This window comes from Mya arenaria, chromosome 8, assembly GCF_026914265.1.
Source record: "Mya arenaria isolate MELC-2E11 chromosome 8, ASM2691426v1".
In the NCBI taxonomy this organism is placed as follows: Eukaryota; Metazoa; Mollusca; class Bivalvia; order Myida; family Myidae; genus Mya; species Mya arenaria.
The window spans coordinates 13,949,707-14,004,898 of NC_069129.1; the positions used below are offsets into that span (position 1 = coordinate 13,949,707).

Below are 55,192 nucleotides of genomic sequence, written 5' to 3' on the forward strand. Positions count from 1 at the left end.
GTCTACCTGTGTAGACCTGATGTCACACCACTGTATGAAGTCTACCTGTGTAGCCCTGATGTCACACCACTGTAAAGTGTCTACCTGATGTCACACCACTGTTTGATGTCTACCTGTGTAGACCTGATGTCACTCCACTGTATGAAGTCTCAATGTGTAGCCCTGATGTTACACCACTGTTTGATGTCTACCTATGTAGACCTGATGTCACACCACTGTATGAAGTCTACCTGTGTAGCCATGATGTCACACCACTGTATGATGTCTACCTGTGTAGCCATGATGTCACACCACTGTATGAAGTCTACCTGTGTAGCCATGATGTCACACCACTGTATGATGTCTACCTGTGTAGCCATGATGTCACACCACTGTAAAGTGTCTACCTGTGTAGACCTGATGTCACACCACTGTAAAGTGTCTACCTGTGTAGACCTGATGTCTACCTATGTAGAACTGATGTCATACCTATATATCAAGGGGTGAAAGCGAAAAGGTTCTATCTGCTTCTTTATTTTATATCACTTAGAACCTTTTCGCATTCACCCCTCGATATGATGTCTGCCTATGAAGCTCCATTGCAACACCTGCTGCCATTTGCTGTTAAATCCTGTTCAAACCTTCATATTGTTAATGAGTGCTCATTTCACAAGTGCTTTTTATTTGCCTTTTTTAAAGTTTTTTTCTGTTTAAAAAAACTTTTTCTTACCTATCCTACTTTTATGGCTTAGCATCATATTCAATCTTTGTTCTCTATGGCATAAGCTGTAGGTTGATATTACTGTGTTAATCAACATACTGTTTCTATATATAAACCTGTAATCCATTTGAATTATATTAAATTTTGTGGACCTTGCGATGCCAGTACATCTAATGTGTTGCCATTGTTTCATGTTTATTATAACCTTCAGCCAATGGCATAAAACTTTGTTTGTTTTTAACCCAAGTTGGCTAAAGTGTATTGATTGGTCAATATTTATCCAATAATTTCTATTAACCAGTCAAGTGATTAAAATTGCAGATTAATCAAAATATAACTTTAGACAAATACAAGTTTAATACATCTGGCAACAGTTGACTAAACCGCCCATTTAGCGCAGTGGAAGAGTGTGCGCTTAGGATGTAGAAGGTAACGGGTTCAAATATGGGCTGTGTCTAACCTAGTCATCAAAATATGGTACCAGCAGCTCACTTCCCACGTGCTCAAAGGGTAGTACTGGGAAAACGGTGCACTCCGTACTGGTGTAACCCAGGAAAGTCGTATCCTGTGTATTCAAGCTTTACACCTAGCACGTTGAAGAACCAAGAGAGCTAGTTTTCTAATATCTTGAAATGCAGTCACTTATTTCTCATGTCACTTATGGTATTTAAATACCATTTTAAGTCATGATCGCGTCATTGTGCCGTCAAGCTTAAATGCAGACAATAGGCACAGTCAGTCCTCCATAAACAAATATAAGCCACATCTGCTACAGTTGTTTTAGGCTGGCAGCCAAGAAATACACTATTGAAAATATTCAAAAAATTGCTTCCATGACCTGAAAAGTTCAATGTTTTACGGTCTTTTATATAAGAAAGGACTTGGTTTTCTTGTAAGTTAATGCATAAAAATCGATAAGATTTTTACAATTTTAATAACTATCTGTCCAATTTCTGCTGAACACAGAACTTCAGGTTTGTTTCTCATTTTAGAAATACATAAAAAATTGATAAATACAATTATTGGAGAATGTACATGTATAATAGTGGTCAATTTTACATGTATAATGTTGGTGACAATATAAACATATGTATAGATAAATGCCATATTAAACTTGTATAACATGGAATATTTTATTACAATTATTGCACTTGTGTACAATATAGGTGTTGCTGTAATTGCAGGAACAGTGAACACAACCTTAGTTACATATCAGGGTCATATTCATAAAGTTTCTTAGTGAAACTTCAACTTAGTTTTTATTTTAAGTTGAATTTAATGAAAACTAACAATATTTTACATCATAAAATTTACAACAATGTCGTTTATCATAAAAATCTTAACACTCCATCTATTGTGTGCGCATATAATTCAGATAAAACTAGATTGGTATTGTTCAAAATTGATCATTTACAATTGCGGTTTGTGATTATCAAGTGCATGAATTTCCTACTGATTATTGCAATGTAATAGTTTTCTCCAAAAATAAAAATGATATAACAAAATAATCAATTATTTTGTGTTCAGCTAAAATCGTTAAGCTTATCTTTGAATACTTCAAATAAATAACAAAAATACAGCATGATAAGTTGCTTTCATCTTCATTCATTGTTAAATACTCTTAACACTTTATGCATCTTGTTAATCCATTATACCTCTTCTATGAACTGTTAATTTTGATATCAAAGTCAAAAATCGAACAAAATGGCTTATCCGGTTATTTCCGATTATTGATTATGCTTTTGGGCAGATTCTGAAACCCTAGTGAAAACGTAAGTATGATAACAGAAGCATTGTTCTCTAAAATCAAAACTAAGGAAAAGCAAGATTTCATACATTTAAAATTGACTAAGACTTTATTTCGCAAGGTTAAACATGTGTTTGTTGAACTTGCATGTTCACATTTAAAAAGAAATGGAATTCAGAGAGGCATTCATTTTTTAATTTTATATAATTATGACAGAGCTTATATTTAACCAACATCGAGTTGGTTATATAAAACATTTTTTATTAAAATATTCCTGTCACTGGTCTACAAATTAAATTCTCTATAAATTATACTATTTATACAAACCTATGCAACCGTTTTCCCTCTTAAAACACACAAAACATTACATGTTTATCAATTATAAGATATTGCACAATACACTTTTAATTAATTAGAATACAACTTTCACTGATCTCAACATATCACATATACAACATACAAATTTAACTTTAATAGGGTTCTTGAAGATAAAGTTCTTAGGACTCAAAAAACCTGATTCTGGTTTCTGGAATATTGAAACATGAACCAGAAAATTAACCTGTTTTGTCCTTGAAAGTAACAGCCTTTCAGATTTCAACAAGATCTAAATTTGTCAAGTTCAGCTCAAATATACATCCTTCTTTTGGCAATGAGCAGTCTTCACTACCTTTTTTCAATTAACATGGCCAGCATGTGTCTATGAAAATATGCACACAAGATTCCATGGAATCTCCTTCATACAATAACCAGCCATACATGTATTCTTAATAGTATGCAAATTGCAGGAATGAAAGGCAAAAATTCTCAGTGACATGGAATTAAGGAGCAGATAGAACCTTTCCGCTTCTACCCAAATTGTCTCTTGCCTTTATGCACAACACTGCATGTATATCAAAAAATAAACTTTTGACAAGTGGATAAATAATAACAATAATAAAAAACCCTACAAAATTTACTGCTAACTTTTCACCCCTATTAATATAATAATTAACACAATAATTATAACAGCTAATACAAGGATTGCATGCATTTTTCTGTTCTTTTTCTGGTACTTTTCAGCCTTTTGCAACTGTTGGAGTCCTTTTTCCACCTGCACTGATGTATTTTCAATGTTGTAGTCTATTCTGTCTAATATTGTGCCCTGAAAGAGAAAGTTTGCAATATAATTTTACGTGATGGTTGATACTACATTAAACAACACATCTGACTACAAAATATTAATAAAAAATTAAATCTCATTGGCCAACATCAATGAATGAAAATTGATTTCCAATAAAATATTTCATATATTTTAATTTGCATGACTTACAGTACTATTTCTAAATTTGTCTTAAGCAGAAAACTACAATGTACATATGATGCATGGTAACTTCTAGGCGGGCCTTGCTATTTTGGCTCACTATCGACCATTATACAAGAAAGTCACATTATTATTTTTATTGTCCCTTTAAAAGTTCACTTACTTTAAAGTGTTTAAGATGTAATTGTTCCTTATTTATGTCATTAAGATCTGGTATAAAGCCAATTGTATGGACGTATGGATCAAGTGTTATTCCTCTCCTATATCCAATGTGTAACAATAAGCATATACCTGATCTACAACCATCTGTGAAAGGTCCTTGAATATATCGTTAAGGTCCTGTATAGAGCGCACTATGTGGGCTATTTCCTTGTCCCTTTGCTGTATGGATGCTGTGTTGTCTTCTACCAGTTGGGCCTGTTCCTCACTGAAACCCTGAAAAACATGAGTCCATCTTGTAAAAAATAAGTTTGGAGATGATGGATGTACATTTGACCAATTCCAGGGTCCTCTAGACTGACTAGTACTTCCTCTCTAGATACTGTAATTGTCTTAGATATTATGCCCATTCACATTAAGCTCTTTGAAGGTTGCTATACATGTGCATTAGCCAAAGTTAGAAAGCAGACAAAGTTGTATCAATTCAAGAGCCATTCCGCTTGAGTAGCAGAGATATTTTGACTTAAAACATTGTGACCAATATTGTTGATAATTGATGTACAATTTAGTAAGGGAGAAGACACTGTCAAGTCTGTATGTTGAGTCAATAACTCTTGGCTGACAGGGGCTTTCTGGCTAACTTCCAAACTTGATTAGGCGATTTTGCCTATAAATATTGAGACCAAGTTTGGTGATGAATGGCATGTTTTTGTCACACAATGCACACTCAATTCTGTATTATGAGTCAATTCAAGGACCATAACTCTTCTTAGCCTGAGACTTTCCGGCTAGTTATCAAGTTTGTCTGAGATATTTTGCCAATAAACATGTGACCATGTTTTGTGATAATTGTTGTACATTTGTTAAAGTTAGAATATGTACACTGTAAAAATTTAATCAATTCAAGGGCCATAACCCTAAGGAAACCAGGACTTTCTGGCTATTTTTTTAATTTGTCCAAGATAGTTTACCTATAATCATGGTGATCAAGTTTGGTCAGTTTCAGTAATGATCTTAGTAAAGTGAAGTACCTTAGAGTCATATTCTGCATTTTTTTGCTACATTGTTGCCTAATTTAAATTTTTGACAGGATTGAGGAAATGACAGAAATCAACTTGTTGCCATCCATGATATCCCTATAGATTAAGGAAATTGTTAGTAACAACTAAAATCCTTTGGTAAAGGCTTCTACTGTGTATGTACACCCCAAATTTCTCGGCCATTAACAATTCTAACAAACATTTTATATTGCTAGAATCTTCCTGCCTGTAACTTTATTACATTGTTTCTCCCACTTAATGACAAGAGCGATGCTGAGCAAATGCTACAGCTTGTATGATGATGAAAAAAGGAGTTTAACCGGACAATTATTAAATCAAGAGTTGTGGGCCTTGCTGTTAATGTGTGTATCATCTCCTGCAAAATGTGTACCAAGTTTCAGGTGAATGTATGAAATGGAACTGTTAAATGATCAATGAATCCCATTCATTAATTTTGTGTAACAACATTTTAACAAAAATATCTAATTCATTCAAAGGCATGCATTTAAGTCACTAAGTAACCATAAAACAGTGCAAGGCCTATACCATGTCATATGATGCATACATATCATCTTCAGGTAAAAGTCCGGAGTCAGGCCCAATGTTTGTGTCAAAAAACTGGGATCTCTCCTCTCTGCTTCTCATCTCTAAAATGAAAAAAATATAAATGAAATACAAACCATATGAAATCAAACTGTACAACATGTAAATGTAAAGCATAAAATGATAATGTAGAAAATCAAATGGCGGTTTGTACCATTTCTAAAAAAAATTGGTCAACTTAGTCAAAGACACTGTTTATTAAACAAATTTTTAAGTTCAAAAGGGGGCATTACTCCCCAAAACTCCAGACATTACTTCATGGTTTGTAGACAAAGTTAACCAGTATTTTATGGTGGTAAACAGGTGTACAAAAACTTTTTTAAATGTGTCAACAATTTCATGAGTTATCTCATTGACAAGACGGACAGAAAGACAAAATCAAGCAAAACTTTTGGTTTGTGGAGGTATAAAAGGCCATGGAAACATCAAAATATAAAACCCTGCTTACTTTTTAAGTAGGATGATTGACTAGTTCTAAAGTTGTTGGACATTTCTTGGACAGATCGAACAAGGGACATAACAAGATTTTGTGAGAGTTTCAGTTCCTCTTGGGTCCCCCTCCGACTCCTGGCAGTGATCTGCTGTATCAACCTTTGGCAATGGGCAAACATCTGAAACAACAGGAATATACTAAATAATTACAGATTTATTTAATGCTGTTTCGCAATAAATCATGATATTTTCACTGCCATTAATTCCATTGCAGTGAATATATCAATTTTGATATTTTCAATGCTCTTACAGATTTTGGTTCTGGTGTGGCATCAAAGTAACAGTGTTTACTATGCCAGATTAAAACTGTTTCAATTTATGTCACCAAAATGACCCGATGAAAATGTGTCTCTCTCATGATTTTCCAATTCACTCAAGTTAAATAACAATTGTCATAATTATAGCATAAAAGAAAAAAAAAGTTTATCACTGTAACCAATCAGAAACTATTTCCACCAAATAGAGATGAAAAAATCACAAGGAATTTAGTCAATACTTACACAAATGTATATAATATCTATCATGTGTTTGGATAGAAAATTACCCAGGGCCCCTTAGGGTCAGAATTTTCTACTGGGACCAGACACACATGATTGATATTTAATCTTGCATACATCAAATTACTTTTTTGGTAAAAAATGACAAAAAACACACTTTTGTACATTTTACCAAAAAGCTTACTGACGTCATGACGCTCAGGATTTTTTTTATTCATTGCATACATCAAGAAGTTCCTTATAAGGTTGTTGTTTTTTGGTTTTACAGATATATTTTGAAAAGTAAATGTTCATGGAAATCATCTTTTAGATATCATAATTATGCTTACTTAAAATGAATAATAAAATACCAAAAACGTATTGCGTCACAGCGCGTGACTCATCTAGCATGGAGTGCCAGATAGAGTATTCTCCCACCACAGATAAGTAGATCCCAAAACATTTCACCATGCTAGATATTTTTATCTTGCCCACGGTCAAAGATGAAATGCCCGTATGGAACTCATTTTTTAATGGTCATCACATTGGAATTACCTCCCTTGTTGAAGACTGTCGTCTGTAGCATCATAGTAACCTTGCCTTGTTGCAATGTTTAGAACGCTTATTAATTATTTCTTGCTTCAAATGTCACCATAAAAAAGTTTTCATGCACCTTTCAAGAAATAATGCTTCACTCTCCTCAGAACTATTTAAAGACCAATTTGACTATTAACATAATCTGAATCACTGCGCACATATCCATTTCAACCACGAATTATCGCATATCCACTACACGCGAAAGTTCAAGCTAAATAAATATTTTTACTTAATTTTGTTTAACCGAGTAGGGAGAAAAAGCATCTACCATAGCCACTCGGTAAACCTCGTTTCCGCAAAACACCCTACGCTCAGGTCAGGACGAACCTATCTTACACTCTCGACCATGGAAGATACTTGTATTCCAGTATGGCTAAATTCACTGGAAATGCCTTTCCAGTGTGCTAGAAAAAAGTAATCCAATAGGCACATGGTATGCATTCAGTGAGTACTGACCCGTGGTCTGAACTTGATTCAAACAATTCATCTTTCCATTGAATCATGTTAATGTTGACGTTCTATAAAGTGTTTACATAGATTTGATGTTATACAATAATATTTGAGAAATCATATTTTGTCTGTTTTAATCCTTTTATTTTTATTTTTATTACTTCTAACTGAAAAAAATCCCATATATATTTTAATTTTACAACACTACCACTTGCTATTTTGTTATTTCATTTGAAAGTTTTGTAGAGGGTTTAAAACATGTGTTTGTAAAGTCAAACAGAATAATAAACTTTAAGATTTTTTTCCAACAGACACGAATGTGTGGAAATAAGGAAAATCCCCTCCAGTGAAGATTACCATTTTATCCAATGAAAGTAACCTCAGCCATTTTTCCTACATGTACCTGTGTGATTTCTTGTGTGAGGATTTCAATGGAATGTTCTTCATCAATACTTTCATCGAATGCTGGCCTGGTCAGATGCTTGTCATGTATAACATTGAGCTCCTTCACTGAAAAATAAAATCAGTTGAGTTAGGAATGTAGGATGCACATGTCAATGAAGAAACTGAACAGTTGGTTAGGTACTTCAAGTACTTCTAGTTTTGTCCTTAATAACATGCAATCACAAAGCATGCCCTAATCATTGCGCAACGGATATTGATTAACCTGACTGAAACTTTAACCGATTCCTTTGCACACATGTATTGGTCACCAGTCCATTTAGTTTACAGCACGGCTGTCATGCATTCTGTACCAATATGACTACAGTATTTTGTAAAGTCATGGTTGCTGGACATCTCTGATCATCTGATCTGAGTAGCAGGTGTACTAACATGTATGACAAATAATTACACTTACTTTTCATTTTGATTCGTGTCATTTCATATTGTATTTCTTCTACACCATCCACCCTGAAATATATTGGTTTGAAATTAATTTTTACACCTGTTACATGATTAAAGTTGCTTAATTGTATCCAAAGTCTTATAACTCGGGTACATGTAACTGCTTTAAAATAACATACACCAATAGAAGGTTCATGGCATGGTTACAGGTCATTATATCATTATTTTACACACAAAAGAGCTTTAAGTGTGAGGACTTGGCATTCTTATAAACACATCAACAAATCCTTATCACAATCAACAGAAAACATGAATTTATCTAATGCATGTAAGACAGTCGGAATATACTTTTCTGAAAAGTTACATTAAACAGTAAGCAGTTTGCACAAAATTATATTTGGTCTTTCCGGCACATTGAGTCATTCAATTTCAAGGCCTGAATAAAAATCCAGGTTTGTTTTTTTAAAAGCTGACAATTGTCAATCCTGAATTTTGATATCGTCTAGGCTGGTTCAAACATACCATACCATCGGAAAATAAAAATCAATAATCCCAATCAAATGAACAAATTTAGTTGATATTTGACTGTTAAGCTTGAACATTATCACAGACTTGGAGAATTTCAAGTGCTGGATTTGCTTTAAAAATTGACCCCGTCTTATAAACGAGTCAAGACAAAAACACCAGATTTCACGGGCAAAGTAGGGGGGTCATCTTATAAGCGGATCACCTTATAGTCGGGAAAATACTGATTTCAGGATTATCCCTGACCAGTTAACCAGCCTTAGACCTAAGGGCTTGTGCATTTTGTTCAGACTGAATGAGTATGTGATGTTACCATTCTGGAGGTAGTCTGTTGGAGCGTGTGTTGACTGTGCCGGCCTCTATATCCAAGTTGACATTGGACATCAGACCGATGCGGTCATCTGACACCTGGAAATAGTCAATAGTGGACAGTTAGTAACTTTAGACTGCAGACTATTCCCCTTTAGTTGTTGAAGGGTATTTTACTGACTCAGTCGACTTACCGACCTATCATTTCTTATCAACATGTGTTTCCGGATTTAATTTTTTGGAATTTGTTTTTTTGTGTGCTTTAAGAGTTTCTATATCATACGTTGTTTTGTTGTAAGATGTTGCAGTCACTAAATGATAACTTAAGCCAAGACAGTCTCAAAATCAGTTTATTTGGTTTTGTTTGTCTATGAGGTGATTCTTGCAATAACAATAATGTAAATGTAACACTTTTTTTGAAATACAAAATATTGTATTAATTTTTTTTCATATGCTTCAGTTCATTCTTCTTGTGTCTTTCTTTTTTATTAATGTGAACAAAATACATGTATATACATTTTTTTATCTTTTAACATTTCTAAACAATTGTATAAGACAAAAATATATATATCTCCACATGTTGCCAAAACCATAAAAATAGGGAATGAATGGAAACAAAGCATTGTAGATTTGTTAATAGCTAACAGAAACTAGGACCTAAGCAGATGTTCATAATATTAATGAATAGAAAACATTGATTTCTGTTCTAGTTAATAGTCGAAAAGAATATCTATTAATACACATGCAAATAAATCTCATTGCAATGAGCAGATGAACAACACAACAAGCTTCAATTCATTAATTTTTATATAGCAGGCTGGAAGATTGTAAACAGTGCCCTAATGTTCTGCTGCCATACATTGTACCCTTTAAAAAAATCAATTGCATTGATTAAATGTCCTCAGTTACAAATGTACACCTAGGCCCATACACTGCAATATTGAAGTAGCCAAATAAAAAACAATTTTGGAAAATTGGAAATTCTTTTACACACACATGACATGACAGTTGAAAATAAAATTGAACAACAACAGACAACAACAATAGAATTCAATCCCGGGATCTCTGGATAAGCTAGGTTATCTATCAGTGCTGGACAACTGAAGCATTCATTATATTAATGTTACAGGTGTTATGTTATACTTAAAACACAATTCATTTTTATATCAGCTAGACAAGGTCTTTACCACCTAACCTCTGAGGCGTGGATATGTTACAGGTGTTATGTAACACTATAAATACAAATCATTATCACATCATAATTTGATAACATCGAGGCAAAAGTTGTCAACATCTGTTTATGTATTGCAGACTAAATGAGCGTTATGCTATCAAGAATGTATACAAATATACTGTAACTAAACAGCAAATGGTGTGGCCTAACTATTTCTTTTAATTAGTCAGCTTAAAAGTGACTGACACTTCAAGCCTTGTTGAAAATAAATCCTAAACATGTCTTGATCAAGACTCTTCCAGGCCAGTATTTACTAGCTGATTAAAAATAAGTGTTAAATTACCAGTAGAACAGTTAAACCATATAGTTGGAACAAGGGCGAGGGGTGGGCGGGGCAGTGGTTACAATTGACAAGTGCATTACAATCCCAGATTATGCTGCAAATAAAAACAAAATCTAAGGTGATAAACTTACGCTTACTTATGTTGAGTTATATCCAGACCAGTGTTAATATTGCTATTTGTGAAAAGATACTTGTTCAAAACTGTTGTTTTGTCAGAATTTGATCAAAAATGAGCTTGATACATCAATTTGGACCAAACAATGACTCATGTTCCATACTGGATCATCTTCAGCATCGTCGTAACGAGGTAAAATTTTGGTCCCTTGTATTTTGACTTGAATAAAACAGTACAGAACTAAGTTGATCATTCCAATTTCCATTCAAACGAGTCACTGATTACGCAATATAATCGCTACCAGTCTCAGATACACATGCTTTATTGCATAATGATTTCTTTAAATAATGATCCTTTAGTGCATGAGACGATCAACAATGACTTCAAGCATGCTCAAAACATATTTATTGTCAAAAATAAGATTTAATTTCCAAACTTCGACCCACATTGTTTATACACCGGAAGCCGCCATTTTGATTGAATTCATTGAAACCCATGCTAAACCGATCGAGATACAGTATAAAAACACTACGCATCGGTAACTTCCCTTTACAAAAACACGAAAACTATCGTAGAAAAATTATACTTGATTATTTTTAGCCTTTTAATAAATTATTACCTGAAAAAAATCTGCTTGGCGATCAAAATGGAGGTGCGGGCGCACAAAAAAATAAAAATATTTTTTTTTACATTTTCAAAAAAATAGGAGCGGTAAATCCGAGGAACGAAATATCAATTTGGTGTGGCCTAAAAGGATAAAAAATGTGATCAAGTTTGTTTCTCTCGGAAAACAGCAACTCTTCCTCACAAAATCAGTTTGGTTTAAAAACCACAAACAATTGGGGATACTATTTCAATTATAATTACCAGCATATAAAATCAAATATCTATAAATATTCCTATAAATTTGATGTTTATATGACTATTTTTAAGAAAATAGCAAGGTCTAACCCTTTAGTTGGAACTCGGGTATCGGCTTCGGCAAAGAAGGGTTAAAAGGACCAGTTACTACAAGACTTTCTAAACTGACACTCATTTTTGTTATTAAATTGAATATGATCATCGGAAAATAATCATGCCAATATTCAGCAAACAAAGACCTTTCCTAGACCTGTCAAACTTTATTTTGTAGCTTTACACTGTATCAATATGTATTTTGATTGATTAAATACTACGTGACATCAAAAAAAAACAAGCACTGGTTTATTTCTGATACTTGGCTCATTTAAACTTTATACATAAATAATTAATAAAACTACAACAACTAAAAAAGTGCCAATACGGTCGGTGGAATTACCGAAAACCCGAAATTCCCCGTAAATACCGAAAATCCCTTCCATTCTCTGAGGTATATAGCGTTTTCTTTAATACGCCCGGTTTTACTACTTTATTGTGTTCGAATGTTGTATGCCGTAATTGTTGGAGGTTGGAGAGGGGTGGGGAAGCCTAGGGAGGGTGGGGATGGGGGTCGTGGTGACTAAAACCCGGGACCCCCTTTCATTTTCAAAAGTTCGTACAAAAGAAGAGTATGCGAGGAGGTTCTTACGCCGTTCCTTCAAAATTGCATTGTGTTTTAGTGGGTTGTATGCTGTATATCTTGGTGGTTGGAGAGGGGTGGGGGAGTCGGAGTAGTTGGGGTGGGGCAGGGAGTGATTAAACCCCGGGAACCCCATTCATATTTCTAAGTACATACACAAGAGTATGCAGTATGGTTTAAAACTGTATTGTGTTTAAGTGGGTTGTATGTCGTGGTTGAGGTTGGTTGGAGAGTGATGGGGGAGTCGGAGGAGGGGGTGGTGGCTACGAAGAAGTCTCAAATACTACTTTCACATATCTCATTTCAAATTGTAGAGGTAAGGGAGGGTAGGGTCGTACCTTACCGTATACAAAAAAGTATGCGAGGGTGTGTACGCCGATATTTAATACTTCATTTTGGTCGTCCTGTATGCCAAAGTTGTTGGTGGGTGGAGGGGGGTGTGGAAGTCGGACGAGGGGGATGGCTAAATCCCGGGAAGTCCTTTTAATTTCATATATGTTAATGTTTTAACGACTAGTTCAATATCACATTTCATTGTGTTTGGTTGCTATTCGTATTTTAAGTATATCGTATATAGAATGTTTTAAAGGTGTATTATTTGTTATTGATATTTCCTGTAATAAGTTATCCGTTTATTTCGTTGTAAAGCGCCTTTGAACGTGTGGTTAAAAATGGTGCTGTATAAGTTAATCGATAAATAATAATTGTGTATTGTGAACAAGTTGTGTGTTGAGAAAGGTGAATAACTGGTATCAAGCGGGAGTTGATTATACAATTGTCCTTATGTGTATCATAACGAATTGTATGTGTCTCAACTGTTATGTGGAATCGCTTGGTATGTTTCATTGCACAATCTCGTGAAGAAAGAAATGCAAATTGTACAATTTCACTTAAATACCATCACTGCACCTAAATACGAATCATCAACATCATATTAACATTGGTCATGATAGGAAAGTGTTATTAATGAATAAAAGCATAATCTAATATTTTATATCGTAAAGCATACCGTTTAAATACTTACATGCAATACTCGTCTCAATATCGATATGGACATGCCATTGTGAGATATTGGTCCATGTCTGTTATCTATCAGTAATGACACCCCGCTGTGACAGATTCTTATCGTGCGGTCAGTACCTGGAACCATGCTGTCACTGATGACTATAATACGATGTGTATTGAACCCCAATCAATGGCGTTCTGGTTCAAAACGGAATGCTCCTGTGAACCAGAAATTAAATCTTGTATTTACACGGAGGTAACAAGTAAGAGTACGCGGTGTATGAAATAAACATCGGAAGTCTGAATATTTATTTCTTAGTGTAATGCAGTTCAAGAGTACGTTGCACGTCAGTGTTTACGATATTAAAGAAATTTAATATAATACACCACTGAGGGCCATATGACATAATAAGGACAGGCCATTTACCCATCGAAGGTGTATATGGACCGAGGCGTAAGCCGAGGTCTGTTCACCTTCGGGGGCTGAGTAGGCGGTTATTATAATGCCATATGTCCCGAAGTGGTATATTATATGAAAGAGGATGATCTTAAGCGAAGTGATATTGCTAATTTTCGACCATATGAGAGCGTTATGGCAGGATAAATGTGGACTTGAATTGAACCAAAGATTTGTATTATATATATATTTTTTTCTAATTTAGATGAAAAACAGATTGTTCATTCACCGTGCCATATTCAGGCCACACCACGAGGAGGCGCTCTCGTCATGGCCCATCCCCCACCCCCACCCAAAACCTACCCTCATTTAGTTGAAGAAGTTTCAACACATTCCTAATTTGTTACGTACTACAGCTTCAGAGAACATTGAAATGCAACAGCATCTTCAAAAAATCATAAAAAATTGGTCTAATTGAAAATAACCTCCCTCCCTTATGGACTTTCATTTCGTATTATTTTAAGACGGACTGCTTATGCAATGTTAAAAATATTCATCAATTAATCCCGAAAGAAATCGATACTTATTTTGAAATAATCATCCTATTCTGCGAAAACAGTTAGGTTGCCGAAACATTCACGGGAATGACCGTAAAGTGATATGTTCGAATTAAAGGTAATTAACAACCGTCTTGCCACTATGACAGCACTCGTGAACTGTACCTTGTTTGTTATATAGACCTATCTAGCTCACAAACATTTTTCTATAAACCTTAATATCCCGTTTTAGAACTATTCACATAAAGGCATACCAGCATTTAAATGGGTTAGTAATCATACGTTTTAAGTCCACGTAAGAGAGCTATGTAATGGCTCTCTTCAGCAGCAATGTAGCACTAGTTAACGCGCAAGGGTTGTGGCAAATGTAAAGCATGTATAATAATAGAAGTTAAATACACATATGATAGCCTGAACAGTCAGTGTATAAAACAAAATAAATAAAACATATGTACAAGATGTAAAACTGAGTTGACAAAACAGTTGTATAATGACTGTCAATTATCAAGCAAAGCATACAAAGAACCCATGGCTAGAAAGATAGGTATAATGGTGTGACATTGTTGGCAGTACTGTTGAATGTCACGTCAATGCATATGTCTCAGCTTTCCCTAAAGGGGGACATAAACTGAAAACATAAGCACCCTTTTTTCATTTTTTAAGTACAGTTGTTACTTCATGCGTACCTCAAAGACTCGAAAGCGAAACGCGAGGAAAATATGCCTGTAACATGTCATGTTGTCGAGCAAGTTCGAACTCTTCATGAACTTTTCCTGAACTATTTTTATTTATTTGTTGTTGATGCGATATAGAGAAATATTTCATCATAAAGCGATGATTAAGGAATAATCCATCCCAGTAAATGTAGTCGACATCAGCTAACCGTATTTATTGCTGGCCGTTTACAAAAGGAGTAATTGCATTTGCGACGTGAGTTGCGCTGAGAGATATGCCACCTCAGTGAGACTGAAGTTTCCCTACAATGGGATTCACGGCGGGTCTCTGCAGCAACAAACTCACGCGCTTAAATGGGTTTCACCGATTGTCTAGCTCTGACATAAATGGTACACCCCAAAATTGAATTTACCATGTATATCGTTTGACATAAAAGTGCATGTTGACATCAGCTAGCCGCTATTATTGCTTATTATTGGCGCATGGTTTTCGACGACGACAAAAGGTTAACGCAATTTGGAAAAAGGAGTAGTTGCACTTGCGACGCGAGTTGCGCTGAGAGATATGCCACCTCAGTGAGACTGAAGTTTCCCTACAATGGGATTCACGGCGGGTCTCTGCAGCAACAAACTCACGCGCTTAAATGGGTTTCACTGATTGTCTAGCTCTGACATAAATGGTACACCCCAAAATTGAATGTACCATGTATATCGTTTGACCTAAAAGTGCATGTTGACATCAGCTAGCCGCTATTATTGCTTATTATTGGCGCATGGTTTTCGACGACGACAAAAGGTTAACGCAATTTGGAAAAAGGAGTAGTTGCACTTGCGACGCGAGTTGCGCTGAGAGATATGCCACCTCAGTGCGACTGAAGTTTCCCTACAATGGGATTCACGGCGGGTCTCTGTAGCAACAAACTCACGCGCAAGCACTTCAAAAGGTATGACATGTTTTCCAGAGTAGACACAGCATGGCACGAGCAAAAATGATACAAAATGTTACACAATTCAAAAACACATTATATGAACAAAAAGACATACAATAAAACACATAACATCTAAAATGACAATTTTTTTTTGTACCGGACAATGGCGCACAGTAAATCCACAACAAACAATTGAATGCGCTTATGCATGAATTTGATGTTACTCCATATAATGGGAAATTTTCGTTTGGTAATTTTCAACACGCTTTTTTCGGGTACGTCGGCGTCACATGATCTCCCATATGAGGCGCCCTATCAGATATGGTAAAAAACAGTAAAATTTGGGGTTAGTCCGTAAGTAGCTGGACATGATGAAGGCAACGACATCAGCATTTACGTAGTTTCAATTAATCTAGATGTTCCTGTACATAACGAATGTTCTGGTCTTACCGAGCGCCATATCCGGTGATCTTATATATATATCGAAACAATTAACACACATAATTACAACACAACTGAGAAGCACAATTAAGGCGTTTTCGAAGCACAGCTAGACAAACTGATACATGACATAGGTCTTTAATATATTTAAATGTCCGCTGACTGGATTTAAATGTATGTTTTTTTAATTTCTTTGCCATTTTGCTTTCATCTATATTTGTTTTAATCGGTGGTAGCTGTGTGAATTATTTTGTTGTATTATTTTCATTTTAAAGAAGGATTTTGAAAAGTTATCTGCATTTCATACAGCGCCCTTAACTGACTGTGAACACAAGTGGAGGTTACACAATTTCTACAAACAGTAAAAAACGGGGACCAAGAGACAGTTGAAAAGATGGAAATAAACTGGGCAAAAGAAACGCGAAATTATACACCAATAGATTAAGTTTGGTAAAATGTGGCAAATATCACAACAACACAAGCATGACATGGACATAAATAATGGTTGCATAGAAGTATTCATGTTGAGCTTCATTTTTTCGAGAACAACCTCAGTTAAGAAGGTCCGTAAATTCTACATTATATAATGAAAAAATGTGTAGATTTAAGTTGAAAATAGTTGCCCGTTAATTTTATAAAATTGCAAACATAAGTACAGCTGCTTAATTCAATGTACAACGCGATCTACTTGCGTGCGGCGTAGTTAAAGTGTACCGATTTCTTACTTTGTAAACCGTTCATAGACATTTGAGGTTGTTTTCGTAGGAAATGGCCAAGGTGCTCCGAATGAAAACATCGGCGTACATGCATAAATAGATTGCATAGATTATAGATATAACAAAGTGACCACGAAAAAAATATTGCATAGAATAATCAACATCAACTCATTGCACACAATATCTGATACAATACAAATAAAACATTACAAAATCATGTGCTACTGTCACCGACTTTAATGTGAACTGATTGGTAACTGAATGTGAATTTGCAGTGAGCATTAAAAGTCCTAAATGAGCTAATTCTTGAAAAATAATTTAAATTAAATTATAATACCATATACATCTTTTCGTAAATTTTTACAGTTGTTACAATCTGTGAAATCTTGTCTTACTTAGCAAGTAGCGATGCTTTACTTTATCAAACAGTCGGCTAACCACAATAGAAAATCTGCACAAGTTAGAGAACAAAAGGTGACACACATTACATATAATATTAACATATATACAAAAACAACACTATCTTGAAATACTCCTGTAGTTTAGTATTAAGAATTGTCTTCTGAGAACATTATGCCAAAATATCGAAATGTTAAACCGTCTCATTCTTAACAAATTAAGTTGGTGAATCCCAAACATCTATTTCAGCCGTAATTGCGAGTTAAAAAACGTCACAGATGCTAATATATTAATATGTGTAAACATCTATCTCATTACTTTTAATTAAAATACAATTTGAACTTTTGTATAGAAATGTTAGGTAATGAAACCAAAAAATAAATAAAAAATATTGCAATGTGCTTCTGTCTGGATTCGAACCATTATCATGAAACCCTCAAAATATTCTTAGTCCCTGTGCTTAACACTACAGGCTAAAGCATTGAGTATCGAGTGGAGGTTTTATTAGGGGTGTGCTACCTTAATGGTCGCATACTTCAGGAACTGTACAAATACATTTCTATATTCCCCAATGTTCTTTCATATTATTTGTACACTGGTGACACGTCATCTTGTTTTGAGTAATAGCTGGATTATACACTCAATTCGCCCATTCTTAATCATCATGATTTAATTTCAGCTCATATAACTGTCTTAGAAAACAACACATTGCAGGGAATGTGTATCGGTTTAGTGGCAGTGAACTGCTACTACCATTCTTCTTTGTGATTACGCTTGGCTAGAATAAATCGCGTTATTAATCACAAGCTGAGGGATTTCGCTTTCTGTACGGCAAATTGGATTCGCACGCACGCAAGCACGCATGCACGCACGCACAACTGCTTTGACTGTTGTCAGTGGCAAAAGTACAATAAATGAAGACAAACTTCATCCTGCAATGTTTATTATGCTGAACACATGAACAGATACAAATTAACATTATTGACGAATGAAACGAGCACAATTACATGTACCGGCACACTGCCGACCTAATTCTATAAAACAACTTTTTCAGTCCCTTCTCATTTAAATGTACTTTGTCTCGCATGAACTCGGCTGGAAAACGTATGTGGGGAAGCCGCAAAACTTCAACGAGCTCTCTCTCTTCCCCAGCAACTGGTTAATTCGTGCGCGCTGGCTTGCAAAAGACCTGTACCCCAACCCGTCCCGGAATGCTCCACGCTCCCCAATCTCCAACACCAGGATGGTAGATACACCACTGTCAAGGAAGTCCTGGGCAATGTCAAGTACGGCCGCCACTATGTCCTTCGGTACGGATGTAGTTGTGATATCATTGCCGCCCAAACTCACTACCACCAAGTCCGCCCCGTACATGTTCACCTGTTTCAAAAGTCCTGGTTTGGGTTTGGAAGCTTTCATCCCGCCCGCACCAAAGAAACGCACCTCCATAGGCACCTAAAAGAATACATTTAATATTGTAAATGGCTTCACAGTCGTTGCCTTTGTAATATTCTTTTCAATTATCACCTCATTGCAACATTGTTTTAATAATTGTCATCCGTATATATTCAATTGAAGTAAAACATAATATATACAAAACAGAATATATATGCGGCCTTTCAATTAAAGAATTACTACACAACTTATGACTGTAACATTTCCCAGTGTGCAAAGTGCTTAAACATCACATATGAATACATAATATATCATTGTACATTCAGACCTAATATTTAGTACGCTTAATTAGGTTGAGTCATTAAATCGTGACAGTAGGTGTTTACAAAAAGTCTACAAGCTGCACTCTCACAGATTGACCATCCTAAAACTTTTTAGTACGAGTATATTGGCATGTCGTTATATGACAACTAGAAACAAACACGTATAAATCGCCGATGTAAGCTAACTAAATAGGAAGTTAGGTTTTACTGTACATAGTGAGTGAACATGAAAAAACAACGCACCTTGAGGTCCTCATTGCAGAATGCGTCTAGTCGCCAGACGTGACTGTCCCCGAAAATTGCAACTTTCTTCATTTTTAATAACAAGAGTGAACATAACATACATGCAATATATTTGAACACACCTTTATATATACTGACAATCTGACGATTGTGCTCAAGCCATGCCAAGGTGTTAATTCTGCTACAAACACTCATTACACGGTTCTAACTTTTATATATCAACAAGCGCTTTCATTAGGTACTGCGAATTCACACCCTTTTACCAAACACGTGAAATTTAACATATCACGTTCTCAAGGTGTTCCGACTTTAATTAGCCAATTTTAAAATCCATATTCGCTTTCAACTATTCCCCAAATATTCCTCGCCTTTCTTTTTAAAAGCAAATGCTTACAACGCTTTTCCTAAAATGTATTCACTAAATCTATATTGTACTATTATTATACCAAGAACAATACGAATATAATTGATAAAACATACATATACTAGTATATAGAAACACTGACGTGCAATGTACTCTTGAACTGCACTGCATTAAGAAATAAATATTCCGACTTCAGATGTTTCTCTCATACACCGCGTACTCTTACTTGTTACCTTCGTGTAAATAAAACAGAACAGATATTTTATTAAGACTTGTACAACGTACATCATCTTCTTAACCACAAATGAATAATAAATAAACAAACACATGGTATGACATAGGTTATACATAATATGAAATAGAATCATAAATATATTCAAAAAATTATTCACATCAGGTGAGGATGAACAAAACTATTATAATTATAAGTGAATATTTAAAGTTTATCTTCAAATACTCCTTTGTGTAAATACAAGATTTAATTTCTGGTTCACAGGAGCATCCCGTTTTGAACCTGACCGCCATTGGGGTTCAATACACATCGTATCATAGTCATCAGTGACAGCATGGTTCCAAGTACTGACCGCACGATAAGAATCTGTCACAGCGGGGTGTCATTACTGATAGGTATCAGACATGGACCAATATCTCACAATGACATGTCCATATCGATATTGAGACGAATATTTCATGTATGAATTTAAATAGTATGCTTTATGATATTAAATCTAATATTAAGCCTTTATTCATTAAATACACTTTCCTATCATTGTCATGACAAATGTTAATATATGTTGATGATTCTTATTTAGGTACAGTGATGGTATTTATGTGAAATTGTGCAATTTGCATTTCTTTCTTCGCGAGATTGTGCAATGAAACATACCAAGCGATTCCACATAACAGTTGAGACACATACAAATCGTTATGATACACATAAGAACAATTGTATAAACTAGGCACACAATTGTTAGATATTCTTTTTCTTATGTACAAGTGATTCAAAGGTAATATTTCTACTATTGATACAACCTTATTCATTGTGATTTGACTATAATGTTTTCTGGCTTCATGTAAATGACCGTCCGATACTCGTATTGGGTATCATATGAATTGTAGTTAGAAATTTACATTATATCTGCCGCCATGTATATATGTTTTGTATAGGACCTCATTTGCCATGTTTATGGTATGAGAGAATAAACCGTGTTTGACTTTGACTTTGAATATAATCAACTCCCGCTTGATACCAATTAATCACCTTTCTCGACACACAACTTGTTCACAATACACAATTATTATTTATCGATTAACTTATACAGCACCATTTTTAACCACACGTTCAAAGGCGCTTTACAACGAAATAAACGGATAACTTATTACAGGAAATATCAATAACAAATAATACACCTTTAAAACATTCAATATACGATATACTTAAAATACGAATAGCAACCAAACACAATGAAATGTGATATTGAACTAGTCGTTAAAACATTAACATATATGAAATTAAAAGGACTTCCCGGGATTTAGCCATCCCCCTCGTCCGACTTCCACACCCCCCTCCACCCACCAACAACTTTGGCATACAGGACGACCAAAATGAAGTATTAAATATCGGCGTACACACCCTCGCATACTTTTTTGTATACGGTAAGGTAAGACCCTACCCTCCCTTACCTCTACAATTTGAAATGAGATATGTGAAAGTAGTATTTGAGACTTCTTCGTAGCCACCACCCCCTCCTCCGACTCCCCCACCACTCTCCAACCAACCTCAACCACGACATACAACCCACTTAAACACAATACAGTTTTAAACCATACTGCATACTCTTGTGTATGTACTTAGAAATATGAATGGGGTTCCCGGGGTTTAATCACTCCCTGCCCCACCCCAACTACTCCGACCCCCCCCCACCCCTCTCCAACCACCAAGATATACAGCATACAACCCACTAAAACACAATGCAATTTTGAAGGAACGGCGTAAGAACCTCCTCGCATACTCTTCTTTTGTACGAACTTTTGAAAATGAAAGGGGGTCCCGGGTTTTAGTCACCACGACCCCCATCCCCACCCTCCCTAGGCTTCCCCAACCCTCTCCAACCTCCAACAATTACGGCATACAACATTCGAACACAATAAAGTAGTAAATCCGGGCGTATTAAAGAAAACGCTATATACCTCTGAAAATGGAAGGGATTTTCGGTATTTACGGGGATTTTCGGGTTTTCGGTAATTCCACCGACCCGTGCCAATATCATCTGATTATGATAAACTTGGCTTTAGAAATATGAAGACCAATCACAAAACTGAACTCATTTTCAGTGTCAAACCTGATCAGAGAAAATGTTCCTGCTCTGCAAGGCATTATTTCGCATCAGAATAAATACTTCTGTCAAACTTCTTGTCGCCATATCTTATTAATTTATGAGTTGTCGGAAAATAACCAAAATAAAACCGGTCTCCGGTTATTTTGTGTTGTCGGCGACCATGTTATGACGTCATCAACGTTGATATAATATTGCTCATGAAAAAAGCACGAGGTTAAAATACCCGTACAGTTTCGTACATTCATAGTTGCAGCCATCATGCACAAGTCCTGGAGGTATTTTATTTTACGTCAAAATGATGAACAAATACTTAAAATAAGCTCTAAGTAACTTTTATAGAACATTTATACAGTTTAATATCTGCAATATACATGTAATTACTTTGGAATAGTCTTAACTAGCACAATTTAAGTTAGCCCTATTTTCATGAAAGATGGCCCGTTAATAGAAAAAAAACTGTAGACCACTCAGTATTTTACCTTTTATCAAGATAATATGAGCGTATGAACACATATATATTATGAATATAAATGAGCAACTGATAAGTCCATTTGTTAAAAAAGCATCCTTTCCTGGCAGCTTTCAGAACTGGCAACATGTGAATGTCAAACTACCCTGTTAAGGCTGGTGGAAGACTAGAAAAATAAACCGAGATGTGAACAAATATATAGGTGCAGTTTAAATAAATATCTCAAGAGCATTCGACTGCCTGCCACGTGATCTCATCTTAGACATGCTTAATGCATATGGTCTCTTAGCACCAGCATGTAAACTAATGCACTTAGAACTATCTTACACTTGAAAAGAAAACAACGGGTCAAACTTGGTTAAATTATCAGTCGGAGTGGACTGAATATATAGTTTATTCAGTTTTGATGCCCAGATTTATAAAATGTGCAAGAAAAAGCAGCTAAGCAGCTGAATATTATTCAAAGAGTAAGTATGTTTTGACAAACACTACTAAGCTTATTATCTTACAGCTGCACTCTCACAGATTTACCGTTTTGACAACTTCTTTTTATTTGTGTCATGGAAGTGATTTAAAGCTGCACTCTCACAGATATGCCGTTTTAACAACTTTTTTATTTTTTGTCTTGGAAAGAGCAAATTTTTGCGTAAATATCTGCAAACCAATGATAAAAGATTGCTGACAAAAGATCAGTTCGCAGATTTTCATTCGAAAATTTATGTTTTATGGATTAAAGCGTTACTAACGGTTTAAGAAAAAAAAATCATAAAACATCAATTGTTGAACTTAAATATTAAAATCTGCGATCTAATAGTTTTGTCAGCAGTCTAATTTATCTGGTTTCAAAACATTTTCGCAAAAATTGGCTCGTTCCAAAACAAAAAAAAATGTCAAAACGTCCGATCTATGAGAATGCAGCTTTAAGACTGCTGACAAAAGATCAGATCGCTGTTTTTCATATTTATGATACAAAAATGGTGTTATATGTTGTTGTTGTTGTTTTTTTGAAAGCGTTAGTAACGGTCTTAGACTTAAATAAATTTTTTAATGAAAATATGAAAAACTGCGATCTGATCTTTTGTCAGCAGTCTTATGTTACTGATTTTCTGATATTTAAACAAAAAATGACTCATTCCAAGACAAAAAAAGTTGTCAAAACGGTGAATTTATGGGAGTGCAGATTTAAATCAGATCGAAATATGTGCATCCTGTATACTTTCTTATTTAACTGTGCACGTAACAAACACGGCAGTTTCTTTAGCGTAGAGTTTAATACTTCTACTGTATATTTTCGATATAAATGTGCTTGTATCGAATCTATAAACAAACAGAACAACAATAACATTTGCAGATTTTTCTTTTATTTTTATGTAAAAGTATCCACCCTTCTCCCATTTATTTGTGCATTTATAAGTATGCAATGAAGTCAACAAACAGTAAATCAATGTTTTAATAATCACAGTTTGATTGATCGGTTTGCCTGAAACTTTTTGTGTTGATATTGAAGGTAGCGAGCTTATTCTGAAGTTTTTCTATAATGGCATTGTCGAGAGTGTTGTTTCTGCTGAGGATCCAGGCGAAGTCAGCCTGTAACAAGCCTCCTATGTCCGTGCAGGACCAAACTAGGGAGTAGGTATCGTAGTCCGTGTCTACAATCCAGTATGGCACCCGAGGGGAACCTGAAAAAATATTTTGCATATATGTACTATGTATACATGTACCACTATTTAGACTTAAACGCACCGATGTGCAAATAAATATGATCATATTAGGCCTAAAAAAGCAATATGTTTCCAGTTTCATGCTCCAAAAAATGGGGTATTTAGGTCTGAAAAAAATGGAATATTTTTTATTAGCCATTTTTTTCTTGATATCTTTCTGTTACCAACAACTATAAGTTTAATCTTAAGAACATCCATACACTCAGTATTAGCACCACTGGCATTGTAAAAGGTCGAAAACTTCATTTTAAACTTTTAATAGATTTTAATCAAATGAATACCAAAAGAAATTAAAGGCAATAAAGATGTCTAGGGTCGGTGCAAACAATAGGGTAGGTCGGAACCCGGAAACAAACATTTTGCCTCTACGCCTAACACACCGGTATTCGTGTTTGTCTTCTTTAAAACAGCTACAGTCGCTGACTGCTTTTTATGTTTTGAGAATTATGTCTAAAGTTTACACTATTGAAATACATTCGGCGAAAATATGTTGAAAACTTAAAATGTATGTTCTTTACCGTTGAATGTGACGGAGAGTTTAGCGGGAACATTCGGGTCCATGGCTTCGGCGTCTCCTGTGGCAACGTCTTTACTTCCGTCTTTCCTGTCAAGGGAAATGATAAAATCATGGCGTGGCACTAGTCAGACATAATTCGAGACTTTAAACATGTTCACAATTATCTGACATAATTCGAGACTTTAAACATGTTCACAATTATCTGACATAATTCGGGACTTTGAACATGTTCACAATTATCTGACATAATTCGGGGCTTTAAACATGTTCACAATTATCTGACATAATTCGGGGCTTTGAACATGTTCACAATTATCTGACATAATTCGAGACTTTGAACATTTCCACAATTATCTGACATAATTCGAGACTTTGAACATTTCCACAATTATCTGACATAATTCGAGACTTTGAACATTTCCACAATTATCTGACATAATTCGAGACTTTGAACATTTCTACAATTATCTGACATAATTCGAGACTTTGAACATTTCCACAATTATCTGACATAATTCGAGACTATAAACATATTCACAATTATCTGACATAATTCGAGACTTTGAACATTTTCATTATAATCTGATATTGGCAAGGTATCTACCAATACCAAAATATTACCAAAAAACTTGTAGTTTTTAGAGAGTTTTGCACGGAAATGAATTTCTTGCTTTACATAAATATACACTTTGATTTACTTAATGATTTTCACGTTTTGCTCAAATTAAATGAAATTGTAGCATTTTAAAAACAAAACAAAACAAACAACAACAGAATACAATTATCTTATTCACAATTCATATGACAAATACACTGGCACCGGATTTTCAAACTCAATCATTTTTTTTTTTAAATAAAAAAAATAATATTTTTATTCCTTACTAAAAATTATAATACCGAATATGTGAAAAAAATATTGAAAAATATTTTTTTTAAATATGCACTTTGTACTGTATAATATACTAACTTATTATGATTAATAATAATAAAATGATTAAGTTTGAAAATCCGGTGCCAGTGGACAAATACATACGCTATGCCAGTATTTAAAACCCTAATGTGACCATCAGATTTCAAACTGTAGTCGGCTGTAATACACTTCTCCGAGCCCTCGATGAAGAAAAAGAACTTCTGGATCTCGTACCATTGTCCAAGATACTGAAAAAAATATACACTATTATTACAAATGTTATTAATTAGGCGATTTCAAATTGCCCCATTTATTTGTCCGAGGTTAGCTGTATTTGTCTGAGCCCGATATTTGGCGAGTTTTGTAGCCAAACAAAACGGAGGAAACTTATATTGGGCGAGTTTGGTTTGATATTGGCCGAGTTTGTTCGATATTGGCCGAGTTTTGGCATATATTGTCGTCAATTGTCTGGTATTGGTATCGCGAGTATCACCGTATCGCGCCAAGTACGTAAAAGTTGATTTATAATAACCAATATGTTGTCATGGACACGGGACTAATTTGTCTAAAATCGTTAACATGTAGATATGTAAGAGAAACCGTTTTCGACGGTACCGGATTATTAAACATGATAACAAGAGCGCCACAGAGGGAACTCCATCGCTCGTCTGTTGTTGCGATGTTTTTGTTTTTCAGTCGTAAAATGGGCAGAACTCAACAAGTCATAGTTATGGCCGTTGCTGTAAATGTGTATACCAGGTTATGTTTTGCGATATGCGTACTAAGTATCAGTTCATCTTGAATAGCTTTAGGCTAAGAGTTATGGCTAAGGTCAAAGTTTATACCCAAGGACGCCGACGCCGACGCCGATGACCATAACGACGACAAAGACATATAAGGCAATGACAATACACATCGATTATTCTTCTTCGAAAAACAGACGAGTTAAAATAATTAATAGCGTGTATGTGTAATAAATAAGTACATACCCTGGTTACGTTCAAATCTTGAACAACATCAACTGCAGGGCATTTCCCGAAAGTTGGCACCTGCGCACTGCACGCAGCAACCATAAGAGACACACACACAGCTACCGATATCATTGTTTTTCAGTTTATATTTGTCGACGACACTGGTAGTAAAAATCTCGTGAATGCTCTATTTATACCCTCGAAAGCAGTACCAACGTCCAATCTGGCTTGATGTAGTATAGTTCATATAAAATTAGGTCACTATGAGGCCATATTTTAGTGTGTGTTTGTGTGTCTTCTTATAAACAAGGACTCGTATACAATTCAATGAAACTCGTCCTATTAATTTAGATTTATCCACTAAAAACGGTTTGTATATACCTCAACAAAACATATCTTATTTGCATTCGGAACTCCTCGGCCATTTTTTTTCAAAAACAACCTCGGATGTATTTGGACGGTTTACATACTCAAAAAGTGGTACGTTTAAGTCCGCTGCAAGTAGATCGCGTAGTAATTTTATTTAGAAGTTAAACTTTGTGACATTACTCTTGGGATTTTTAATTATGTTTGCAATAATACAATTCAATGGCAATAAATTTAAACTTAGATCAATAAATACATCTCTAAAACACTACATTTAATTAATGATATAATTCAAAATTTTACGAACTACTTCAACTGATGTACCTGCATACATCCGAGGTTGTTTTCGATAAAATGGCCGAGGAGCTCCGAATGATCTTATTTGAACAAAAGCTATAATCGTTTTTAAGATAAACATACTTGCCTAAATAAAACTATACATGAAACAAAGGTTTGTATCTTTGGCCTGCAAAGCAATTACTTCAAGGAGCAGAGGTAACAATCTCGCTACAGAGAATTCCTTAGTTGTTACCAACATAATACTAGAAAGTGTCCATCTTTGAGTGCAGTCAGATGACAGATGCGGTAACCATCGAGCTGAGTAAATAAACAGTTATGTATCAGGTACTCGCTCATGTTTTTGTATGACGAAGAAATGTCAAAACTACAATACCAAAAGCTGGAACCCTTCATCAAATGTTGATATTTGCTCAAATATCGTCTTTGAAGACTGCAATTTGCATTAGCGTTGTATCACTTTATTACAGTTTTTGTTGTTGCGTGATTGGTTGATTGATGTTATCAATGTATTGTTAAGAGGTCATATTATCTATTGTTAAAGATCCGCTTGTCTTTTGGTTTTGGCGTCGGTTTTTTATAAAAAAAAATCGACTTTACCGTGGTAGGTTCGCGCCCTACTAAAACAAAAGCACTTTTTGTACTATAGCTGTAGTTTTGTCTGCAATTTCGATGTCATAAAGTGAAATAATGATAAAATAAGTTTTTACATATGTATTACCGGGAGAACTAATTTTGGTCCTTAAACATGAGCGAGTACCTTTAAGAGTAAACATTCACCTTAGTTCAATATTTTATTCAAACACGTTTGTATTTAATGGCAAAGTTTGTTAGATTCGTTTATGACATATCCGCCACCAAAAATGAAGATTTTATTTATTTTTCAGTAAAGAGATTGACGCTATAATATGTATAAAAAAAATCAAACGCATTTTATTTCATATTTGTAATATTTGTGTATACGTTTGTGTCTTGGCCATATCGATATTTATGCAATTTCTAATTGCCAAAGGCAATATGCCGATTTACCACTTAAAACTTGCTGTTATTCGCTAAAAAAAGTAGGGCGAAATGACGTCAAGTTATATTTCTGTATTAAAAATAAAAAGAAATATCTATTAACGCGCGCTCCCCTTTTTAAAACAAAACAGAGACGGGCATGGAAAACCAACATCACCAGTTCCCTCGAAAATTCTTCGTGCTCGTCACATTGCCTGGATACAGTAATATGTTTTTTATATTTTTTATTTTTAATATTTTATTTATTTATTTTTTATTTTTATATTATAATGCGAATGTTTGAATTTTCCTGCAATCACAATTATTTTTGACAGGTTTATTATATTATTATAATAATATTGTGTTTCTTTTCATTGATTATTGACTGTTTTTGGAGACAATAAAACCCTCCCCCCCCCCCCCCCCCCCGTTTTTATTTCTTTTAAAATGTGCCCGAAATTCTTAACGTTTATTTTGTTCTTGGCATAAGAAGGGAAAAAGTTGTAATAATAATAATAATAATAATAATAATAATGAAATATAACCTTCCCTATGGTTATGGGGAAACTAACAGGTCGGTGAGATGCAAATGGATGTAAAAAGATGTAAAACCCATATCTTAATTATAAATATTCCTATTATTGAGCTGATAAAACTCGGTAGGCCATCTAGTGCATTTCTCTCTGTGTCGTTTAGGTTATTTCGCACTTAACTCCAAGAATATTTCGTAAGTCCAGTCCGATAATAGTTTCGACACATCTTATTAAAATCCCTCTCACAAGATTAAGCTAAGCAGTCACAATATTGTTTTTGAATAATTTGTGGAATGTTCACATTATTTGTTTTCCCTGGACTTTAAAAGGAAAATATATTCATGATAATTACGAAAAACGCACGTGTCTTTATTAAAATGAAGATTAAGTAAAAAAAAATGACTTAATAAAAATTGCTACTTAAGTCTGTTAGGCTTACGTACGAAGTACTGCTTAATGCTAGCATTTAATGTTCTGCCTTATGTAGAAAAAATAGTATATTGCGTGTGCTGCGTGTCAGATCAATAAATAAATAAATCAATCAATCGATCAATCAATCAATTGATCGATCGATCAATCAATGTAATCAGGAATTGATCAATCACGCACTCAATCAATCAATCATCAATCAATCAATAAGTTCTAACCTATTTGTTGCTCTGTGAAGGACCAGTGGAAAACATACGATACGAATAGAGGGGTGGGGTTGTTCTTTTATTTCACAAACGAGTACACACAATTTGCCACCATTTTATATAACAGTTATACAGGCATGCACATGAAGGTTGTCAATGACTCTGAAGACGAACAACGCTTTTTTTTGCAAATATAAGAATAATAATAAAGTGTATCAGACTAAATTAATGTAGAATGAATACCATTACATGCAAATGGTATTTCACCAGGGACAGTCTTTATGTGTGTTAGGGGTAAATTTCCCGTACTCTAGTTCCTTCGCTGTTAACACTTGCTTCAATTTGTTAACGGTTGCCTCGGGTAACGACGTCTCCCGGGCCAGAATCCAGTAGATCTCGGCACGTGCAAATCCCTCTAGGTCTGTGCACGAGTAAACGAGGGAATATGTATCGTAGTCAGTTTCAACTACCCAGTAGTTAGCCTCCGGGGAAGCTGAAAATAAAGCAATATAAGGGAGTGAAGCCGGTCAAGTTGACCATTTCAAATTTATCAAAACGTTTATACATTTTCTTTCTAGATGTACATGTACATGTTAATTCAAATACCATCTTTAAGGACTCAGTCATAATGTCATAGGTACGGAACCTACAACGCGAGATGTTGGGATTATTCACGAGCGCTTTAGTGCCAATCGGAACGCCTCGGCCATTTTCCATCGAAAACAACCTCGGTCGTATGAGGACGGTTTACAGTGTCAATTTTCTATACGTTTAACTACGTTTATTTGGCAGTTAAACCTAAGGACTTTCCGCTTATGAATCTAAATTATTTATGCAATCATACACTTCACTGGGGAAGCAATTGGAACATTACAAATTACACGTTAAAACACTACAAAAAATATGACTATGCTTTAGCGCATACAAGAGGGTTGCGGTTGACGTAACCGTGGTGTGTCATGCTGTCAAGGAAAGAGGGACAACGCTCAATAAAGAGCGTGGGGTATACGTGAATTGTAATTTATCCGCGCGGTAGTTATTGAACGATTACGCACATTATTTTTGGTTCGGTTTTGTTTTAAATGTAATATATTTTGTTATCAAATGTCTCCACAAAAAACACGTTGTTTTTTTTCAAATAAGTCAACCGGCTTATGTTTATCTTTCTTCTCAAATGGACGGTAATTTTCATTGAGCTTTGTTTTTGTTGTTGATAATTTTTTCATTCATGCCAGTAGCCTCAAATGTATACATTGGTAGTTATAATACATTAACAGCTAAACCAAAGAACATATTTATCTTACTTCCCAACTGGACAGTGAGTTTTGATTTATCGTTTTCATCTTTGTAGTATGCTGTTCCCGTCGTATTTTCTTCATTGCCATTCGGTCTGAAAATCATACATTCACAATTAGCTATAAATTATACACTTGCTTTAAGAAAAATATGAATTTTAAATTAAAATGCAGGACTTGCGCTTTCACTTAAAGATGCACTCTTACTCCCAAAAAAAGATTTACCACCATTTATAACATTATTTTAATATTTCAAAAGGGATGAATAAATGTCGAAAAGAATGGTTCTTATGAAGGATACCGTGATTGATTTGAAAGAAATGAACATACATCAAGGTATTTCTACCTTATAAGACTATAGTAGATCACAATAAATCTTTTAGCATTCACCAATCACTTAATATTTTTGCGCATTCTGCTATTAAATACATGGTTACAATCTTTTTATAAGTAATTAGTATTTTCCATAAATGCATTATTTTGGAAGTAGTTAAAGCTTTATCAGTCAACATTGATGTTTGTTATACATGTGTATGTATTGATTTTGAATAAGAGTATCACTTAAATATAAATATTTATCTAATAATTCACGTTGAACCATGTTGATTTCTTGTTGCAAGTCACGGTTAGACTAGAATGGGTTTTTGATTTCATTGAATTAAGACAACACACTATTCGTTCATGTGTTGGCCATTGCGCTTGTCCCTGTAGTAACATTGATTCAAAAACAGAACAAAACAAAGTTTAATTTGTTTTAAATAGTTCAAACAATATTCACATGTATGAATTATTGGTACAAGATTATAAGTATCTACCATGGCCGAGAGTGTAAGATAGGCTCATCCCGACCCGAGCGCAGGTTGTTTTGCGGAAACGAGGTTTACCGAGTTTCCGCATAACACCCTGCACGAGGGTTGGGGTGAACCTATCTTACACGAGTGGCTATGGTAGAAGCCTTTTCTCCCACCTCAGTTAAACAAAATAAAGTAAAAATGTTGTTTTTTTGCTGGAACTCTTTTGTGCATAGTGAAAATAAATGCGTATGGATATTTGATAATTCGTGGTTGTCATGGATATGCGCGCAGTGATTCAGGTTATGTTAATAGTGAAATCGGTCTTTAAATAGTTCTGAGGAAAGTGAAGCATTATTTCTTGAAAGGTGCGTGAAAACTGTTTTATGGTGACATTTGAAGCAAGAAATAATTAATAAGCATTCTAAATATTGCAACAAGACAAGGTTACTATGATGCTACAGACGACAGTCTTCAGCAAGGGAGGTAATTACAATGTGATGACCATTAAAAATGAGTTCCATACGGGCGTTTTATCTTTGCCCGTGGGCAAGATAAGAATTTCTAGCATGGTTAAATGTTTGGATCTACTTATTTGAGGTGGGAGAAAATCTCAGTTTTCAAGAGTCATGCCATAATGACACACAGAATCCATATTGGTGGCTCAATATGGATTCCGCACCGACATGTCGCTTACTTAACATCTTGATTCAGGACGTCCGCCTTGCCGTCTGACCGGAGGGTATACACGGCCTGGTCACATGTCTTGTCCATCTGACCCGCAAAGTACGTCTTCTCAATGTCGTTCCAGGTACCCATGTACTAACAAATTTTAAAAAAATAAATCATTTAGCACCGGTATATAATGGACTACAGTGTGTACACTGTGTCGAAAATATTTAAACAATTTGGCAAGGATGGGAGTGTGGCGAAAGAACGGCGTGTAAAGAATCGCTGCCCCTTCCTATGTTCCTGAATTTAGATATACATGTACACATTTTAAATAAAATTACCGATGCAAGAGCAACTACACTAAAACCCATTATTTATTATTACCTTTGCAATGTCGAAGTTCTCTTGCGTAGTTATGAACTTGCATTTTCCCGGTCTAACCTCTTGGGTGTACCCAGAGTACAAGGTGCTGGCCAACGCACAGACAAACAAGGCAAGTTTGTTGTTGGAAGACATGTTCCCTTTGATAGTCTGTACGTATATTGCAAGAGTTTATATACTTATCAATCACTAAGGTTTCCTGTATGTGGGTCATGAAAAGTAATTCATATTTGAAATTATAGATACGCGATGAATGGCCATCCTTCAGAACTTAGAGTTCAGGTGACCATATGTATAAAGGTCGTCGTCGAAAATTGAAATTATACATGTATCTTAGTGTCATAGTTTCGTTATTTTGCTACATACTCCAGAGAATAGAACTTCAATCAATTTAAACACGAAGTTGGGAATATAAAAATAATCAGAACGTTGCCATTGATGACATTTATACAGATTTAAGTTTATTGAAGTTGCGACTAAAATCCTTTATTGGTCTCAATCTTGGACCAATAGCAAATCATACTCCCAGTCTCAATTTAGGCCTACATGTTTGTATAAGAGAGGTCCATTTACTCAAATGAGTATATTTCTTGATGACGCCAAGTGCCATAACTCAAGTACGAGCAATATGAAAGTTATGAAACTGCAATGTCTAACTTTATTTTAGTCATTTTTATGTTTTACTTACGATAATTTCATTTCAAGATGTCTTGCAAGTCGTATTTCATCTTTGGTGGTCATTTCACTTATTTATTTATTTTTATAAAATAGCGTTTGTTTTTATTTTCTATAAGATGCCGTTTTATATTTTGAAACAACAAAAATTACAGGAGAGCCTTCGCAGAAATCGAATAGTTCAGTTTTGAGAACCACGAGCCGGCCAGCCGTTTTGAATAAAAAAATATGTAATGATTTTCGAAAGTTGATAATTAATTAGTCACTTGTATATACTAAATATGTTGATGTGATCGCCATTTCTGAGACCATCCAGCGACATCTCTATTATTGAACCAGGTACGGTTATATTTTTGAAGGCTTATCAAGGCTTGTTGAGTGCATGGGGCCTCTCATAACTCACATATTTAACGATGTGGACAACGCCTTACAAGGCAGCATGTTGATGTTGATGTGACTGGACACAAGTATACTTGTAGGGTAGTACCTCAAATACGGAAGAGTGGAAAAAGCAATAGTTCAGTCCGTATCTAGATGGACGAAAGCTAATTTATAAGACTGGGTTTTTTTTTCAATGTCTACTGTATTGAGAGATTTGCAGGGAGCCAGAAAAAGTCTATAATATAATGATTAGTTCCTTTGACCACCATTTATTGTGTGTTCATTTGCTTCACATTGACCATTTTGAATGTGCCTTATTTAGATTTGGGCTTTCGCATACCCGTTCATTTATGGGACAAGAACCGCTAAAAGCTTTTGGATTGAAAATGACTGATGCATCCACACCAACCATGCTTTTTTGGTTGATTATATAAATAAGAATATGCGATTTTCATTAATCAACATACTTATCGATTCTTCCGAATATTAGAACATGTCCTTAATTCTTATCCGATTTTCCAGTTTAAATAAAATATAGACCAGTATGCCTCAGTGTAACTTGTAAATATATCAGTTATGCAATGATGTTCTGTAGGGCCAACCACATGGTTAAACATGTGAGTTTTGAGAGGTCTCATGCACTTATTGAAAATCTTATCAAATTTGGGGAAAACAAATTCTTGTACGACGTAGGAATGTCACACGCTGTAACACATGTTGACCTCAACAAACTCCGGACAAGGCCTTAAAGGGCGTAGGGTGGTAGTTTTTATTTTCTGTATAAAAGACAATACTATACGCTGGAGATCAAGACTCTAGATGGCAGAATTTCGACGAAAGAACAACAACAATACAATACACTATAGATGGCAGAATTTCAACGAAAGAACAACAACAATACAATACACTCAAGATGGAAGAATGTCGACGAAAGAACAACAACAATACAATACACTCAAGATGGCAGAATGTCGACGAAAGAACAACAACAATACAATACACTCAAGATGGCAGAATGCCGACGAAAAACAACAACAATACAATACACTCAAGATGGCAGAATGTCGACGAAAAACAACAACAATACAATACACTCTAGATGGCAGAATGTCGAAGAAAAACAACAACAATACAATACACTCTAGATGGCAGAATGTCGACGAAAAAAACAACAACAATACAATACACTCTAGATGGCAGAACGTCGACGAAAAAACAACAACACTACGATACACTCTAGATGGCAGAATGTCGACGAAAACAAGCAATTCGATAAACTCCAGATGATAGAATGTCGACGAAAAAAGCAATACGATACACTCTAGATGGCAGAATTTTGACGAAAAAAAAACACTAATATGATACACTTTAGATGGCAGAATTTCGACGAAAAAAAAACAATACGATACACTCTAGATGGCAGAATTTTTACGAAAGAAAAGAATACGATACACTCTAGATGGCAGAATCAAAAACGCATTCTGAGGCCTAGTGCGGAACGTCTGGCTTTTATTCCCTATTTGATCAGCTCCTGTCGTATGTCCCTGATGCCCCAGCAGAGTGCCAAACTTGCAGTCTATCTTTGCCATTTAGGATTATGTTCAAAGAAGAGGGGCTGCACTGAGTATGCGTTCATTGATAGAAGGGTTTAACTAGCCCTTCAATAACGGGCATCATCAACAGGTAAAGACGTTGGACTTGGTCTGGGACTTTCTTGTACGCCCAACTTTATGAGACTTTTTCCTCTGACTTACATTATTATGTAATCATACAATCAATTCTTACTGGGGTGCAAATGCAATTTCGGCTCTATTCAATCCAACAATTAACAAGCAATACGTTTAAGAATAATAACTTGAATGTTTTTATTTGAACCAGTATTACATGTACGAAATTGGATGACACATTATTTTTTCATTATTTCAATATATAATAAATAATTGACCTCTATTCCCAACATATATTTACAAGCTAAACACACGTCGGTATGTGGGTGTCCCTGTTCAAAAATTGTCTATGAAAAATGGCTTCAACCAATCAACAGGACATTACATCATGAAGTGGCTACGAAACACGACTTTTAAATTTGTAGAAATTGCAGCTTTATTTTAAAGTCGTTGGTGATATTCACCTAAAACATGTGCTTGTAGGCTCGCTGATACTCGCATTCACATCATTTCCCTCGTGCTATCGTATGACATTCTTAAGTTGTACAATGTACATATATACCTGGATAACATACTTCACAAAAAGAAACCCACGTGTACACGTACCGGTACAAGTACTGTTATAAACCGTTCTATTGAATATTAGAGATGCACACATCATAATTAACCATATAGTATTTGCTGCGACAGCAATGCCATCCAATAACTAATCAACAAGCTACGCCCTTGTAGAGGCGGCAAATCTGATCAGCGTTACCTAACATGTACTGTGGGCTATTTAAGCCATTCAGTTCCCATCGGCTACCGTCAATCTCTGCAGAGTATTACGATGTACAAGTCCCTGATTCTGCTAGTGTGCACGGCGTGTGTTGGGCTCTCGACAGCCCAGGTTTTTGGGGGCGGAGGATGTCCACACGCCGTACCACAGGCGTCTTTCAACCTTACAGAGGTAGGTTAGCTTTGATATGTATATAAGCAAGTATATAAATAACTGTTCATATTCTATTCTACTTTGCAATTGTATTTAATCAAAATGTTTCGTGTTTGTGTAGAGCAGATTCTGAATAACGGAAGTCATATGATATCATATAATTAAAAAAGCATGAAAACAAGCGTTCCACTTGTTCGCTACCATCACTACAAAAGACTTTTATTAGTTTTGCGTTTGAAATTAACATTCCGTCAAACTTATAAATCGCTATTGATGAATCAGCACTTACACTTTAACACGGATCAAAATTTAAACTGTTTATGTGAGTTACTTTCCATTTTGGAATTTACTTGTTCTGAAGAACAAAGACATTCGATCAAACAAAGTAAGAACATTAAGTATTTTGGAATGATCTGTGCAATGTACCTAAATGATTTTTTCAGTACCTGGGTGATTGGTACGAGATCTACAAGTTTTACGCCGCGTTCGAGAGCGGACAGTCGTGCGCCAAGGCCAACTACCAGATCAAACCAGACGGGCACATCAGGATCTTCAACAGCGGTTTCAAGTAAGCATCCATGTAACTTAGGAACGAGTTTAAAATACCAAAAGAACGCACAAGGTGTGGTGGTTTAGTGGTATTGTAGTCCTAGACCAAGGTCAGCTGTCCTTTTCCTTGCCGCCAGTTCTGCTGAAGTTCTGGCGTTCAGATGCTATTGAGTGTAGTTAAGTTGGACTGAGACACTGCAAGAAGGTCATATCTGCTTAAACCCCTCGACTCCTTATAATGTTCGTCGTAGACAAAAGCATCATCATCACGTTTAGACGTAAAATAGTTGTAGTTGTAACCTAAGAAGTGTCAAATTGATGCAATATGCTCCTTGTTCTAAATATAGAATATAAACGACTATCAAAATAATTAATCAAAGCGCTGATAGCGCTGTATGAACAGGGTTTTATACGGGTTTTCACCATTATGATTTACGATCATGTGTGTATTAATAAGGTGCTGATATGTTGCACAGTGAATCTAAGATTCCGCGTGTAAAACAACCATAGGGGCCGCCCAAGGTTTAATGAAGCATGATGGTAAATGGAAAATTAATATTTTATTGACAATAAAATTAATATCTCTGTGTAAGAAGGCAAACAATGATGGAGAACGTAACCAATCCGAGCAGAATTCCATCATATGGTGTTACATATGAGTATATATATACTAATCAAACTTTACTCATTAGAAAGAGTTTGCCTATGTTTGCCTTGTTATTCACAAAACAACTTCGAAAATAAAACAGATTAAAGAGAAATGGTTTCTTAATTAAAATGATGAAAAATTAAATAATTGATTTCAAAAAATTGTAGATATATATACATCATATAAAGTTAGCATGAAATCTTTAATTTCGAAACTTGTTTTCCTTCATTGTCTATATGGTCAGCAACTCTCTTCTATTTTTATATCGTCAGGTAACTCGTCAGCACTTTAGCGCGTTTGTTATTCCCACGTGGGCTATCACGTGATGTTTTAAGCAGGGAAACTGTGATAATTGAGATCAATAAAACCATTGTTGCTTTCTAGGTCATTCCAGGTTTTAAGATGAGAATACATTTGTAATTCCTAAGCGAGGGTGGGTCTATATGTCCAGGTTACCATATGTAGCAGTTAAAATTCAAACAACAAACACAGTGTTCTTCAATATCTCTATATTCAACATTATCGAATGTAGATATAATATCGGAGCGTCATGAAAATATAAATATAAACAACCATAAGATAATGAATAATAACATGTTTATACGTTAACATCGTAAACAGTCTTATATCTTATACCAGGTATGATTTCATCGTGTGCAGTGGCAGATTAAATTAAATGGCTAAAGCATATAAAACATACACATATAATACAAGCGATTACAACAACAACAACGCAGTACATTATACAACAAATCATTGACATGGACCTTACTGATTTATGGAATCAAACACTCCTACTCCCTCGTACTCCCATGGTGACTTCTGTTATCCATGCATGTTATCATCAGTAACCAAACCCACATATATTAGTATATGGAAAGAGGCTAAAAGAATATCACGGAACTCCATTCTCGGTTTAAATACAAAATTTGCTGATGTCGTAAAAATACATGACAAAACTAAATAAATGCAGCTGAATGAAATAATGATCATTCCAATCCATTGCTTACCCAAGAAAAACACAAAAGACTACAAATGCAAATCAATACTAACCATCAGAACATCAGATTCCAAGTAAAACAATCAAGTTTTCTAAAACAAAGTAAAACAAACATCTCTGTAGACTTCAAATGTGCACAACAATCAATCAAGCTTGGATTTCCCGCTTCTTCTTTACAAAGGCAAGGCAGAGAAATCTGATTAACTGACTGCATTATCTCATTACAGGATTATCTCTCTTCGACTGTAAATTCACTTGGCTTCATCATTGTGTCACGTGATTGAATGATGCGCTTAGAGTGGATAGTAATTCTTTGTTTACGTTTCGATGTTCATTCATCTTTTGGTGCAGGGATACTACTTTAATGTTATCTTTATCTGAGTTCAAGAGTTTAAATTATTTAAATAGATGTTGCGTTATGATTGCTTCTTGCTTTGTCAAATCTACCTCGGTTATTTAAAACATAGCTTGCAATTAATATAGTCTGCACTTTCTCAAACTATATTTTTGGTGGTAAATCGGCTGGCGACATTTGTTACTATTAATAGGAATTTTCTGTTGTGAGTGTCGAGTTTGTGGCTACACTGAACAGGGTTGAAAACAACCCTGTTCAAAAATGGTTCCGAAAAAAAGATTTGTGCACGTGTTTTTGGACGCGTAGCTAGACGTGCACGTAAAATATGCTATGTTTTTATAAGAGATGGAAACGAGAAGTAAAATTGATACTCGAGTATTCGCACAATCTTCCGATCGAGTACTCGATTACTCGGATAACCTGAATTTGATTTCAGGAAAGACAAGTTCGTGTATACATGATTCAGTCATGTAAATTGTGCGTTGGTCGTAATATTGGCCATTTCATATTTAATAAGACTGTCATTATGTACCTTATCAGAAAAAAACAATAAAAATAAAATAAAAATTGTTGAAAGTTTGAAAGCGTTATTTCGCAAAATACTTAAATAAAAACTTTTTAGTCTTTTGCGAAATTACGCTTTCAAACTTGTACATTTCATATGCTCGCTGAGCAATACTCGCATGGATCACTTTCCTCGTGTTTTAGTTAAATATTGTCTTTCTCAACTTGTCCAATGTACACATAACTGGATGGCGTTGTACACACACAGTAGCCGTACACGTTACCGTACAATAAGTGTTTCGTTACTTATTTGAAATTATACACTCTTGTACTATTGCCGTTTTTAGTTGCATCGTCAATGTACACGATTAAAAAAAAGAGTAAAAAATCGCTTACAACATTTAATTTCTTCTTTTCAGGGACAACAACCCAATCAATGCCACAGGAGACGCCTATATTCCCGATTTAAAAAACCCGGCAAAACTGAAGCTCAGATTTTCTTCATGTAAGTACAAAAGCAACCAATATTTATAATAAATTGTACCAATGGTTTAATTCGAAGTACATACATTCCTGTTCCGTTCGAAAACGTGGGCAGAAGCATATATATAGTATTAATATCATATGATGTTGTAGTTACATATTAGCTATAGAACAAAATTAGGCAACATCAAAGTCATGGGCTCAACAAGCCATATTCCGCCTTTCGGAAACTTCTTGGTACTTGGCGCAGACCAAAACAGTCTGAATACATGATGGGCCGATTGTTCAGAACTTAGTTAAATTACCCACGTCATTAGCACGGGCGGATCAAGGGGGAGAGGGGCGCTCCAAGTTTACTTTTAGAAATTTAATAATAGGAAAAAAATAAATTAAATAAATAAGGCCCAATTTTTTTATGGGACTAGACATTGTTAAAATTCTTCTTGGGGAGGACTCCAACCCCCCCCCCCCCCAACATTTTAAACGTAATGAATTTCGGTTCTGGGGGAGTGGTCCTGGTCAAAATGTTAGGCCCCCTCTTACGTCAAATCCTGGAGCCGCCCCTGATTAGCGAAATCGTTGTTAACTTTTAAATGAGAACTATTTTATGATGTGGTTACATATGTTAATTTAAACAAGCAAAGATAAAACAATTGTATCCGCTTTTGCTAGTAATGCAGCAGATCCACAAGTGCAACCATTTAACTTCCAGCGCGATTTGGAAGTTTAAAACTATAACGTTTACAATTGGCCACTTGAATCACCCTTTTCACTTATATTCTTCTTTTCTTCCCATTCAGTGGCTCCATACGGAGACTACTGGGTTCTGGATACTGATTACACGGACTACACACTCATCTACTCCTGCAGTGGGGTGTTGGGGATCACCCATTATGAGTTTGCATGGATCCTAGCCAGACAGCCCACCATTAGCGCCGAGGTGAAAACCAAATTGTTCAACAAGGTTACAGCCATGGGCATCGACACAACTCATTTCACAAAGCAGGATAGGAGCAACTGCCCTGATGGACTTTAATTGTTACTGTTTGTTTTGATATGTAAATCTTCCACTTTCATTCCTGTTTAAAACGATGCTGTTAATCTGTTTTATTTTACATTTCAATGCTGTTACGGTGTTTTGAACTTTTTGATATTTGAATAAAATATTTAAAATAAATTTCCGAGTTGCAGAGATTGTCCTTATATAAATTTTGAACAGAACATCGAATGCCTGCTATCAGGGTTTTTTTCCGTGTTTAAAAATGCATTCTTATTTCTATTTCTTATAAAATAATGAGATATGTTGGTTGTCTTAAACGTTTTCGGAAATAAACATTCATTTCGATTTATATTTTTAATGAAAAAAACCCGTATATATTCCTATTTCGTGACTTTGACTCATATACTTATTCAGATAGGAGTGACACAAGAGTCAATGCATTTTAGCTGGGAGAAATATTTCTCTATATCGTCCGACATTATATGTATGTTTTAAATCATAGGCCCCAATACTATTCTTTACAGACGCAGCCAGTTTTAAATTCTGGGTAATCATAGCATGCTCTGTAGGCTTTGCTTTTTAACTGTGCGTTAAATGGACGCAGCCACAAGCAAAACCCCATGTTCACAACTTCACACGACGTTAAACATGCCTAAAACGTTTCATCACTCTGGTAAATATACTTCTTGAGATACGTGCAACACAAGGTTGCATGCTCCGTTGGGCTTTAGAAACTCAATGAGCATAACTCTGCAATTCCTCCATGCAGTGCACTAGTCTCACGATGCTGAACATTCCTGAAGTTTTAACACACTTGGTTAATTACTAACTTCCTCCATACACTGCACTTAACAAGTGGTGCTTAACATTCCCGAAGTTTTATCACTCCGGCTAATATACATTTGAGATTGTGCCACACTCATTTGTGAATGAAGGACCGACGGACAGACAGCCATGCCAGAAACAATTTGTCGCCCTTAAGTTATTAAGTACACCAAATATAGTTGTAGCGTTTGATAAAATACGACAAATGTATACCTACCATCAATGTTGTATGCGTTGAACATAAAGATGCACTCTTACTCCCAAATAAGATTTACCACAATTAATACAAATGTTTAATTAATATACAAAAAAATAATTACTTAATGTCAAAAACTGTTTTTTTATGAAGGATACCGAGTTTAATTTGAAAGAAAGGTACAGAAAACACGGTTTTTCTGCCTCATGAGACGATAGTAAATCAAGAGTATATATTTTAGCACTCACCAATCATTTAATATTTTTGCGTATTCAGCTATCAACTACACGGTTACAATCTTGTTATCAGTAACTGATGTTTTCCATAAATACATTATTTAGTAAGTAGTTGAAGTTTTATCCCTCAAAGTTTATGTTTGATATACATGTGTATGTATTGATTTTGAATAAGAGTGTCGCTCAAGTAATGAGATTGGTACACTTTGGTATATTTCAGACACTTTGTTCCATTACAATTCTGCAAACTTCATATCAACGGTCAATAGCTATTCAAAGTTAATGTTTTCTCTGTTATGTCATACCGACTGAAAATAAAATTTGATTTGATTTGGTATTATACACAAAGCAGGTTTTACTATCCATCTACAAAAGACTAACACAGACACATCATACTGTAAAAATTATTTATTATTAAAGCAAGTATATAAAACAAGGTTTCAAAACATTGTCAAAGAGTACATATCAAAATGATACTTGCGATAGAAACAATTATCACTAACATAATAGATGACATTGTCTAAAGAATGTATTCATATGAACACAGTTAACGTATGAACAGGATTTCATAAATGCTAAGAACCAAATACCAACACAGCTAAACATGATATATGAATATACTGAAAAGTTGTTTGGAAAGGAGGGCATTCAAGAGCCCATTCCATACCTTCTACCCTTGAAACATAACCAGATCATGACTTCCTTAAACCAGTGATGATAAGAATTCCTGAAAATTAAGTTAAGAACATGAGGAATTCAGACACAAATCAGAGTCAGGGAGCTTAGACCCATGTTAAAATTGTTTTAACAGTCAGTTATGTGTGTATATATTTTTATAAATGCATTTCTTACTATCTCAATGCAAATTTCAAGCACAAACTTAACAAATGTATGCTTGTCTGCAACATAATGCTCTTAATCCTCATTTCAGGATAAATCCAAAATTCCATCATCTCTTGTTAAACAGGTAAAACCAAATCAAACTTAAAAACACAACATTGTTGACCAAAGACAATGCGAGATACTCCAGTAATGTTAACATAGGTAAAACCAATTAAGAATTTTCAGTGGGAAAAGAGATTCAAGAAATATGCCATAAGGGCATATTGCTCAATTGGAAAGAAAAAAAAACCTTACAAGAAACAATATGCGAGCAATTCTTATGACAATAATATTTTGGTGTGTTGATTGTTTAGAAGAAAATTTAAGCCAACACAACAAAAATACTTTATTAATGGCACAGTCAAAACATAACAAGAGCACCCCAAAAGGAGGTAACGCTTGTCTGTTTTTGTCAGCTGATAAAGGGACAAACATTGACAAGTATTTCATGTAGGGTTATGAAACTTGCTTCGAAAGTGCTAACTGGTAAAGTGAACTTGTGTACCAAGTTTCATGTCTGTATTCAGTAGTTCTTAGTTACCAACATTAGTGTTTTCATGACAAAATGACAATGACGACATCAAAGATGTGACAGGACTGGAAATTTATTTACCTTAAAAAACAAAACACACCCACAACCCATACCAGTTAATAACGTAATGTATGGTTAACAATTACTCTTCGATATTATGCATGTCTTTGAACAGATCATAGTACCCTAGTTTACAAATCCCATATCATCAACAAATCTTGCGCAGTGCAATTTCAACTCAAACACTGACCTCGCTTAAATTCAGTACACAAAAGTGAATAAAAGTACCACAAAAGGCACTAGCAAATAAATTCATTAAAATAATCATTTTACTTTCATTCTTAAAAAGACCTTTATTACTATAAATGAATTCCAAAATTGTTAGAGATCACCATAAATGTATAAAGTTTTAATACAATTGCATAAAAAAATAAAATTACCAAACTATTGCGTAGACTTAAAAACTGTAGGAAAACTATAGAACACATGAATTTTGAACTGTAGGGGTTAGACCAGTATGGAATATCTGGAAAATAGCCTTAATTTGTGTTAGTGAAAGGAAAACTTAAGAAACATCTTACAGTTAAAAATGGAGTCATTTTTCACTCCAGTGTCTGAGAATTCAGAAAACAGAAAGAAAATGTTTCTTTTTATCAGGTGCATTTTGAAGCCAATGACTGACCAACATTAAAAGGGAACCTCTGAAAATGACTGACCATATGTTACTGTGCAGATGACAATATGCTATAAGCACCTGCAGATGATAATATGCTATAAGCACCTGCAGATGACAATGTGATATAAGCACCTGCAGATGACAATATGCTATAAGCACCTGCAGATGACAATATGCTATAAGCACCTGCAGATGACAATATGCTATAAGCACCTGCAGATGATAATAGGACATATTTCTTAGACTATCACTATGCAAATGTCTACCAACATATTCGTTGACATGATTTTATGTTTCACCAAGTACCATTTCTTTAAAAACTTAATTCCCTATATATAGAAATAGTACATTGTAAATAAAATGTGTGTATCGACTACTTGAGGCAACTAAATTCATTTAAACATCTTTTTTTAAATCATTGTGCTGATCTGAACATGTGCATCATGGTTTACGCTAGGGTGATCAAAACATTTTTAAAGGTTATAAACTTAACCTTACATTGATGACCAGTGGAAAATTCATAAAACCCATGCCTTCAACATTGAGTAAATACTTAGCTATAGGACAATATTGTATGAATATGTTATCTTTTTACGAAAGTCAGACCGCCTCTATTGACACAGTCACAATGCATTTGTTAACAAGTCAATTGAAATAACTTTACTAAAATAAAATTCCACTTTAATGTTTTTTTCTATGCATGTTTGTATTTCAACTTTCAGTATAACACTGTACGAGGGTAAAAGGCAGATATATGCACAAGGCAATATTAATGTTCTTGTCCGATGAATCATCAAGCACACAAATGGTTCTGAATAAACTGTATTTTATATGTGCTTTATAAATGCATTAATGAAACACTTCATTAAAATGAAATCAATAGCTTCATTGATTTAAATGAGGCATGATTTTGGTGAGAACTGATAACCATCATAGAATCAACAGTATTTTGAAAACTAAAATGTGTTGTTCAGCAAGTCCAAATGTCAAGATACAAACAAAAATATTTCAATTCATTTAAAACATAGGATATGAAGAAGGCAATGACAGTGGTCGATTTCATTACAATTTTAAAAAGATACATGATTTAATTAATGTCTGATAGCTATCAATGGACTATCATTTAATTAAATAATTCATTTCTTGTGACAAATTGTGTCTTGCTTTTTAATCAATGAAAAACAATCATTTCATTATATTTGAAACACTCCATAACTTAAAATTGTTAATTGTCAATTTAATTGATTGTATACGTATGTAACAGAATGACAAAACAGCTTGATTGAATGCACCAGACATTAAGTGTAAACAGGGTAAAATTACAAATACTGAAGGAGTTTCCTCATAAATCTGAGTTCTTTCCTCAACAATACAATATACATGTTCAATGCATTTTATGGGCAAAAAGGAAGACTCAAAACCAACTAGTTGTTCAGTTTTTTTTTAACGTGATGTATTTTTCTTGTGAAATCAACAAAAGAGATATGATGAATCCCTATTATATTAAAAGAGACAAAATGAAAAGAAAGTTTGTTTTCATCCTGGGCCATATTAGACTTGTGAACTTATTTTGTTTAAAAGGGTTTTTTATCACCACTGTCATTTGATTATTGAAAATAAAATGCATTCAACAAAACCATTTTTGTACAACAAATGGGAAAGAATCAGAAGAGTGAGTGAGTGATTTAAGCTCCTTAATTCATAAAACAAGAGCTCCCAATTACTGCCAACCACAGCACCATAAATGACAACAGATGACAAATAACAACCACCAAGGAAACATCGCAAACGGAAAATTTCTCGCTTGTTTTTCCCGTTGGTATTTTCAAGGCCCTTGATAGTGTGCAGCAGTGGGATAAGCCAACGGGAGTCCACTGGGAGATGGTCCTCCAACAGGGACAGTGGCTACTCGGCTAAACTGGCTACTAGGCACCTGAAATATGTGACAAAAGAGCAGGTGAAAGTTATGACTTTGTTGTCAAACTTGTATTCATAACAAAGCCAGAAACTCTATGAATCTTAGTATGCCAGACAGACTTTTAAATATACAGGTATTTATCACTCCATTCTAAAACAGACTATAAAACTAGGGGATAGGCAAAACGCAGCAAGAAGTGACATCATTATGCAGATTTGACATTTGCGTGATAGGACTTCCACTGATTCTGTCCAATCAGAAACACTTATTTTACATTAATTTAACCATGGAAGTTCGCTGAAAAAAAGTGAGCTTAACAAACCTGTCCTTGCTGCATTTGTAGCCCGGCATATGGCGATGGATAGAGTGGGTGACCAGCATATGGATTTTGTGAGGCCTGGATCTGCAGTGGGGTGAACTGAGAACCAATATATGTTGGATATGGGGAACCAGCCTGGGATACAAGGGATGTCATTGTCACAGGAACCTGCTGGGCCATGCTGGACTGCATGGAGTAGCCTCCCATGCCAAGTGGGTAGGGTGAGGAACCTGTAGAACAATGTAAAATTTGATTATATAAATAAATTTAAAAACATAATAACAACAAGGGCTCTACCAAGCGAACACCTGTCCTTTGCTTGTCTGGTTTTATTTTTAGTTGAACTCATCATTTATTAAGCCCAGATTTGTATGCATTCCTGTACATGTAAATACTCACTATAAGATGTTACCATGTTCCATTTGAATATTTTGAACGGTTTCTGAGTAATGGCCAAGTAGCTGCACAAAGTTGCCAACAACGCAAAAGGCTATGACGGTAACTGGACTTTTTTCATTGAAATACAAACAAAGCTAAAAATATATGAGACACAATTATGTTTCTTGCATCATATGTTCATACTGAAAATGCAATCAGAGTTTTATGTTAATAATTCATGAGAAAATGCCAGAAGATTCCAAGCCTTCTTTATTTTTTAAATAAATTTCAATGAAATTATTATCTTTTAAAATTATTGTTTTGCTATGACAAAACTTTTTCTTTAAACATTTGAGCATGCTGTGATTGCAAATTTGAGCATGCTGTGATTGCAAATTTGAGCATGCTGTGATTGCAAATGGTAGAAATTGATAACAGGTGTAATCACTCATTCTTTAACTAGTATTTTTCTGAAAAATAGCAACAGTAAATACCTTTTTGTTCTTATATTGAAACACAATAAATACCAGTACAGTAACACTTTCAATGTGACTGCAAGAACAAAATACTCACTCATCATGGATTGTGAGGACCCCAAAGGACTGGTGGTTCTGAGCCCGTAGTTGGGAGAGACCATGTATCTCTGCTGGCCATCAGCACAGCTTACTGGTATGTAGGTCGGCTGACCAGATCCGTAATACGCTGCCCCAGGCTGGCCTAGGGAGCTTGATGTAGCTAGTAGACCGGCTTGGCCGAGTCCAGGATAGCCCTGTGGTGCCCCTGGCAACATGCCCTGCTTTTCTGCACCAGGGTACATTCCACCAAGGCCATTGGATGCCCTGGACATTCCACCTGCCTGCATCTGAACAGCGGTCATCCCGGGCATCCCGCCTAGGCCTTGCATGCCCTGCATTCCGGGAATCCCGCCCACAGGGGACATTCCTGCGGGCATCTGGGCCATTCCCGGAACCCCTCCCTGCATCTGTACAGCGACTCCATAAGGAACACGTTGACCACTGCAAAGTTCAGATATTGGCAGTCAGTACTTGGCATTCAGTATTTTAATAAAACAGAAGAGCTGAAAGAAATGGTCATAAATATAAATGGCAATTTCCAGATAAAACATGAGCAGCAAAAGTTAAACATAACTTAAAACAGCATGAAAAAAGCAACTAATTCTGTGAAAACAACCATCCCAATCTCTTGATTACATCTACCTGCTGGATATATTACAGCATACACTCATGCGTGGAATATAGAACTATAACGTCATGCATAGAAGCTCCCAACACCGAGAATAAAACCCAGAATAAAGTGATCCCAATTGCAAGAAACAAACAGCATGAGCAGTACATGCTTCTTCAACACTTATAATTGAATGTATTTTCCAAACTAGTCATCTCCATGGCTCTAAAACCTGTCTGTTTCTTGCAGGGGATAATGTAATAGAGATTGTTAGAGACAACAGTATTACCCTGACTACGTAACATGGATAAGGAGGTAAATGTGGATTGTGAGGTAAACTACGATGTAGATGAGGTGGATTATGTGATGGCTAGATGAGTATATACACACACACTGATTCACAGAAACCCACACAAACTCTTGCAGTAATAAGGACATTTGCTAATTTTCAGGCTACAGGCTCCCCCCTGTAGTTGCTATTGTTCCATTCTTTTAAATTGGAGCTAAGGTGAGAACAAATCCTTTAAGAACGTAGCAAGATGAAAATTAATGCAAACAATGACACTGTGGAGTGCTACTTAAGTAGCATTATATTTCTTTGTTTTTATTTGTTTCATTTTTTTATTAAAACTTACAGCTTATGTTTTGCACATTTAGGGCCCCATTTATGTTTTTTTTCGTCACGTTATGGCGTACACTTTTTGTGTGTACGAGAACATGAAATAAGCATTTACATCCAGATGCTTACATATATTTCTTTAAATCACAGTTGTAAGAAAAATATTATTAGCATTTTTGCTGTCATTATGCAAAATAAATTTACCAAGTTTTGTGTGAGTATTCTGTGAAAATATTATTAATACATTGAATACACACAATACTGATAATGTGCAAATCTATAATAGCGACTTTTAAAGGCTACAGCGCACTAATTTAAGTATCCCCTCATTCAGAACTTTTATTACAGTTTGAGATGGACTGCTGCAGTTTCTGTACATTGTAACACAGTTTGTATTAGAATATTCAATTTCGAACTTACAAAAAGTTTATATTTGTTTTCTTTGGTTTTCAAAGATTCTTATTAACTAGGACATTTTTTTGGTCGCATTCTTATCTTTTGGAATTGTGTTTTTTGTTTGTTTTGTTTTTCAAAGGGTATACTTTTATAAATTAAATATACAAAAGCAAAATAATACAGGATAAAAGTCACACACAGCTATTCATGAATTCACACACAATATGGTGTAAAAACTTTGAACATTATAAATATCCTAAATATTTGAAAAGCCGTATATTTCATTTACATTATATGCGTTGCTTTTATTGCAGAATTACATGTAAATCAAATGAGATAGGATTTAAATTTAATATACATACTTACCTCACCCTGTCAAACCACTTTACTTGAAGTGATTGACTGTTCTTGTTCTAACAAAAAAAATGATACAAAAACAGAATGCCAGCCATCTTGTTTCACAGCAGTCATTTTTATTCAAGGGAGATAACTCCATTACAAGAGGCTCAAACTTGCCTTGGAAGGGACATCACTCTTGTCTGTCCTTGGTAAATCTGGATATCTTGGACGTGATTCGTATTAACAACGGCCTGAATGGTGGTAACAATAAAATCTTTGGTACATTTTATGAGTGAGAAAAATAGTAACTATCTTGGCAAAAATGAATTTCTAAATAATACACTTTTCTCCATGTTTCTACGCAGGGTTGGGATGTGCATTGTACACCACAAGGAGACTTCATGAAGTTTTACTATGTTTTACTATATTTTTTTAAGCTGAAAAGTTGTATCTTATGATAAAAATGCATTTTTGCCAAGTCAACTGCTTATTATAGCAAATAAACATGCCAAATTCCCAGTGAATAATACACACACAAATAGGGAACAAAGATATCTGATGCATGAAGGAACAATGGTGTTTATGCCACAATTACCTAGTCTAGGTTTTGCGTTTTAATATAAATTCAAACAGAAAAGTGCAATCAAACTTCTAAGTAATAATGGCATTTCAATTGGACAAAAAGGATGCAAATTCGTCTTTCATCTACAGTAATGATTTTTTTTAATATAAAACCTTCTGTGAACATACCATTTACATCAGATTCAGTTTAAATCTTTAATGCGTAAAAAAAGCTTCTTTTTTTCGGATGAAAGAAAAACAAACAATAACAAATTATATCAGCATTTATGAAAGCCACTCAATCGTTTTTGTCCATTTTCAATTTCTAAGTTTTCAATGCTTAACCAAACCTTTCAACCTAGCTAAACTGAATGAAACGCTGTAACCCCAAAAAACTTCCTTTATGTTGTGTTTTTATAAATATCATATTCCATTCTTTGTTCCAGCTTTTGTTCAGTTTAGCAAAGTATTAAGCAACAATAAAGAGTCTGTTCAAATAAAGATTTTGAATAAGGCAATCTGACATTAGTCATATTACAGGTTTGTTTTCAAAAGAGAGACAAACATTCAATCCCCATTGTTTATTTTTACATTACATGTCTGTTTGAAATAAACAGACCGACAAGGATGTTTTTACGTAATAAGCAATTTATCACACAGACTCATGTTTTAAAGCTATAAGGCTGAAGCTAATTATCTGTTGCTTGTTGTCTAGGTTATGAAATAGCAAAAAATGCAGGCAAAGAAAGTTTTAAGTATGATAATATGTAAATTCCATGAGTAAATGAAACTACAGCCAAACATTGTGCCTTTGTGTTAAAGTAAGTTTACCATGACATTTGTTGTCACAAACTTGAAATCAATTCACATTTTCCCCCAGATATTTTCCAACATAATTCCCAAAGATAAAATTCAGTACCGGTATTATAAAAACTTCCATAACAACAATAAGTATCTGTTTTCTTCTTTTCATCACAAGATAATCATGTTGTTGTTTTTTTATAAATTTCAATCTTATTAAATGATTTCAGAATAAATGTAACTGCACAAGATTTGCTTGCAAGACACTGCTAAAAGAGTAAAAACTACAAATTTACCATTAAACTTGCCTTATCGAGCTTTTTAACAAATATTAAAAACTTTATTTTGTTACAACTTAGAATATAACAACACATACTTGGCACAATCATGTTCTTACATTAAGTAATGTTGAAAGGTTCCTAGTATGCATTTAATGAAAATAAAGGGGTCATAGGCAGTCTGACTGAAATAATTGATTGAAAATTTGAGAGAAAAAGCTGCAATCCCATTGGACAAACTATAATTTTAAAACTTATACAACTTGATTAATCAGAGTTGGATACATATATATTCACGGTAAATTTGTAGTTTAAATCAATGATAGACTCTATCCAGTTCCATATTTGCACTGTCAGTAAAAATACACTAACAGTTCAATTAAATCTTAATAATCAAAAATATTTCAGTGTTAAAATTTTACATTTTTATAGCAGCTTTTTTTTTTAAAATAACAGTTAAAAAGACTGATATATTTCTATTTTAAGGAGTACAAGGTAAACAGACTTAGTAATTACTTCTTGATTGTTCACTTTTACAGCTGTCAGTGAAACTGGATTTGTGTCAAACATATAACATAATGATATACAACTGATCTTGAAGTGAAACATGCTTTTAGTCAAAAACATTCTGGCTACCTCATATGCCATATTTGCAACGTAATGTTATTATAACATGAAACATCGATTCACTTTTACACAATGTGTATTGGTAAAATTATCATTTACATTTAACAAGTATATTTGTTTATCAGGTCATACCATGACACAATCCTTTAAAGTAAATACACTGTATTTAATCATTTTACAAATTCCAGTCACAATTAAAAATCTGCATTGACTTTGACACCCCCCTTAACATTTACATAATATGACTCCGCCTCCCTGAAGTTTTCAATTTAATTACCCCCTCCCTAAAGTTAACATCAATACTACACCATCTCTCAATTTAATATCAATATCATCTCCTCCCCAAGTTACCGATACTGACCCCAACCTCATTTAAGTAAATGTTGATGTTTCAAGTTTAGTCTGGTGATACAAAACAAGAAATTCAGTGGTCCACCAATACAAGGAGTTATAAATTCTAGACTATAGAAAATACACTACATATAAACCACAGCACACAGAAAGTACAACTTAACCCAGCAAGTAAAACTTCAGTCATTTGTAGCAATGCACAGAAAATGTCCTCAGCCTTTTAATTAAACAACATATTTAATTTTGATGTCAAGAGTAATTGATGTAGTTGTTGTCGAGTTCTCATTACTCATTTGTATAGATTGGTATATTTTTTTCACTTTTCAGTAATTTTACATGTACATGTCACTGAAGTTTTACAAAACCATGTCTCGGACATCAACTTGCTTTGACATTCAAAAATTTCATAGCAAATTGATGTGTTATCAGTACCTGCAAAAAAAATGCATTAAAATGGAAATTAGAGAATATAATAGTAGTTATTTAATGGATAATTCTACTCCTTTTAAACGCGTGATTTTATCAAACAAATAGCTTTATAGATTTTAATACTAATATTTTTTTGTAGACACAAAAATCATCTTTGATTTAAATTTATTTATATATTCATTTACATGAATGTACAACAACTTGCCCGCTCTTACCTTCTCTTACCTTTACAATGACTTTTTGTCTCTATTCTGTTCTGTTGCTGGCTTTTTTTGTTCTTGTACAGTCAGCGAAATTAGATTTTGAATACTGGACAACTGAAAATAGGATACTTATAAGCTGTTTGCCTTAAATTGTAAACTGTTATAACTTAAACCTTCAGTCATAAGAGTCCAGTCGAGTCTTAGAATCATGCTCAATGAATATGAAACAAACTGAAACACTAGATGGTATTATATGTAATGCACTAGTCAATTGTAACCATGGCCACGACTGGTCCTGGGGTATACCGTGGATAGCCATTTTAACCTTCCAGGTGGCCCCACAGTGGCGGGTGAATGTGATTGTTTTGTCAAAATATAGCAGGGAATGGGCCTTACATAGGGTCCCTGGGGTGCAGGGGTGTTTGGCAGGGATTTAACCCTCAGTTCAAACTCCGCAGGGCAGGGATTTTATCCTTGGTTTGCTGCACCAAATCAAAGGCCTCCCCACCCCGGTATTCCCCAGACCTGGGGGAGAGGGCCATGGTTACAATTGATTGGTGCAAAACAGCATATTTTTCATGAGAAAAAAACAGCCATCACTGGACATATGTAATCTTGGCATATTGTGTTAAATGTGTTTTATAAACACAGATTTTACAAGGTGCATAGAGACAGTCCAAATTCTTACGGCAGTCTTCTCAAATTTTGTACAAGAGGCTGGAGCTCAGGCCCTTTTGACCTGTAACTGACAGAATTTTGCCATAATAACGGACGCCCACACAATAATTTACAGACTCATGTGTGGAGACGGTTCAGTACAAATACCCTGGCTTTTGTCCAAGATCGTTATTTTTGTCAGTATTTGTTTAGAAAATGACATTGATTTATCATTTCAGACCAAACACTTGTCAACTGATCAAATTCCTGTGATGTGAACGTGAAAAAAGGCCCGAAGAAATCTAATAATTTTGATAAAGATTACAATAATAAATGACGAGGACACATAACGGTTCAATAAAAACACCAAATGGAAGGCTTTGACAACTATGGAGCATATATTTACCCTCTGATCATGCTTTTTTTCTTCGATAATCTGGGCTGAACGAGAGACAATAGTTAATTTATTCACATCCGGGCACTTAATATAATTCTCACGAGTAACCGCCCCTTACTTTACTGTTAGACAAAACGGCAGTTTGATTCCGGTTCCATGTCAACAACGCGGCAAACTCCACACAGCGGTAGCATCCCTTGATATTATGTTCAGCGGAAAATGAGTGTGTCGATGTTGTACACTATTAGAGAGAGGCCATAGCAAATTAAGTTTATGTTATAAAGATTCGATAAGCTGCTGCTTAGTTTTACATATGTGTTACAATACATTGTATTCCATGTACAGTATGGTATGTTTAACTAGTATACATGTGTTAATTTATATTGTCTTAATAAATGTCCTTATTCTCATGCACTGTAACCTATATGTGATTATGTCACTTGAGATAACAGAACAAATGTGTTTTCAAATGCATTAAAGGGAAAACTTTTTTTGGTCCAAAGACATGAGCGAATCCCTTTAAATCCTAGCAAAATTTGCTTTAGTGAAAGTTTCACAAATCGTTAACCTTGCAAAATTTCGCCAAAGCAAAGACACACTAAAAGTATTTTTATTTAATGTTTAGTTGTTTCCACAACTTTCAATAGTTCTTGAATATCTTGGTGATTGTTATATACAATGGACCTTTACTATTTGCTCAGCATACATTGACATTGTTGATAAGGACGGTTTTTACATAAAATATCATTTTACAAATCTTTAAAACTTTTGATTTCTTTGCATTTAAAAACAACAACAGTTCTTCACATTCATAGTGGAGAACAATAGAAATTGTATTTTCGCCTGAATCAAAACAACACGATAGTTATTTAATGTGATATCATGCATTAATTTGTTCAATGTACTAAATTCAATCTTTTTTCGAAGGCGGTATCTTATAAGGCAAATTAATATCAATCCTTTCTATTGTTATTCTTGAATGAAGAGTTGAAATGCATTCAATGATTTTATACGTGTCATTTCAATACCTTTAATTTTGACATTGAAATTAACTACGTGTATGTATATATTTCAAATGATATCATATCATTAGAGATATCTTGATCCAGGGTGGTACGGGATGGCCTTTGGTGAAATTGAGGGGACGGACCCTCGACGGTCTCAAAACATCTAACAAGCCCGGTCCTGACACAGCACCACAATGAATGAATACAGAGCCAACATGGATTACCCAGATACCAACATGGCACCGTCCCAAAAGACCCGGGCCATCCCAAAACAACAGGGTGTCAACACCAGATCAGCTACAGACTGTCCCGGACCAAACACGGACCGCCCCATCCGTATTCATTACGACATGCCAGATTGCTAAGGATCAACGTGGTGCCACCCTACGCACCTCCCCAGAGCCAACACGGTCGCTACACAGACCTTCCCGGAC

At 34.8% G+C, this 55,192-nt stretch overlaps 5 protein-coding genes across 6 annotated transcripts; 1 reads left to right on the forward strand and 4 right to left on the reverse strand.

Moving 5' to 3' along the window:
- Positions 1-1,615: 1,615 nt before the first annotated feature.
- LOC128244652 (syntaxin-16-like) lies at positions 1,616-22,359 on the reverse strand. The gene is made up of 8 exons (XM_052962675.1): positions 22,199-22,359; positions 9,249-9,343; positions 8,424-8,476; positions 7,968-8,074; positions 5,998-6,160; positions 5,493-5,593; positions 4,039-4,182; positions 1,616-3,588 (listed from the first exon to the last, which is right to left on the reverse strand). Exons 1-8 carry the CDS (start codon positions 22,277-22,279, stop codon positions 3,406-3,408), a joined length of 927 nt encoding a protein of 308 aa, XP_052818635.1. The 5' UTR covers positions 22,280-22,359; the 3' UTR covers positions 1,616-3,405.
- Positions 22,360-24,113: 1,754 nt separating this feature from the next.
- On the reverse strand, positions 24,114-26,915 carry LOC128243990 (apolipoprotein D-like). Its single transcript, XM_052962006.1, has 4 exons — positions 26,802-26,915; positions 25,936-26,060; positions 24,904-24,989; positions 24,114-24,343 (listed from the first exon to the last, which is right to left on the reverse strand). The coding sequence occupies exons 1-4, from the start codon at positions 26,913-26,915 to the stop codon at positions 24,114-24,116; spliced, it is 555 nt and encodes a 184-aa protein (XP_052817966.1).
- Positions 26,916-29,726: 2,811 nt separating this feature from the next.
- Positions 29,727-32,887, reverse strand: LOC128243991 (apolipoprotein D-like). Its single transcript, XM_052962007.1, has 4 exons — positions 32,756-32,887; positions 32,397-32,521; positions 30,918-31,003; positions 29,727-30,106 (listed from the first exon to the last, which is right to left on the reverse strand). The coding sequence occupies exons 1-4, from the start codon at positions 32,885-32,887 to the stop codon at positions 29,877-29,879; spliced, it is 573 nt and encodes a 190-aa protein (XP_052817967.1). The 3' UTR covers positions 29,727-29,876.
- Positions 32,888-36,304: 3,417 nt separating this feature from the next.
- On the forward strand, positions 36,305-41,013 carry LOC128243992 (apolipoprotein D-like). Its single transcript, XM_052962008.1, has 4 exons — positions 36,305-36,424; positions 36,850-36,974; positions 39,883-39,968; positions 40,747-41,013. The coding sequence occupies exons 1-4, from the start codon at positions 36,305-36,307 to the stop codon at positions 40,980-40,982; spliced, it is 567 nt and encodes a 188-aa protein (XP_052817968.1). The 3' UTR covers positions 40,983-41,013.
- A 1,583-nt stretch (positions 41,014-42,596) lies between these two features.
- On the reverse strand, positions 42,597-53,859 carry LOC128242870 (collagen alpha-2(IV) chain-like). 2 transcript variants are annotated; one of them, XM_052960267.1, is made up of 6 exons: positions 53,761-53,859; positions 52,720-52,811; positions 49,625-49,698; positions 47,482-47,924; positions 46,534-46,760; positions 42,597-46,226 (listed from the first exon to the last, which is right to left on the reverse strand). In XM_052960267.1, exons 3-6 carry the CDS (start codon positions 49,636-49,638, stop codon positions 46,119-46,121), a joined length of 792 nt encoding a protein of 263 aa, XP_052816227.1. In that variant the 5' UTR covers positions 49,639-49,698; positions 52,720-52,811; positions 53,761-53,859; the 3' UTR covers positions 42,597-46,118. The 2 variants fall into 2 exon arrangements, with proteins under 2 accessions (XP_052816227.1, XP_052816228.1); XM_052960268.1 differs by having other exon boundaries at positions 52,710-52,811.
- Between the last annotated feature and the right edge of the window lie 1,333 nt (positions 53,860-55,192).

Excerpts from the sequence above, each read along its gene's own strand:
- LOC128244652 (XM_052962675.1), bottom strand. The coding sequence starts at position 22,279 with ATGGCGACAAGAAGTTTGACAGAAGTATTTATTCTGATGCGAAATAAT. Across the intron at positions 8,477-9,248 it reads AACAGACTACCTCCAGAATG|GGTGGATGGTGTAGAAGAAA; the intron begins GTAACATCACAT and ends AATATATTTCAG. Across the intron at positions 5,594-5,997 it reads TCAATCATCCTACTTAAAAA|AGATGAGAAGCAGAGAGGAG; the intron begins GTAAGCAGGGTT and ends TTTTCATTTTAG.
- LOC128243990 (XM_052962006.1), bottom strand. The coding sequence starts at position 26,915 with ATGATATCGGTAGCTGTGTGTGTGTCTCTTATGGTTGCTGCGTGCAGT. Across the intron at positions 26,061-26,801 it reads AAGATTTGAACGTAACCAGG|TATCTTGGACAATGGTACGA; the intron begins GTATGTACTTAT and ends TATTTTTTTCAG. Across the intron at positions 24,344-24,903 it reads ACTCTCCGTCACATTCAACG|GTTCCCCTCGGGTGCCATAC; the intron begins GTAAAGAACATA and ends ATATTTTTTCAG.
- LOC128243991 (XM_052962007.1), bottom strand. The coding sequence starts at position 32,887 with ATGTCTTCCAACAACAAACTTGCCTTGTTTGTCTGTGCGTTGGCCAGC. Across the intron at positions 32,522-32,755 it reads AGAACTTCGACATTGCAAAG|TACATGGGTACCTGGAACGA; the intron begins GTAATAATAAAT and ends AAAATTTGTTAG. Across the intron at positions 31,004-32,396 it reads GTCCTGAATCAAGATGTTAA|ACCGAATGGCAATGAAGAAA; the intron begins GTAAGCGACATG and ends TATGATTTTCAG.
- LOC128243992 (XM_052962008.1), top strand. The coding sequence starts at position 36,305 with ATGTACAAGTCCCTGATTCTGCTAGTGTGCACGGCGTGTGTTGGGCTC. Across the intron at positions 36,425-36,849 it reads CGTCTTTCAACCTTACAGAG|TACCTGGGTGATTGGTACGA; the intron begins GTAGGTTAGCTT and ends TGATTTTTTCAG. Across the intron at positions 39,969-40,746 it reads GAAGCTCAGATTTTCTTCAT|TGGCTCCATACGGAGACTAC; the intron begins GTAAGTACAAAA and ends CTTCCCATTCAG.
- LOC128242870 (XM_052960267.1), bottom strand. Across the intron at positions 46,761-47,481 it reads GTCCTCACAATCCATGATGA|GTTCCTCACCCTACCCACTT; the intron begins GTGAGTATTTTG and ends ATTGTTCTACAG. Across the intron at positions 46,227-46,533 it reads TACAAATGCAGCAAGGACAG|GTGCCTAGTAGCCAGTTTAG; the intron begins GTTTGTTAAGCT and ends CACATATTTCAG.